The sequence below is a fragment of the Apteryx rowi genome, unplaced genomic scaffold (genome assembly GCF_003343035.1).
Source record: "Apteryx rowi isolate R43461 unplaced genomic scaffold, aptRow1 scaffold_147, whole genome shotgun sequence".
In the NCBI taxonomy this organism is placed as follows: domain Eukaryota; kingdom Metazoa; phylum Chordata; class Aves; order Apterygiformes; family Apterygidae; genus Apteryx; species Apteryx rowi.
The window spans coordinates 1,325,983-1,398,071 of NW_020447719.1; positions in this window are offsets into that span (position 1 = coordinate 1,325,983).

Here is a 72,089-nt window from a genome sequence, read left to right on the forward strand (position 1 = left end):
TGGAATTCTACTACCCTATGTATGTTACTTTACTTTTCCAAATTCTTTAGAAAAAAATGCTTGTCAGTATTCCTAAGTGCTTTTAAATGTCCAGAATTTTTTAAAAGATATCTGTAGAGAACTAAACAGTGGGCTGGATTCCAATACTCACTATTAAAAAAAAAAAAAAAGTGGCATCCTAAATCTCCAGATAATTCCTGGATGAACCGTCTTTTACCAAGGTGCATCACATTCTTTCAAGAAGACACTGTATATTATTTTAAATGACTACAACATACAACACTACATACAGGAGGAAAATACCATATTTCATTTCAGTTTCACAGCTATATACAGACTATCACAACCCATATAAAAGAAAATTCAGTGATGATCTTCCAAGGAATGAAAGGGGGCAGTTTTGAAGCCTATTTCCCCCTCCTGTAGCATTTTCACATTAATGCAAAATATTCTTGAGCCAGCTGGTTGTTTTGTTCACATTGGCTTTCATTGCCTAATCTAGTGAATTCATTATAGCTCGCTGCTTGAGGGCTCAATTTTCAGCTGTGCTGAGCATGACCTATATCTGCTGTGGGAAAAGGGAGGTAAAGGTTCTCCGCACACTTCACACCTTTCTGCAACCTAGAGAAGTCGTGGGGGGACCAACTCTCAGAGCAAGCTGAAGTGGCCCTAGCCACTAACGATATATGGCTTTGCATGGGTCTTAGGAATTATACTACTGGTGGGAATTTGTTTGTCCTAACATGAATCTTGTGACATGGTGTTGTGGGCTAAGAGAAGCAGCTGTAAAACAATGCTGATTTTATATCAGCACAGGACTCTTCTAGACCAGGGAATCCTCAATGTTTTCTGACTGGGAAATGATAAGAGACTGCTCTTGCAATATAAAAAGACCTTTCTGGAACCAGAATTTGGAATCAGATATGTTGTTTCTGAGGTAATCAGACCCTAATATCATTGCAACAACTATTATAAATTTGCTTCTCAGTTACGTGCTAGATATGTTATTACAATTAGAGAAGCTCTGTAGCAAATGGATTCTATTTGTGCATGTGCTACAAAAGGACAAACAGTTCTGTGTTTTTAAAGCTTTTTGGAAGAGATTAGTGGTTGCGGAGTCTGAGCTGTGTCCCTTTTGTCCTCACTAGCAAGTGGGTGGTTGCCTCCCACACTCACGTCACTGCCACATTTGGCATCAATAACACTTTGGCAGCAATAGAATATCTAGGAAGTCCCAGCACTGTAAAGTAGTCTCACTTCTCCCTACAGACTTTCTCTCTGAGTTGGGTAGCTTTGCTCCTTGCTTTCAGTTCACTAAGCTATGGTCACTACTTACACACATGCACATACACACACATGCATCCACCCATCCCCTAGCACTGCAAGGAAACTACAACTTACAAATCAATGAAACAGAATGGTCCCAGACAAGGAAGAAGGAAAAGCAAGATGAAAACACCATAAAGACCCCATGCTGGCACAGCACACTGACTCATCCTTTCCAGTTATAAATGTCATCCATTAGGTTTAAAAAAAAAATAACAAAAATCAGTCTCCATTTTGGGTTTGTGGGTTTTGGGGGTTTTTTTATTGCTTGCTTTAATAGCTCTGCTCTTCATCAGCTCCAGTGTTCAGCAGCTGATCGCTCTTGCCTTGGCTAAAGACATGTGATAGTTTTGCTGAATAGCTGCAAACGTGCTCTCTGCTGGGTACTAATAGCTGGCACATTAGGCTGCTTGGCGAACTGTGGCAGCCAAACAGAAATGCTTTCAACAGACTCTGATTTCAGTAAAGAAGTGGAAGGTTGTTTCTTTTTTTTTTTTTTTTCCCTTTACCCACTCTGCTCAGTGCCAGAGTTCTTAAAATAGTTCTCTCAGAGTTTTCTTGTTACCCATTTTTGAGCCCAGATGTAGGAAGCAAGCCAGCACAGCTGGTGGAGCCTGACTGTGTCCCACATATAGGGAAGACTTACATGGACTTTTTTTCTTTTTTCTTATTAATGCTGTTGCTGATATTATTATTACTGGAACATCAAGGAAGAATGCTTAGTCTTGGATAGGTTAAAAGTCTACCATCTGAAGACCATTCCCTTCCTCCTGTCTTCACCAGGCCACTGTACTTTGTTATCTTCAGTCCTTCCCTCATTCTTTTCCCTCGTCAAGAATGTAGATTTATTCAGTTCTATTCTGAGCTCACACTGATACCTGTGTTGAGCTAGTGCAAGTGATGTGCAGTGATGCAGTGATGTGAACTCATTCCCACAGCAGGCTGGATACAAAGCAGCAGTCTCCTTACACCTAGGAATGAATGCTAGACTTTTAGTCTGAGGGAGAAATAATGCACAGAGCTGTATCACTCTTCCCGACAGCAAGCTAAAATGTACACAACATACTGAAAAGACATGGTATTTCAATTAGTAGAGTTTCTTTATAGTCATCTAGTAGGTACTGGGCAGGCTGTCTACTTTTGGAGAGACAGTAACTTTCTTCCCTTACCGGAGCAAGTTAGATGTCTGGAAGCCTGCACTTTTGCAGATATCATTTGCTTCTGTGAAAATTTTTCCTGTTAAAGATTTATTGTCACCTGAGCACCCTCCTGGGATGCTTCCCCATGCAACATGCTATCACTCCTACTAGCTCTGAGTTACTTATAATTGCACAATTCCCTAAAGGGTGGTTTCTGAAAACAGCCCAGTCTGGGGTATTACTGTTATAGACCACAGAACTGCATGTTCCTAGTACATCTGTGAAAGCATTTGGGGGAACAAGGATACGGGTGGAAGTAACACTGATTCATTCTATCTTCATATGAAAACAGAGGGAACAGTTGGCCTCTCCAAACTGGAGTGATACAGATAGAGATATGAATATGCAAAAAATAGCATGGCAATTTCTAGGAGAGGACTAAAGACGTCTCAGAGAAATGTATGCGAAGGAAACAGTGCATTGAGATCCACAGAGAAACCTTTCAAAGGTGCAAATTGCAATCAGGCAGGCAGGTTCTACTGAAAGTCAGCAGGAGTCAGGTATTTAACTCCCACTTATGCACTTAAACCTCTGTTACCTTCAACAGCTTGCTGTAGCAGGAAGTGTGTCCCTTACATAAGCAAACCTCTGTTGTGATTACAGCAGTTGCAGATGAATGACAAAGGCTTTTGGCGATGAACAATCAAATTCTGCACTGATTTAGGGCTTTCATAAAGCATCTCTGGAGGATGCTGGGCTATGAATTTAGAGAGCTCCACTGCCCACCCTGTCCTTCTGCCTCCTCATGACAGCATCAGAAGAATTCAGTTCATACCCACATCTCCCTGGTGGCCACATCAGGGTCCAACATCTTAGCTGAAACTATTAATAAAAGTGGTGTTGCATTAAGATGCAGGTCTGTGAGTGGGAGCTGCTGACGCATACGCGCTCTTTTCCACCAGCACTTCCACAGGAACAGTAAACTTCCAGTAAGCAAACAGCTGAGAAGGTATTTCCTCAAACAGCTTCAGCTGTTTGCACAGAGAACATGAATACAAGTCCCTATACTCTGTGCTAATGCTTACATGTGACCGTGTTCAAGCTTATGCCTAGCTTCATTCCCTCTCTTTGTGTCAGCAGTGCCCTACTTATGTTGGTCCTGAGGCTAATAGTAATTATATATAAGCAACAAAAGACTAGAGAGTTTTAGATCAGCTCAGAGTACATGCAGACTTTTATTACCATACATCTCCTCTCCAGGGAAGAGGGACAGAGCCTAATGCCTGAGACTGTAGTTTTACAGGTACCTACTAATGTTTGGACCTCAGGCAGCTGTTAGCAGGAGCTGTACGTTTCTCTCTCCTTGAGCTCCTTGGAGGCTTTACCCTAAGCAAGTTTGAAGATTTTTGTTTTATTCCTAAGGCAAGACATTTGTTATCCAATTTCAGACATTTAGAAGTTAAAAGTGTCTCACCTAAGCTAATATTTAGGTTTTCTCTATGTTAAATGCAGAGAGATAGGCACATTCATATGCCAGTTCTTCCCATCATAAGATAGGTGTGTAAGATAACAGATGAATTTCCCTGCAGCGGTTATAGGGAGAGCCCTGCCTACTGTCTTAAATTGCATGCTAAGGATAGTGTGACTAAAGTTAGCTAAGACAAACTCCAACTTTCCTGTAATTTTTCTGTCAGGACTGAGTCCACCACAGAGCCACCACCTTGAAGCCTCTGTACCTGCTTCCCTGAAGATTTTTGACAAAGATCCTCATTAGCGCAATCATCCTTAAAGCTATCCATAAGAAAAAAGATCTTGAAATAGATAACAGATGCACTTAAGGGTTACATCTTGTGATGAATGAACACAAAATCCCAGCTTCATTATAGCCAGCCCACACAGTCACATTTTCTATTGCTCATATGTAATGATCAACAGTCATCTGGAAAAAAAAAAAAAAAAAACTGTTGCCAGAATTTTAACCCAATCTCCAAAAATAAAATAAATTAAAATAAAATAAAATAATGGAAATTATTTACATTTGTGTTTGAAGCAGCTGGGAGAGCACCCTGTCTTGACCCTAACTACTTGCCAATATCTACCATTCTGATGTTCTCAATAAGACCTCTGATGCTTTGATCTTCCACTCTTTATTACTCCTCTTCCTATACCTGCTCCAAATGACACACATCATCCTCAATAATCCAAATTTTCCTTTCATGATATCTTGCGCTAGAACTGATCTGTAAAGAATTCAGCCAACAAATTTAGCTCCCAGTTTGTTCCTAATTTTGTGTACAAGCTGTATGATAGCCCATGGGTTCACATGAAATTATTTCTGTTCTGTCTGTTTGGATGTGCTAATTTCTTACAGCAGGAATTCCTCTTCCTGTTGGCAAGTTACCATAAATATTTGTAATTGTTCAATAAATCCTTGTAAGTTCTTTGTATGATTGATCCTATCTTTTCCCAAAATGGCACTTCTTGTGAAAATATTATTACACATTTATTTGAACCTTGAAATTCTTCTTCTATCTGCACTTCACTTGTCCAAGTGTTTGCATGTAAACAAATTAAGGACACATCTACACAGACAGGTATAGATGGTTACATGTCTATTCTGCCTAAACTCCAATCTGACTGAATGCCATGTAGCTCAACTATTCTGTTCTACTAGGATTAAAATGCTTATTGCATTTTAGACAGTGTGAGTGGAGTGAAGGTGCAACTATCTGGACCCATTCATCTGAACATGTTATTTGCATGGCTGGCCAAAATCAAAAATGAACTGAGTTTTGCAAATATTTATTTTGCAAGTATTTTGTATACGATATTTGTCTGTCCAAACAGAGTATTTCTGAAGATTTGTAGGATTTTTTTCTGATCCTCTGTGTCATTTTGCAAGTGCTGAAGTCTTTTGAAGTGAATTCTTCCTCTGTGGGGAAGACTCTATGAGACTTGGACAGAACATTTTGCCAGTCTAGCTGCAATGTTTGGGCACACTACACCATTTCATTTGCTTCCAGAGGTAACCTGCAATCCCTACAAATGACTTTCAGCCAGGTGATGGGGAAGAAAATTTTAAGCAATTTTGCTTCTCTCAAAGCTGATAAGACTAATCAAGACTGATAGTATTTCTTTTTCATGCTCATTAAATCAGATGAACTGACAGAACATCTACAGTAGTGCTATCTGTTGACTCCCCATAATATTAAAAGTTATCTAGGTGTAAAAATAATGCGTTATAATACACACTCTCCCTTCCCTGCCTCTTTTTTTTTTTTTCCTATGTTTCCAGTTCAGCTGAATTTCTTGTAGCTTTTATATCTTGGCATTAAAAGCAGTTGCTGAGACTAGTCAAGTCAAGCTTACCATATGTCAGATTTTGATGGTAATTACAAGAGGCTTAGATATTTTCACTTTAGTCCTTCCTGGACATAGCATTGCACAGCAGAGACAGGCTCTTAAGCTAACTAGCTAACAAAGGCCTATTTCAGCTTCACAGGTTAAAAGCAACACTATAAATGGCACATGGAAATGAAGAAGCAACAGCGCTGATCACGGAGCACCAAAGTAATGCTCTCTGCTGCTCGATAAAAGGGCAACTACATCCTGCAGTAGCACGTTTTCCAGAATGTCTTGGCAGACAGTTCCCATGCAGTGCATTATGTTAGATTAATTTAAAGGTAGCAAAGGCATGGATAACTATAACAAGATCTGCATCCAACAATGTAATAAGAGACACAGGATTCCAGAGAACAGCAAGAGAAAATGATCAGAAGATGAAGCACTTGGCTGCAATGGCTACTTACTTAATTAGCAATAGCCCCGATCTAATAAAATCACCAAACTATGAATTTCCTTGCCCCAGTTCATTCAACAGAGGTGTCAATTATGTGATCAGTGCACATTTGTCCATTTTTTTTCCTCTACGTACTAATATTACTTCAGGGTTTTTTTGGACTGGGCAAGCATGCTTCAGACAACAAGCTCTCAGTCAAATCCTTGTCTCATATGGATTAGAATACAGGATCTTCTTGGCTCCCAGTCAGTTTCATTGTATTCATCTAATAAAAAACATCAGTGGAAAAATTCACCACTACACAAAAAGCAAATAACTTGAAGCACTTTAACGATTGTGTATTAGCACTGGCATGCTTCAAAAATAACTACTGAACATTGCTGAGAGGACTGCAGGACTATATAATTATTTATGACAGGCTTTCAGCTTTTTTTCCTTCTCCTAAATGGTCGGTGTTAGTTGAAGGCCAAAGGAATACTGTGGAAAATGAAGGAAGGCAGGCAGTGGGATGCTTTTTTTAAAGCACTGTCCTCCATCTGCACAGACTATGGGTGACAATACTGAGCATCTCCTGGGAGAACCACTATTCAAAGGTGTTTGGACTTCAGATTTCATAATCCGAAATCCATGTCTGTAAATAGAAAGAATGAAGAGCCATGAATAGAAATGAGCAGAAAGTTTATTCCCATTTGAGGAACATGTTCAAGTTAAGAAACAGTTTTCCATTCCATATTGGGATGAGATTGAGACCTTTCAACTTTTTCAAGAAAAAACAGAGCAAGTGAAAGCTATAGTGTTTCCCCTTCCTCCTGTTACTCCCCTTCATATCCATCCCGATTGTCAGGCAATTGGGATGCCAGCCTGCAAGGAAAGAGGACTGGGTCTGTAGCCCAGCCCTGATGTATTCGCATGCCTATTCCCAGTACTTGACAGTTCCGTCATGCATCGCAGAATAGTGTCCCAAACTGCAGGCTCATTCTGAGATCAGATACAATTCGTTCTTCATACTTAAAATAGCCCACCCTAGAGCTCAGATGAATTTCCAGCCATCAGTTTTCTGATACTGATGTATTCCTACTAAAACTTTCAGTTACAGCACATTGACTCAGCTTCGGTACTCACCCCTGTTCTCTCTCTGCCGCTGGGTTGAGCAGAACTTGCTATCTGTTTGAGCACCCACCACCACTAACAGGACCCTGATTCACTCCCAACACGCACATCAGTCTGGAACGAAAAATGGAAGTGAGCGTGTAGAGAAAAGGGAGGCCTACATATCTCACAGAAACATGGATTGCACCTCTGTTGTGGGATTACTTCCAGAAAACTGAATGAAAGATATGGTGATAACTATGAGCAATACTCCTATAAATTAGCTTTCCGATGTAAGCCAAGGAAATGTGTTCTTACCTTAGTAATATCATCACTAACTTGTATCCCTGAGAATAGGTTTTTTGTTTGTTTGTTTGTTTCTCTAAGTATCAGCATCATTTTTGCTTGCATATTCCTATCCTTGCTGCACTTCGCTGGATTACCTGCATGTCTAAAATTCAACATCTGCATAAGTATTTACAACACTGGGGCCATTGTTTGAAATGTCTTATTCTTGCTGGAATATCAGGAGATATGCAGAAATAAAGATTTGTAATAATGCTAGCCCTCATATTTCATGATTGAAGGTAAATATTCCCATGTTGAATATAAATAGTAGAATGAGACTTTTTTACCACCAGTAAGGGATATGGTATTTTATCTACACTAAGCAGATCCATTGCTTCCCAGTGAAGGTCTGTTAGTGAATAATGGGATTGAAATCTGTTTGGTGCTATTTTACACAACAATGAATGGTACCAATAATAATAAAAACATACTTTGGAAACATTTGAAAGATTATCACCCTACATAATCATTAACAATCTGTCACTTGCTGGGTCTTTTTGGGCACAAAGTTAGTAACAACAACACTGACAACAACTGCCATCCTGAATGTCAGGGAAGAATTTTTTTTTCATACCCCAAAGTGAACCAAGGAATTTGAAAACCTCTGACCTTGGTATGCACATTTATCTGCATTATCATTTTGTCACTGGGCCCCAGTAAGAGTAAACATATTTATTAAACAGAATAATAAAAGATAGCAATGGCACAGTATCAGCTTCATCTGAACAAATTTGAGTGTTGCTGGGAGAGGTTAAGCTATAGCAATGATAAGTAAAATAAGCTGTGAACACAAGTAGGTGAATCATCATTTTGTCCTTGTTGTGTTTCAGATCAAGCTTCCAAAACCTTTTAGCTCAGACAGAAGAGATAACTGCAAGAATCTGAATTTATAAATTATTTTGTTCTGATGGGAAAAGTGTGCATATAGTTGAAGCAAACTAGAGCATTTACAGTGACTGAGATGCGGGACAAAAGAAACCCGTTCCCCTTATTCCACACTTTGCAGACAAAAGGAAAAATGGCAAACCCACTGAGTGAAGATCAGGCCTTGAAAAATGTTTTAGGTGCCCAAAGACGCAACCACCAAATGGGATTCATAGACATGCCTTGGTGCCTAATTCCTAATGAACTTTCACGGAGTGCCTTTAAAAATCTGTCCTGTGAGCCTATGTTTTCATATTTTACTCTAAGGCAGAGCCTGCTCTGAGGAAAGCATTTTATAGCACATGTTGCCTGATGCTAGATTTACTCTAAGACATGTTTTGGAGGAGGCTTGGAGTGGGAGAAATGTGTTGCAAATGTGAAGGCCCTGCTTTCAGCTGCAATGCTTTTTGCCTCTGGGAGTGTAAGGTCAGAAGTGGTGAGTGGTTAGTGCAGTTAGCAGTTTGTACCTCACTCAGCAGTTACCAGGCAATAGTTTGGAGCATAAAGACAGCAAGTTCACAGTTGCCCGTGCCATGTAGATGGTAGAAGTTGGATTTTTTTCCACTTCTAGGTTCCCATGTAGCTGTAATAGTCATGTAACACACGATGACCAAGGCTAGGTCTGTCACTAAGAGAAAATGCTTGAAACCCTTTCTTGGCATGTAAATTAAAATGCAAATATGTGTAGCCATAGCAGCAATCTGGAATGGAGGAGCTGCTGAAAGCCTTGTAAATCCCTTGAGACTTGCAGCAGATATCCTCAAGGGACAGGGGCAGTTGTTATCGATGTTACAAGCTTTGTCTGGCCATATCTCAGTCAGACAAGAAAGTGATGTGGGAATGTGCAACATAACATTATCTTACAGTGCCTTCAAATGAGATCTGAACTGCAGAGGATTGTGCCTGGCAAAGACATCTCTGATGAGAATTTCTAGGAATTTAGAGCTTCCTCTGAAGCCTTACTTCTGGGATTTTTCATGTTGAGACACTGGCTGGAAGAGCTGTCAGGTGACACAGCCTTTTTAGTAGTCTTCTGAGTCAATAATTCCAAGATGCTTCAGGTTTTACCTCAAGTGCCCAGAGCTTCAGCAGTCCAGGTTGTTATGTTCACAGCACAATGACACTTGTAAGTCAGTAAGTATAGACTGGGGGTGAAAACTGTCAGTCTGCAATCATTTTAGGGGTATCAGCGCTGTTAATTCTCTGGCTAGTTTTTTTCCAAAGAATGTGCACAGCCACTGCTCCGTATCGTCGGTGACTATTTACTTATTTCCATATTGCCCTTTACTTTCTGGAACAGGGATGAGGGATGATAACTCAGCTCAGGTCAAATCAGATGGACACAGATTTCTCCAGATTTCTCTGTGTGGTGACTCTGTGTGCACAAATACCTGTGCTCTCACCATTTAGGTCCCCTCACGGTAACGGAGCAATGCAAGATGGAGTTATGCTCTCCAAGCATTTTGCACAGCAGGAGGCAGAAAGAGAGCGGAGGCCTTGCCTGCTCCACTCTGCCCCACAAAACCTAGCTAGCCAGCTGGGTACGCAGAAAACACTCTTCATTTCCTAAAAAGGCATCTTAACCAGCGCTCTCTGTTTGCGTGCTGGGGAACATTGGGAGGAATCCCTCCCAGATGCTTCCCCAGGACAATAGGTCTCCACTCTGTTCCCCGTCTGGGTCTTTGCCTAACTTGCACAACAGTCCAGTGTGATTAATCAGTATTGCTCCCACAGCCAAAGAAAAAAAAAGGGGGCGAGGGGGCATGGAGGAAGCATTATACAGGGTTTCCAAACAATACCAAATATTGCATTGAGACTGTAGACTGTAGATTCCATTGTTGAGCAGTATCTTTGTTTTAAGAACAACAGCTCAATTTCTCTCTCTCCCTCTCTCTTTTTTTTTTTCCTTAACTCATATTGATTAAAGTAGAATCTGGAGTTTATTTGTTTTTTTCTCCAAGGTACAGCAGCTGCGTAAGAGAACATTTCACCATAAAGAACAGGCTGATTCACTGCATTTCTCCTGAGTACAGATTGTTGTCTTCTCCCACACAGTCTTCATAAATTAGGAAAGAAATCTGAAAAGCACCACAATATATGTTTTTGATTGTTCCTCGTTTACAGCACATAACTTAGACCTCAAATCTCCCATCTTTATCTAAAAAATAATGCTTTAAAAATAAAAATAAAAAGATGAATAGACAAAGACCTGCATGCCCAGGTGCCACAAAGTAACCGGGACCAATGGCATGATTTAAACAGGAACTGCAGTGGGTTCATCAGAAAATCACCTTCCCTTTGTAAGGCCTGAGGCTACTGAGTACATTCAGGTCTTGGGACATTTTCCTCACCTATTAGATAATGACACAGAATGGTGGGACTGTGTTATGGATCAGTGTTCAAGTGGGCTGAGCTCTGATCTGGTTTGGCTCACTACAGGAATGTGAAGTTTTTTTCAAAGAAGAGCTTCGCTCTCTAAGAAAATGAGAATAAAGTTACCCACAGATGCGTCCAGCCTTGTGTGTGCAGTTATCAGCCTTCAAGAGAAAAAAGGAGCAGCAGAAAGGTGGGCATCCATATCAGTAGCAGTACATGTTTTTCTCTTCCCAACCATTATTTTTGCTAAACAATGTATATTTAGTGCAGGAAATCAGCTAGTAAAATTTGCCTGAAATGAGATTTGGTCCCATGTTTCAGATTACAAGTGAAATGTCAGCAGTAATTCATTCAAGAGGTGGCAGAATCCCTCCAGGGTGGTTCAGCCCTCAGTTAGAATAATAAATAAATAATTCCAGAAGCCCTTTTATTTTTTTTATTTTTTATTTTTTTTTAACTATGAGCAACATGAGAAGGTTACCAGGAAGTTGCCACTGCAAACATGAAACACATCCTTGCCTGGTTTCTGTAGAAAATTGCAATATATCACACTTTGATTCTGTCAAGAATAATTTTGAATAATTCCTTGAGACTCTTAGACATTTAGGCCTATCTTCCCCCTACAGAAAAATAAAGATAGTCAAAGGAAAGCATAAGTTCAAAAAGAAACCCAGTTCAGTTAGTTACATATGGGGACGTAGTCTGCATTTGAGTGGTCTACAGGCTCTTAGCACTCAACTCTGGTGAACTTTTTTACTATGGAGCACTTGAAATTTCATTAACTTTTCCAATTGTAATGGGACACATGTTAGAATGGGGCCTGAAATGCTGTGGGCCAGCAAATGTTGAGCCAATTTCACAAATGTAATCTTTGAAATAGAGGCTGTTGAGATAAAATTCCTAAATTGTTTAACAAGGAATATACAAAAGCCCCATCCCATAGAAGTACAAAGAACCTGATGATCAAATCCCCAGCAAGAACAGGATCTTTAAATTCTTTTACCAGTCATGGCAACGTGAGCTGAGAGAGCACCTCATATCAAGGAAAGTTTGTTATTTCCTCTTCAGCTCTGCTTCTGCCATAGGCTGGGGAGATATAGGCAGTATAGTTTCTTTCTAGATAGTAAGAGAAACTGAGATTTGGGGTTCCTGGGTTCAGTTACAACTGATGAAGAGGAATGTAGACAAATGTGTGTTAACTTTCCTTTCCTTCCTTCCAAACTGCCAGTTCTTCCAGTCCAGTTATCTGTTCTCTTTTCTTTTTTTGATTCCCCCCAAGAGGAGCATTGGAAAGACAGTCTCTTTGCTTGCTATTTTAGAGCCAGGCAAGCAACTGCAGGGAAAGTTGTTTCAGGGAAGAACACGCGTGTTGCTCTGTGAGAGCAGTCCTGTTCAGGTGGGAGCTGGTGGAGAACAGTCAAGATAGGCAATGATTGGAGGGCACAGATGCCAAATCCTGGTAAGTCTTTACAGAAATCAGCTGTTGACAACATGATCTCCAGTGAAGCAGTTAAATATGCATTTTTCCCTTTACCTTTGTAGGACCTCTGCCTTAGTCAGCACTCAGAACTTATGATGTGCCAGAAATTATTCTCATTATTTGTCCTGTATGGAAAAACATAGTCAGGTCTAACGGCTGGCATGTTCTCACTTAACTGTAACATAAAAAGTTAAGTTTTCAATCTAGGTTAGGAGTCTTTCATTTAAATATTAATTTAATTTTAATTTTGACAAAAGTGAACATCAGAATCATAAAGTGGTAAAAAACAACTTTGACAGCAGGGCAAGTATTTTTAATTACATTTTGCACTACTGTTTGGGAAATCTTTTAGAAAATATGCTTCCTTGTTCAGTAGTATATTCTGAGTGTAGATATCTCTCTTGTTCTTTACTCTGGTTTTCACCCTGAAGTTGATGTTTTTGCTGTAGATGTAGATTCAACCCCCAGCCTTTCTAATCATAGAATAACTGAGTCTGGAAAGGACCTCTGGTGAGCATCAAGTTCCACCCCCTGCTTGAAGCAGGTCTAGTTAAATCAGGTGTGTCAGAGACTTGCTGAGTTTTGAATATCCCCAAGGATGGAGATTCTCTGGGCAACCTCTTCCAATATTTGACCACACTCACAGTGAAAAGTTTTTATTCGTATCTAATCCATGGTCAAATACATATACTGCAGCAGCTGAGTAGAAAATCCTGGTTTTCACTTATGTTCTAGTTTCTTTTCCTTTGCTACACATACAACTTGCCTGGCAAAACTGAGAAAGGAAAAGATTTCATAGCTCACTAATGTCTACTTCACTGGAGCACCCATTTTGACATAAGTGGTTGCTTTTCCCAATACAATATAATGAGATTCTGTAACTGCCTTCAGCAGTATTTCTGTCTTGTGAAATCAAAGCAGCTTCTTCTTGTTGTGATGGAAAGAACAGACCCTTTTAACATTCAAACTTCTACACATCCACACAGACGTCAGCATCACAGTCCAATATATTGGAATTAGGCTAGGATAGCCTGATCAAATCAGATGTCTGTAGCAGTAATGGAGTCAGCCCTGTGCATGCATACCTTTGCAGAGAAAAAGAAGGAATTTCTATTTTTTATTGCCATGGATCATGCTAAAGAACGGAATCATCTTGTAGTTAGTCCCTGTACAGCTGAGGTATTTAGGTTTCTCACTCTTTAGCCATATCACCTCACAGCTCAAGCTCTGTCTCAGTCTCCCCAGTCTTTCTCATTTCATTAGTCATGCAACTTAATCACAGATCACCATTATAACCCATCCTTCAAAAGGGTGGTGATCCATTTTCTCCTGATACCAGCAGGCCCTCGTTACATTCAGGACATAAACTTGTCATCCACGAAAACCATGTAGAGGTTGGGAAGAAGTTTTGCTTTGCTTCATTTTGTGCCATGCTCCGTCATACCATGTCACATACTGTCTTGACTCCACTTCTTCTCCCTTTCCCTTCAAGTAGTCCATTATCTTTCTTAACCCTTTCTTAAGCCTCTTCTAAACCCCATATCAGAACAAATGGGCCTCCCTGGAACACGGAGCCCAAACTGATTACATGCCTTTTATCTGTCTTGTAGATACACGTAGAATACTTTCCCCAACACTTACTTTTGATATCTACTGCTTTGACAAGAGGAAACCAAACTCTCACTTTTGTAAAGACTGTCTGGTATATCATTTTATTTCTTACTGGACAAAATAGATTTTTTTAAATAGGTAGAGCTATAAATCTTCTCAGGAAAATAACCTGTTATACTACTTTGCTTTTTAAATAGAATACTTTTCTGAATCAATTTTATCTAAGGCACATTTTTAAAAGTATGCTTAAATGTTGTCCTCTATTTGTGCACATAAATTAGTGTTGGTACCCAGGTTTGAAGGAGGTTGTAGAGTTATCTCATTATCTATTTATTTTCTTTATTTGTAGACTTTTCTTAGGGGCACATCACTACATAGAATCTGATCTTCTCTCAAGAATTATGAATATGCTTGAGGTGATGAAATAGTTACAGACTTTATCACCTGTTAACATTGTTTTATAACTGAGTCCAGACATAATCATGCATTTGTATCACTACCTTCTGTAACATGTTTCTGATAAGAGATGACAGTGCTTTACAGAGCCTGACCACAGAAAAATTACTACAAATTATGTCAGAAATGAACTCCAGTTTCCAGTAGTGCTAAATATCTACAGCTTCCATTAGCTTCAGCTGCTGATGAGGATAATTTGCACAAGAACATTGGGTTTTAAGGATGGAATTCATCTTGTCCCATGTGGATACCTGTAAGTTAGATATCTGTACATAGGCTGAACTATTAGACTCTTTATAATCCGTGAAGGCCCATCTCATATAAAGCATGGGAATCTCACCCTAATGTGATTCTAAGTTGATGCAACTGTAAAGGGAGTGCAGAGTGACTACCTCAGTTATTGACATCTCCACTGGAGTGGTCTAAAGTTAGATAAGATTAATTTCATTCTCTGTCTCAATTTAGCATTGAAAAATGAAAATCTACAGCTTCGGTGTGCAGTTCAAGTGCCATAGGTTGGAGGCAGATTGTGGAAGGGTTAGACTCCAGCTCTCCCAGCTTTTCATCCATCTTCAACCTCATTTATGATATGAAGCCTCCAATCTGAATTCATCTCTTGATTGTGAGTGCTGACTCATGTTATCCTTTCATAAGCACACCATGTCTACCATAACTGAAGGCAGAGATCTGTTTTGTCCTATGCAGCAAATAGAAGGTCTTTTCAAGGTCAAATTGAAAAGATCCACAGATGTTAGCTATATTATAGGAGACCAAAAATAAAGATGAGCTGAATATAGCAAATAGAATTTATTTAGGTATCAACTATCACCTCAAAATAGCAGAAGGCATGGTTGCTGAGAGAAAGAGATACAAATATAGTTTAGAAACCTTATATAGTTTTATAAATAACCAGGTAAGTTTAAATATAGATGGATATTTTTAATAGGTTTGTCACTATTAGGAACTCTGTCTGTCTCTCTCCCTGTAGGGTGGCACACATTTGAGAGACAACACTTCAGTATGGAGTAGACAGAAGATTTCATTGGTCTGTATCTGAAGCACCTTCATTGCTCGTTAGAGTCCTGGGCATTAGTGATTTAAGTGACTTTCCCAAATAGGAAATATCTCTCTAAATTTACACTAGCACAATGTAGTTAAGGAGCACTTCCTATACACTGTGCGTAGACTCTGGTGACAATGTACATTGTCTGATGTGTATGTCCATTCTGCAAGCAGGTGTAAAGAGTTTTGTGATTTCTAAAGATAATTAATTTTCTCTTTCTAGATTAATACTTCTTAAATGTGGCCATTTTTGAACTATTGAAGCCACACCAGGGACAACTATTTGGGTATAATGAGGCACTGGGAATTGTTCAAAGCTACCAATGGCTACAGTTGTGTTAGTGAGTGGTGCAGACCAAAAGGAGCAAATCTGTACAAGCAAACATTTGGTGCTGAGACATGCACACTATATACATTTCAGTATTTGGAGATTTCTTTATCTTGTTGTTAAATTTGAACTAGCTCTAATATGCTCCCATGGGCTGAATGCCCTTGCAGCTGGATTAAATTAAATACAATCTTGGAGTGCATCTTCCAGTTCAATTTCACTGAAAAGAAATCCCATTTGTGTGCTCTGAGATCACTCCACAAAGCAAACCAAAGCACAGTGAGTGGGGATGATCAGATCTGTTTCCAAAATGCACTGCAGATGCAACCTAAGACAATAATATAGACATACCTGATGCAATCAGTCTGAAATATGTTGATGGAAAATAATAGTAAATGATGCATAATACAGATGTTACATATCAAGTGCTTTGATAACGCCTACTCATATAATTCACTTGGTTGGAAAATGGGTGATAAAGATTGAATGATTATTTAGCAAAAATATTTAAACAAAATATTTTCATGGATATTATTAGGTATCTTACATTTTTCAGACTTTCAGTAAAGCTTACATAACTTTATACTATTTAAAAACACACCACATTAACCTTCTTCAAGGTTAGGCCTCAAACAAACTTGCCTTTAAATTGAAAAAAGCCCAATACTTAAAATGTATTTTATTTTGGTAGAAACCTATTTAAAAAGCCTAATAACATTGTTAATGCTTTTCTTTTTTCTTGCTATGAAGTTCTTTCATGGTAATCATAACTGCTCTGGTTAAATGCTTCAGACCATGTTTACAAACATGGAAACCAATTGTGCATGATAGTCCAGTTTGCTTGCATTCTTTCCATATTTCATTTATTATTTGAAAAAGTCTTGGTTTGAGATTTTTGTTTACTCACTATGTTTGAGTAATGGTTGTTATTTTTACCAAAATAAGTATACCCACACACCACAGTATTTGCAAGTGGATAAAAATATTTTGATCATCTGAGCTGAATTCAGAGAAGTGAGCAGCCCTACTAAAGTGAAACAAAAAGTACACACTCAATAAATTCCTTAGTCAGGACCCTTTAACCCTTTAGAAAGCAACAGAAATAATAGACTATGATCTAAAAGACCAATTACAAAATGCAAGTACAGAGTACAGACTATGCAAATTGACCAATTTTATATTTTGCAGGAAAAAATAGAGGCAGAATAAAACACTCACTGCACAGCAATAATTAACAAAATCAAAAAGGCAGCTCAGAAACAAAGAGGACGAAACCCATCAGATAATGTAATGTGAAAACTAACACCTTTCTTTTTATTGGATATTCACAATGTGCTTTCTCCTTAGAAGATTCTCATCCGGCAAACCATTATGCCGAAGAAAAGAACAAGAAAGGTTGTACTTCTCGTGAAAGTTTAGTGTCTCAGCAATACAACCACTTACAAACCAAATGATAAAAAATATAGCTGACTTGACTTGATGGAAACTGAAGGTCCGTTTTGAGGAATCTTCAGAAACTGCGATTGATGCTTCTGATTAAGGATGTCTTCCTTTTTCAGGCTGATTCAGAGCAGATCTAATCACCTTTTGAACACTAGTACAGCTAACATCTACCTACACTAATGCTCTTCATATTGCCCAAACTGGTGAAAATAAATAGTAGGAAATTTCCTGTGTGTTGCTTTAAGAAAAGCAGACTGTTTTGACAGGTGAGAGTTGTTCCCCATAGAGAAAAGATCTAGTATATATTTTTCTCTGTCCAGAGATGGGAAACTATGAGTGATCAAGCTCAAGACAAAGGTCTGAGCTAAACTTTATGCTGTATTACTGTTCATTTGTATGTTACTGAAACAAAATGAAGTAAAAAGTGTATATGATAATCTGTCAGGTGTCAGGACCTTTAAATGTATTATAAACAAGAATAGAAGGGGAAATGAAAGCAGTCGTAGACTGGTAATGACACTGTAAAGCAAAGCAGCAACAGAATAGGACTTTCAGAAAGACCTCACTCTAGCATGTCAACAGAGCTAAGAAAAGACATGGATGGAACATGCTCATGAAAATTTTTCCTTTTTTGGTCAAAATGTAGTGAATTCTTTTCAAACACAATAAATGTTTCAGATAATCCAGTCCAGATTATCAAAACAAAAGGCAGATTCATAGATAGGAGCAGAAATTTTAAAAGTTCACTAATCTGGAGACATCTTTTAGGCTGACCCTGAGCACTATCCCTTTTCTTTTCTAGAATAGGGTCAAATAGTAGCCCTAGAACTTTTGCATGGGGTGATATTTCTGCTCAAGGGGAATAATCCTGAGCTGTCTGACTGGTATCCTTATTACTCTGAAGGACTGAAAATGTCCTTTGTGCAAACATGGTGAAGATGCTGCTATTGATGGTGATGCAATCAAAGCTGCCTTCTGGGACTGACTGGGATCTTGGAGAAAAAGTGGCTTTTCACTGTCCCTGGTGAGACTGGAAGTGAAAAGAACAGACAGGAAGAAAGCTAAAATGCAATTTAATGATGCTATTCTGGGTTATTGTTTTCACCTTATGAGCTAGTATGTAATTCATTTTTGTGATTCATATCTGTATCTGAATATGTTGTTCATTCTCTCACTCCAGGAAATGTTTAAAATTTCTTCACGTCAGCTACAGAAATCATAGCTGGCTGTGGCCTCTAGGGCAAATGGAAAGAAGGAAACAGGGAAGTTTGGCTTTGAAGTCTTGCAGATTTCTTACTGCTGCCTACATTCATGTCCAGGTAATAAAGGCAAGTTAAAGTAGCACTGAAGGGAACCTTTTCCTGCACTAGTTGCTGAAAAACTTCCCATTTTCCTGAAACAGGGAAGCATAAAGACATTAGACTCTATGGGAACACAAAGACTGTCAGACTTAGTCCCAATAATCACTGGCAACCATAACAGATATCTGATGCTTGGAAATGCTACCCACCTTCCTACTCACCTCATACCATTAATCACTTCCCAATGCCCTGTAATAAAGTTAAGACCTATCACAGAGGACCAAACGCCACAACTTACCGTGTCGCTCTAGAAGAGTTCAAGAAAGTGAGACCTTCAGCTATAATCTGAGGCCCTGAAAACAATCCAGAATTTGTTACATAGACCTCCAGATGATCCTAGAAAGCAGATCTCAGATGAGGGAAAAACAAATATCCGCCTTCCTGGCCTGGGCTGGCTGGAGGAGGGGTGGGGGGAATATTCTGTAACCTTAAATTAGTTGGGTTATCTTTGCCCTTTTAAGCAAGGCATGCTAATTGGACGTGTGGGAATATCGCACCACTCAGGGTGGGTGATTTGCATTCCTTCTCCAGATGAAATTTCCCATTCATAAATGGATTGAGGTGGAGGAGGAGTATAAGTGATTTCCTGAACCCCACAGGCAACAGCAGAGGTCCTGGGGCATTGATTAATGCATTCATTGTAAATACGACACAGGTAAACCATGATCCAAGTTGCTTTCTAGTCCCCTTAGATAAATCATCAGGTACTCAAGGGTTCGTATTACAAATTTAATTTCCTATACCCAGGAATTATTTAATTATACAATACCTTCCATTAAACTCATCAAGGACAAAAGGGGGGAAAAAAAGGAAAAAAACTACAGACTCATTGTCCTGGCCCTAGGACAGTTGCAAGCTATGAATCTCTCCCTTTGCATTAACTTAGGAAATAGAAAAATCAGGAAAGAAGATCCTGACATTTTTAAATCTTAAATTATACTTTCATTTCAGTTCCAAGGAGTTATGAAGTATTTCTAAGTGCAGCATATGCTTTTTAAAAGTGAAGCCACAGTCTGAAAGTCAAAGGGATATTATTCTGTGGGAAGCCTTAGAGCTAATTTGTTTAGCATATATCCATATCCAAAATGTTACTCATGTCTCATTTTTACTTCTAGAAAAAGAACAGATTATAAATATAACATGTTAGAATTTGACACCATCCATATTATATCATAAAAGAAAGTTTGAGAGATAAGTTAAGTGGATGGTTATCTCCTTTGGTAATTAATGTCTTATTCTTTGTACAGTTTATTTGTAAAACATAGGATGATGTTAAATATTTTATAAATACATTTTGCATGCATAAATGCATGGCATACATTTTTAGAGAAGGACAATCTCATTTTGTTTAACATATTATCAAAAAAAAATTCGTAGTTCTACTGTGAACAGCCACTGCAAAAGCTTGAACCCATGGCTGACTAAAGAATGCTGCTTTTGTTATGACAACTTATTTATTTTTGGCCACCTATTTTATGAAAAGCCTGCAGAGATATACTGTCTGATGTCTGGGAAGTTATGTTTCTGTATAAGTTGCCTTAAAAAACTCCAAGTTCTCCAGCACAGTCTATTGCTTCTTTTTCTGTGCAATGATTATTCTTTCTCTCCTTCCCCCAAGAAGTGAAAGAAAGCTTATTAAATAGGCTTCTGAAAACTGACTTGAATCCATTAAGTCACTCTGTGGAGGATATGATCTCAATTACATAACATTTGCTTTTTGCCTCATATGACATGGATCTCAGATTTGGTAGCATAAATGGCATATGTAGATGAACCTGCTATTTCTCTCAAACAGTAGCGATACAGCAGGAATAAAAGGGAATTCCTTTTGTTAAATGGCCATGGCACTGTCCGACTTGTGAAGATATTCTATTCTATGTTTAACTGTTCCCCATCAAGATAAGACAAACTTTCTGTGTTTTTCTCTCCTTCATTTTATTGACTATAATGCTGTTGCATTGCATGCAACAGGAAACATCCTGAATTAGCTTTAAACTAGCTAATTCAGGTACAGAGAGCAGAGGCAATATTATGTTCAGTGTGAGAGCCAAAAAGCAAAGTAAATAACTGAGTGGTTAGTCCATGCTGAGCCCCATACTGCTTCCCTCTTACCAATTGCAGGCTGTATAGCTTAAAACTAATTTTGCTATACCCATGGTATATATGTCTGGTAGCATAAGACAGCATAGGTGACTGCTGTTTAGAAAGACATTCTGGTTCAAGGAAGAGTAAATTCTTTTAACAGGGAATATAATACCATCAGTATGTTCAAAGTGAAGATAATGCAGACCACTAGAATGATTTTATACCTTGTCAAGGCAAGAATGGGAGATTGCAATGGATTTTTGTTCACTGCTGATTTTATAACCTATCACATTAAATGGCATCACATTCACATGACCTGACTTTATGTAACAGGGTTATCATAGCACAACTGACTGAACACAGAACCTGCATTTTGCAGTAGCAGTCAATGTTTAGACCAACTCATTATTAACTGCTCTATGCAGGTTTTAAGTTTTCCTGTTTCAGTGAAATTGAATGTACCAGAGCAAACATGCTCTTCTTTCCTATGAAATCATATTAAAAGGACCTGACTGCTTCATGCGTACATGTTAAGCACCAATGTGACCCCATAATTAAGATCATGCTGAAATTGGCACCTAGAACATTGTTAAAATCCTTCTACTTTTAGCTGTTTTTCTTAGTAAATAAGGTCCTTGAATCCATGCTGTCTGTCTGTCAGTACCATCTAATAACTGTCTAATTAGCTGGCCAGTTACAAAAAGATAGGGCAAAAAGGAAAGATCTCAAAGATATCACATTCCTGTAAAGACGGGTGGCTAGGCAGCAGAGGGGAGCCCAGATCGGCATCTGTGAGGGTGAAGCAGGGCTGCCATGGGCGATTGATGTGCCCTGCTGAAGGGCCAGTCAGACCTCGATCATGAGATGGTCAATCAGTTCACTTGTAGGTCTGAACCTGCCTCAGCATGAGGTGCTCTTGCCAAAGGTGACAAGTAAAGGACAGGGGAAGAAATTGTTATGGGGTTAGAGAATTATTTCTCAGCCATCCAAGGATTACCTGGCCTATTCAAAGAATATCTTCAATTCCTTTTGTGCAGTATTGCCAAACTGCTTTTTTCCCCCTTCTTTTTATTGGTCACCAAACTAAAACTAGGGTTAACACTGAATTTTAAAAAAATACATCTCTTTGCCCAGTTTTGTGTGTCTGAGTATATACGCAATATAAGAATACTCAAGAATTCTTATATCCTTTTCAGGTTTTCTATTAGCAGCTACCCGGTTTCCTGTGGACTGCTGGTGTTTCAAGGATCACCAGCTTTCATTAGGATGAGGAAGAAGTGGAGATATTAAAAGGGAGGCTTGCAGATGTGGAGAAAGACCTAGAAAAACTGTGGCAGATGGATTACAGTAGGAATACCAAAGTGGGTGAGTGGTGTATGAAGGCCAGACAATGCAACTTCACAGGAAGTCAGACTTCATCTATCCTGCTGCTGACAGAACAGATATGTTCTTTAATAATTTAAGCTAGTCTGTGAGGCACTGGACCAACTACTCTTCTACCATTGTTTTTCAGATTCATTTTTGGATTAGGAGGGAAAGAGATTATTACTTTTGTCAAATAAATCTCTAAAAAAAATTTTCAGAAATTTCCCATGAGATTTTGACGTGCCCAGAGCTCAACGACTCTGCTCCTGCTGATGTCAGTAGCAGAATGTCTATCGATGCCCACGGGAGCTGCGCTAGGTCAGCCTTGTATCCTTCTTGCATGCTCACTGTTTTTTCAGGGTTACTGGGCCAAAAATATCTCATCAACCTGCACATCTTTTTCCTCATAGTATAGTAAGTAAATTCATGTGACTATTTAAAATTAAGGTAGATATAAAGAAATGATATTCCCTACCTTACTTGTTCAAGGCAGTGCCAAGGCTAAAATTTCATTCTGAATGCTTAAAGCATTATGTGCGTGATCCATAAAGTAGGCTGGACAGTAGATAGACATTAACTCTTTGTCATCAAAGCATAACATTATTAGTATATGCTGAACACAATCTTTGACAGAAAACACTGACCACAACCAAAGAGACTAAAAGTTCTTTCAGAGAGAAAACAGTTTAGCAGATGATCTTGTCGAACATGACAGAATACTGAAGTGAGGAAGAACCTATCCTATAGAATCAGCAGAAAAGGGACATTTTGGCGCAAAACAAAACTAGATCTACTATTTTCCTCGCATTGTAACTATATATCTAAGCACATATCAATTAGAAGTTTTGCTGAATGTTAACATCAGTTACCAACAGCCATTTGAATCAAGTAAAATGCTTTTGCTTCTCATAGATGTTCTTGGATTAACTTCCAGTGCCAATAATAACCATATCTAAAGTTTTGGATAAAGCTCCAGATCAAACAAAAGATTGCATTCATGTGCATCAGACGTACTTCACCCTGTTGCTTAAAAAACCCTACCAGACAACAAATTTTTTTTTAAAAAAGGGACATTGTATGGGCTGGTCAGGTCATTTGATAGTGAATGCTAGAATTTCTTTCTTTTCTGGCCATGCATGAATAATTTTGTAAATTTGGAGTTTAGGCAGCACAAGTTGTCTAACAAAAGTAGAGTTACTCATGAATAATTTGGATTTCAATGTGTATGTGAAGAAAACAGCTCAACACAAGGCTTTTTGTGCTAAAGCCATCTGTGACTCACAGTATCATCATGCATGATATGGGGATCATTGTGTGAGAGCAGTAGTGCATGAAGACCCATGGAAATGGCATATGAAAAGCCACCTTCAGGATGCCATGCACAGTTCTTGGAAATGATAATGATATGGGTTTTGAGGAACAGTGATGTGTTTACAAATTCTGCTGGTGCTGGAATCAGCTGTCTTTGCCATACTTAATATAGTTGTACATGAGGTTTTGGTGCATTGTAATGACGCTATTAGCACAAGTTTTTTACTTGGGTATGAGAAAGATGTGTGAGTCATGCAGTTTCTCCAAAAGAGAGCAGATGAAATGTTTATTATACACTACTGTGTATTCCGTATATGTGACAAGTATCCTATAAAAATGTTGCTTTGAGGTATGGTAGAGTGGCCTTAAATATTATGTTGTACAGTTTGCCGATATCAGCTTTTGTAGATGAAATCTGGAGCCCATTAAAATCACATATAAAACTCAGTAATTTCAGGGGCTCCAAATTTTACCCTGTAAGTTCCCAAGCATTGCAAAGGGAATATATAAACACATTTGAAAAACTGAAATAGATTTTCTGCACAAAAAGAATAATTTACATACAAATAAATATGGTCGTCTTCTCTCATAGCCCCTTACACATGAATTTGAAGAACCCTGAGAGTCTGCATAAATATATTCATGAAAGTTTGACTGCAGATTATATAAAGATTCCTCCATTTTGACATAAATCAAATTAATCTTCTTTGAATCTTCACTGAAATGATGATGCTAGGCTAAATAAATCCCTTTGAATTCTCATTAGCTGTTAGTACAGCTGATTCTTTGACTGGTTCATTAGCATGCTTGGTGGCATATGCTCAAAAAAAAAAAAAAAAAGAACCATACAATTTAATGCAAAATAGAACAAGGCTGTAGATTTCAGCTTTTGTCTTGTACACACTGTAAGGTACATGGAGCAATGATCTAACTTAAGCCGTGCATGAGGTTCTTCTGATTTGCCATTCAAATTGTTTCCTAACTTTGACAAAGTATAAATTAATTAGTCAGCTTCATGCAGATTTTCTCCTATCAAATTGAGTTAAAACTATGGAGAAAGAAGCTTTAAAAATATCCACTGTATAACATTAGCAAATAGATATGCGTAACTAAATTTGCTACTTTTTAACTGAAAAACATGCAAATTCAGATTTCATAGTTCTTAGAAAGAAAGAAAAAAACCCTCAAATGTCTTCATCCCATGAACATCTCAGTGAGATAATTTTACTTTATAGCTTTCAAGAGTGGGAAATTCTTGTCCGATTTACTGTCAGTCATACTGATAGGCTAAGGCAATTATCTATGAAAGAAAATACATAATCTGGATAAAATGCTACTATATTTAATAGTCAATTTTTTCACTGAGAAACCATATAACTTGGATGAAATGCTACTATATTTAACAGAGATGAACTCAGAAAAAAAGAAATGTACAAGATCTCAAAGGAAATAATAGAATAATCAATAGTCATTTTCTATACTATGCACCAGCAACAGTAGAACTGCATAAAGCTTTTTCCATTCATTCAGTTTCCATGATCTAATATTGCTCTGCAAAACCAGTTCAGTTCCTTGGCTTGTGACAAGGGTGGCTGGGATTTCCAAAAGGCTCCCATTTACATGAAGGCCCTGCATAACATAGCTTAGCATCCATGACTGAATGTGATAGGGGACACCAAGTCAGCCACAGCCGTAGGCACCAAACTGCTCAACTAGTCTTGCAGCTGAATAGGATACTGTATTATTTAATCTATCATTAATATGTTCCATGTTAAACATACTGCCTGCTGTCATGTTTCTTGGCTTTCACAAGCTAATCAAAGTAGCTGTTCCTTATTACATAAATGTCCTGCAATGCAATTTTAAAGGCTAGGCCAAGATATCTTATAGCTTGCTAATATTTACATAACATCCCAGAAAACCACTCTAAAGACATATCTAGAGATGGAGCAGATCTAGGGTTCGTATATCAGTTCCTCCCAGCCCAAATGGAGGAAAACCGCTCTTAGTACAGCTTGTATATTTTCATTGAAAAGATGAATCTCTAAAATCCACAAGGGAATTAAGCCTGTATTATTCTGATTAATAGTTTCTTGGAAAACTGTTGCTGTTTTATGTTATTTTGTTTTTGTGACAACAGGAAGAATTTTTGTCCTCCTGATTCACAAAGAAATGTCCTGAGTGATCTTCTTTGGGTAGGGATAGCGTCCAGCTCCCTTTTCTTCTGGGTTTCCAACTTTCTTGCCCAGCTCCCTCTGACCACTCGCATCAGTGTTTATACTTCAAGTACTTTTCACATTATTAACATTGCAAGTTCTGAAGAAAAGCCTAGAATTACTGGGTGAAAGCTCTATCTCACAGAATATTCTAATCCCAATTGATTTTTGAAAGTTATCTATGAAGGAGTTCATTTCCCCTTTTTTTCTCTCTTCTTTTTTCTCCTTACCTCAGGGAAAAGTGAGGAGCAGCAGCAACACCTAAGGGAAGTGATAGCAGTGTATCAAACCCTATGGAAACAAAGAGGAAGTGGTAGATCGTCTCGGCAAGAGCAGCATGCCTTGGCGTCTTTCCTTGACACCACCCCCGCTATCCCAGCGTCCTCTGCCCCTCCCACACTCACACATCTAAAAAGCAGATGGAAAATATTCTGCCAGAAGACATTGAAATACAGTGTTAGAAAGTTATTCTCTTAAGACTGGAGAAAGTGATAGAGAACTCTGGCAGGCGAGTTAAATTATTCATAGTCCATGGCATTTTGGAATGAAAAGCGGAAGGAAATAGGAGACTGAAAGAAGTTGTAGGGATGGTACAAGAACCATCTGGGACATTTGAAACAGATGCACTTGAGCTTGCGACACTTCAGAAAGAAACCTGTGTAGTTAATACTGGGTTAAGGAGGCATTACTGATCCAGTTTGTTTTCAGGGCTGAGCATACTTTAATGCTCTCTCGTAAAGCCATGACATTATGGCTATAATGGAACCAACACTGCAAAATCTGGCTTCCCCAAATAGATTTTACTCTCTCTAATGGCACTGAGTAATGATGCTCAAATTCTAAAGTCACTGTAATTTGCTCTATTACTGCATCATTTTGTACCCGTGCTAGTCTCATTTGGATTTTAAAGGTGTGACACGGAGAACAGACACGACTCTGTGGCATTCTCCATGCTTCAGTGATGAAACTTTTCTTAAAAATTTATTATGCCCAATTTCATGTTTCCTGTGTGTGATTGAATGACTATGAGATCAGGTCTCACAGGAACTAAGCTATTTTCAAAATGAAAGGCAACTTTTCTTTATCTGACTCTTGAGCAAAACTGCAATGCTTACTATAGAGTAAATAACATTTAGAAATAAATCAAGTTCCACCACCTAACTTTTGCAGTGGGAAGAGAAGGGAAGAAAGAAAAAAATAACCACATGTGAGAGAGAAAAGACATACCAATTAATGTTCTCATGAAGATGTTGAGATACCAAGATGATGAGCACAGGAGGAAAGGATATTTTCTTTTCTGTTATTTCTTTTGAATTTTAGACTTATGATGTAGGCAAGTATCAAATGCATTTTCCATTAATAGATCTATCCCACCATGCGTCTTTATACCTAAGATTCTAGAAACCATATGGAATTTGCCCACATGAATGTATAGCTGTACATAGTACATATGTGTATGTATACAAACACATACTAAAAAAGAGAAATTTGGTGAAAGCATCTCTTCCTTCCCTCCCATCACCAGCATTCTGAATTTAACTTCCACAACAGTGATGTTATTAAATTACATTAAGCTAGTATTGTATATAGATTAGAACATACATAAAATCAACTCTATACACAAACTCTTCAGAAGTGTTTGCAAGCATTTTTTTCCTCTCTGTTGCTAAAAACAATACAGGCTGCTATGAGCTCTTCACTTTCTTGTCCAGCCCATGGAAATGAAGTAGCTGACATATGCTGCAGTAATATTCCAAGCATTGTAATTTTCCCATCATCACAATCTCATATTGCAGGAAGCCAGCTTTTCGTTGGAATTTGTAGATAAAACAGCACCTGCCACAGCAATCTAATAACCTGAAGTAATTCTTACACAATTAATCCTTTTGTGTTTTATTGTAGAAATTAGTGAAGTGAATCAGTTTCCAGTGGCATGTTAGTCTGATGTTGTTTTCAGCATGCAGATTGTTTAGGCCAGGGATCACACTTTTGGTTATAACCTTTGCAAATTGGGGATACAAATGGAAAAATGATAATGGAATTAGCAATAATCAACATGACGCTCCAGAAGGGAATCAGCAGGGGAAGGACAAATGGATGGTAGTAGGAATGTTAGGCATGTGTGCATGTGTGTAGATAAACACGGAGCAGATTGCTTGTTTAAACTTTTTTTTTTAATTTTTGCCTGAGGCTCACAGAGTTTCTCTCAAGACTAATCATAATGAATGTATTTGGCATGAACATGTGTGCTACATGAGGTAGGTCTTCCACAGGAAAGCCATACAATTACCATTCCAAAATGGTGTTCCATTAAAACAAATATTGAATAGCATTTTTGTTGTCTACATTTAGTTTGCACAAATATTTGCCAAAAGAACTCTGAGCAGAATTTTTGAAAGAGAAAACCTAGTTGTCATGTAAGAGAATATACTTTTTTAATATAAATTTCCTTTTGTTAATCATAGAAAGGGTTTCTGGAAAAAAAAAACCCTCTCCTTTAGCATTCAAAAATTACTGAGGTACATGAAGATTTCAAATAAGAATAATTTTGTGATGTGAATGCAAATAAAAAGTAATAAGGAAGTAAGTTTTTTAATCCTTTTGGATGAGTACTTGGGAAATCAAAATTAGATTTTTCTTAGTTTATTGCCAAAATATGAAATGTTTGCCTGTCCATTCTACTAAAATAATTTTAGCACTTACACATATAGACAGGCATATGTGGCTTACAAACCTTGTTTACAGATTGAATTAAAGTCAATATTATTTGACTGGCAGAATATATTTATAAACCCTATTAATTCTTAATCTATGTGCATATCTAGTGTCCTTACCCAAAATCCAGCCTCAGGACCTGCAAAGCAGTCTGCCTATCACATCTTTATGCCAGGGCATGACTGCTATTCACTGTGCAGAGAACACTGAAGAGTCTATCTTTCAGCATGCTAATTTTATTCTCTTGTCCTCAAAATGTAATTTTCAGCTAAATAACATAAACTGGTTACTATGTTTGCAGTAGCATTATCCTTCATAGGAGTAAACAGAAGCTCCTGGGTAGACTGCCTCACTGGCTTTCTTCCATGAAAGTTAAAAATGTCATTAAAAAGGGCAGAGTTGGGCTTTTGCTTCCCATTTCCCAAATCTAACTCTTTGCCGAACCTTTTCCAGGTGAAATAAGAAGAGAAAGTTGCCTGAAATTCTGCGAGGGTGTGATAGGGTGATGGGCCTCCAAGGAAAGGTCTTTGGGAGTTGGTGGTCCAGACAAAGTGGGACTGTGGCAAGGGCTGTGGAAAAAAAGCTTTTTTGGGGAAAAAAGACATGGTAAGTGGATGGCCCATTTGTTTAGGACAGCCACAGCAGCTGCTTACAGTAGAGGCTGAGAGAATGTCTCCATGTGAGTATCTCTCATCTCTCTCCAAGTGGTCTCATATCCACATGGCATGGGAGCAACATCACAGGGCACAGTGACTTCATGTCCTGCACGTAGTGTAGCTGCATCAGAGTGGCACTACATGCAAGCCCTGCATCTCTGCTGGATTATACTGCAAAGATATGAATTGTGGAGCTACACTGGCAAACCTCACTTTGAAGATATCAGGCATGCTGGAGGAGGACTGCGGGAGTGCTAGAGTTGAGTTCAAAATAAGGGCAAACAGGTCAGGCTCTTCTGGATGCCAGACCCTGCCTTGCATGAATAGAGTAAAAGTGAGAAGACTTTTCCAAGTTTTAATCAGAGGGATTAGTTCCTCTCCAGTCAAAATATGCTCTATTCTGAAGAGGAGACAGAAGAAACAAAGAGAACAGCAGGGTTTGATATTGGATGCAAAATCATATTGCTACAGCTTCTTTCATTAAAGTTTCTAGGTATCCTGTACAGTGTTTTCTTTTAACATTTGGATGATATCGCTGTTGTCATTACAGCTTAGTGCCTGTGGCAGGGTTTGGGCTGTTCCATACTGGGCACATGGGGTGAAATGCTAGCCTTGGTGAAGCTGCTAGGGATTTTTGTCATTGCAGCCAGCAGGGCTCAGCTGCTTCCTGATGAGGGACTGTAAATTGTCTGTGGCTAGGGCCAGCACTTGCAAGCGGAAAATAATCATCTGGAGACAATGCTGCAAGAAGTAGTCAAGGCTCCTGAATCCCAGGCCATCATTCCAGTAGTGTATCTCAAAATACTATTGTAATGTGTGGTTCTGAGATTCAAAGTATCAGAGCACAAAACACAAAAGATAATTTCTCAGCTTTTCCAGGTAGATTTATACAGTTTGAGGTAGTTGATTTCTAAAAGATAGATAAATCATTAAGATTTCCTCCCATGAATAATGAAAAGAAAAATTATTATAAGTTCTTACTTTGGGTTTGGTTAGGCATTCCTGCCTAATCCTAGCAGTACTTAGCCCTCCCTCTGGATAAATTTCAGAATGACAAAGTAATTCAGGCTGGTGAAGACCTTCAAGAGGTGCATAGTCCACATTCCAGCTCAAAGCAGGGTCAGTTCTGAGATCAGACCAGTTTGCTCAGGGCTTCATCCAGTTGGGTCTTGAAAACCTCTAGAGGCAGTCTGGAAAAAAACAGCCTGAGCGGGCTAAGTCAGCACAGCCTCTCTGGGCCTCTCTTCTGCTGCTTGGTTGTCCTCATGGGGAACAAATTTCTCCTTATATCCAGCCTAAAACTCTCTTTTTCAATCTATGCTCACCATCTCTTGTCCTCCTACCATGCACCACTGTGACATGGCTCTGTCTTCTTGATGATCTCCTCATAGGCACTGGCTGCTGCTGTTAGGTCTCTTTTCCAGGCTAACCAAGCCCCACTCCCTTAGCCTGTCCTCAGTTTTTTGGGTTTTTTTTTTCAGAGACCTCCATTCCCTGGCAAATGGGATTGGACTTGACCAATGTGCTCAGAAGTTTTTAAAGAGAACTGATGAACAAGAGGACAGATGAACTGAGAGGTAGACAGGATGCCTAGCCTACAGGTGAAAAGAGGAAAAAAAGAGGATCCTCTCTGGCTAACAGAGAAAGGCTATTCAAAACGGATGAATCAGATCAGATCAGATCTGAAGCTTCTCAAAAGTCTGAGCAGTGCTTAAGCAGTGCTGTGCAGAGAGAAATAAAACAAAACAGCATGTCAAAACATAGCTCTATGAGCATAATCTGCTCGACCCTGGGACAGTAATTTTGATAAAATCCAACTGAAAGTGTTTTCATGGAAGCTAACTTTAGCCTAGTGAGGCTAATCACTTCTGTAGTCAGTGGAGAGAAACAGGATCCTCTAATGCTTCTCTATGCTCCACTGCCTCTGCTCTGACTATAGAGGCAGTCTGGAAAAAACAGCCTGAGTGGGTTAAGTTAGCCTTTGTGAATGCCCTACAAAAGCTTGTCTACGCAATCATGACGTTAGGTGAGCTGCATCCACTAAGGGCAGCTTTCCCTGTCAGCCCAGTGGGCTGAAAGTCATCAGCATCAGCAGTGGAAGATTAAGCTTTAGCAGAACTAGTTCCTTTTACAGGTTTTGAGTTACCATGCCTGAGCCTGCCCTATTTCTTTTGCCCATCTCAAACATATGTGAGGTGGATTGTGGGTAGGAGAAGCTGTATTGAGGTGTCTCCTCCCACATGCAGCTATTTGGGGAGAGAGCACAGGCACCATTTTGAGATGGGAAAGAAGGGGAGCTAAAAGCAGATTGTCCAGAACTGTATGATAGTGCAAGCCAGGCAACTGTATCTGCAAATGAGGTAATGTCCAGGTACCATCTGAGAAATCCTGGGCTCCTTGTCGGATATATTCTTTTATTCATGACAATGCTACTTCATATACAAGCTCTGACAGCGCAGGCAAAGCAACTTGATGTCAAATAAAAACTAAATGGACTTGCAGCAGCACCAGCAGCCGGTCTTTCATCAGTGTCAGTGTACAAACCCTACTTTAATGAGTTCAGACATGCCTTGGCTTTGTTACAGCAATATTGACTGAGCCTCTCTTTTAATTAAATAAATGCAATATACAGAGAGAATTAGCTCCATGTAAACCATTGAACAAACACACAAAAACTTCTCCTACCCTAACCCCCATAATCTCACTGATAAACAGGCTGTTTCTTTCTTAATAAAATAGACAGTGTCCAAACAGTGGGCTTCATTGCTTATTTAGTGGCAAAAGATTCCATGTGTCACGTTCACCTCAACACCAATAATAGGGTCAACCTTATTCACAGGCCTGATATTTAATTACATTTTCCTGGCTGTCTTGGGAAGAATTGTGTGTATTTACAGGTAGATAGGCAAGTACGCAGATAGGTAGATATATATCAATAGAAAAAAAGGTTAGGCAAAGGATTTCCAGTCGTTGCAGTGCAAAGGAATATTAACAACCACAAATGCAGATATATCATTTACACAGGTACATCTAAGTATGAATGGAGCACAGTAAATTTGATTTAGACACAGTTCTACCATTTAAATGTTTCCTTTCCAATGGGTCACTTACTACTGCTTGCATGCCTAAAGTACTCTTTTGCTGTTTGCTTGTTTTCTTAACACATGCATCTTGGGGCACACTCCAGTTTTGTCATGGCAGCATTAGGACAGCATCCATCAGCTGAAGCAGACCATGCCAGGGAGGTCTTTGCTGGTTCACTTACACATACTGCTCTTCCCGAGTTGCTTTAGACCTGTGACGTCAACTCCCTAGAGGCTAACAATGTCATTATCATTACCAGACAAAGACAGTTAGGTAATTTTGTCTGATGGGAGTGCAGATATTGACCTGATCTAATGTATCCTTATTTCCCAGAGAGATGCTGATTGTAGCAATGTGACATAGTAGGGTTTGCTAATATTAATCTGAAGGCTGTGTTCTTTTTCAGCAGAGAAAAGCTTTTACATTCACATTCGATTTAATCACTTGACGTGTCTCTAGTCTGCTTGCTAGACTTGAGATTCTTTGACTTTTTAAAGACAAATACAAGGTCTTAGTCTGTGTGTGCCTGTAAAATATTTCTGGCAGCCTCTAATTTGCGCATTGTCTGACCCTGAAGAGAAAATTACCCAGACCATTCAAAAGGCTTTCTTTCTTCCAGATAGCCCAAGAAGAAATTCCTTTAGGGAAAAGAGACCTGTAGCAGTGATCATATCTGCTGTGTCTTGTGACCACACATTATACGTACCTCACTGTGTTTTTTCATTGCTAACTGCTGGCAATGCACTTGGAATGAAGTCTTGCCTTAAAGAGATTACAAATTTCACATTTTATTGCAGTTTCCTTGAAAAGCAGATATATGCTGTGTTTATAATAAGCATTACATAAACAGATTGTGGAAACATACAAGTTTAATAGTCCTTCTGGAACATTCTGCAATTATTATAACAAATACATACATATGCCAGAAGTACATCCTTATGAATGTACAACGAAACTACTGCCAGTTGAAAACCAGTTAATAAATACTGCAGTGTAACTATTTAATGATGCAGTCTGGGATTCTGTGCAACACTCTAAAATCAAAACTTCGGTACATAAATACACATGACTGCATGCAGATTGCGACAAACCTGATTTATACTGAAGCTGGAGTCATATGACACTCCCTCCAGATGTTAAGAAAGCAACACTAGCCAGCCCTGAAAAGGCAATCAGGCTTCACTGAGTCATGTCGTTTAGACAGTGCTATCACCCTCTACTAGCTATGGCAAAAAAAATAACCACAGAGATTGCTCAGCTGAGAAATCCAGACAAGCAGCCATTGCCATCAGTGGCAAACACTAGTTTCCAAACACTGATAAACTTGTTATGATTCCATGACAGCGTTCCATAGCAAAGACTCTGGTTGCAATGTCATGTTCTCTATTTGCAGTCCAAAGCCTTAAAAAAGCCAAGGTTTTAAGAAAAATTGAAACGTTTTTATTCCAATTTCAGCTACTGCCAAGCTGTATAAATGTACAGAGGATGTAGTCTAATAGTAAGCATTACAGAGAGAAGATAATTAAAAAGAAAATATCATGTTGCCCCAAGTCAAGGAGCTGTATTTCTTTTGTTGAAATACTGTTAATGAAAGGGGCATGCAAAGTACATTTTCAAAGGAAGGGATACTGGATTTATTTTTCTGTGTCTAGAAAACTGTAGGAGAAGTAAAGCTGCAAATCAATGGATGACTTGATGCTTAACAAGGACCTTGGCATAGCCACCAGAGGCTAGAGCACAAATGTCTTTTCACTCCAAACATAACAATAAAAAATCATGCAGCCATGGCCACCTGTGGCTTCTTCTGAACATCCCTTTCTACCCAGCAGCCATGTGAGAAAGCATTTGTAAGCCCTATCATGAAGAAAGAGCAGCTGGACAACTACTACTTTTCTGAGTAAAGCCAGTACCTCACTTCCACACTAACTATATCTCCAGAGCCCTGATCTCATTTTGCACATAAGCTTTCTTAATAAAAAGGTTTCATTTCTTCTCCATTGTTCTTCTCAGGGGATCTGAGGATTTTTCTTATCAAGATATTGAAGTTGGATATTTTATATAGAGAAGGGGACTCCCTTGTTTTTTTAACAGATAAAAAAATCCCTGCTGCACACAAACAGGTTATAATAACTTCCCATCTTCAAATACATGTATCTTCAAAACCAGTGGACAGTTATATTCAAGAATCAAAACTAATATCAGAGTATTACTCCAGTTTTGGAATATTTTTTTTCCAGGATTTACAGTCATGACATTTTCATATTATCCACAAAATATACTGTTTGTTTCCTGAACAACCAAGTTTGTTACACTGCTGTAAAGTATAATACAGCGTTTCATGCAACAACATTATAAAATTTTTTATATTACTTTTTCCCAGCTGTAACAACACTGCACTTATTGTAACAAGTAATGATGACTGTATGGATAATCATGCCAACAGCAATGAATCTTCAGTCCATTTATTGGCCTTGTGCAGGCTTAACTTCACATTCAAAACTAGGTGAAGCTATTCTGAAATTTTTTCATTGCAATTAATAGAGAAACCATAATTAATGATTATGTAGCTGAGCTTCTGTAGCATCTTACAATTAATCCTGTATTACAATGGCAAAATAAGAGGATAATGCCTCCAGCATTTACAGAGCTGGCAGTAAAATACTTGGCACTTCATCCCACTTGGGTTTCATCTGACAGAATTTGTTAAAATGGCCTTGGTAAGGGCATAAACTGGTAGAGTAGCTTGGCAATTAAAACAAAGTCACACTTTTTTCCTTAGTTTTTAATATGATGAAATATAATTATATTACTCCTCTTCTGTTGTTCCTGTATTTCAGAAAATCCCACAAGCTAATATTTGTATATACCTAAAGAAAACTGCAGCAGTGTAATATATGCTGCAACTAAGCTTCCCATCCTAGTAACTGATAGGACAAAATTGTCATCAAGCAAAAGGAAATCTCATTCATTGCTATGATATTGGTAGAATATTTTATTTTATCCAATTTTTGTTGGAGCAGAATAAGAAAAGGATTTCCTTTTCAGTAGGTCATCATTTCTTTGTGGGTACTTCTTCAATAATATTCAACCTAAGATTTACAAAAATATGCATAAATGTATATGTATTCTCACACACAAAAAAAAGCCCTGCTATTCACTGACCAAAAATACTATTCATGCAGAATTGCAGTCTCCCAAAATATAACGTGTGACTCAGATTAAACCTCCATAAATAAGGCAATAAGAAGTGAAGCTAGCATTAACTTGTATTTTTGAAATCTACACATATTAATGCAGATTTCATTTTGCCTCCCTGAAGACGGAAATAGCCACTGAAATCCATAGTTTGGGAGTTGCAAAACCTCTCGCAACGCTTTGCTGGAGTGGCAGACCCTCGGAGGGTTGTTCAGGTTGCCTCCACCCGTTACCTCTCAGGCATCCTTTGGGCCTGAGGACCACTGCTGAAAACCACTGCTCTAGATGCACACATTTGGATAAAGGTAGCTTCGCTGGATGATAGAGGGATTCTCAGCAGCAATTTTGCAGGGTTGGAACTATGATACGAGAAGATGGGGGAGTAGGTGCAAGATCATTTTCAGGCTGGAGCTTTGTCCACTCTCTCTGTGCTGACTGGCTGGGAACAACCAGCTCATTTCTGAATGCCGCGTGTCCCTGGCAGCTGCAGGAGCTGCTGGAGCCTGCTCCTCAGGCCTCCTGCGGGATGTTTTAGTGCTGACACTGGACTATACTAACACAGCAACACGGACTTTCCCCTAGGGCAGGCTGAGGAAGCGAGCCACATGGTGAACAAGTTCGCCACAATGCGTGCTGAGCTCTGCAGGCTGCATTGCAAGCAAAGAGCAAGGTTCGCTGGCTGTGGAAGCTGCTCAGTAGGAAAGCAGCACATGAGCAGTCAGTGCAAATTAAAGCGTGAGAGCAGACATAATCTGTGAACTGGATGGGAAAAGTGGTCCTTGACTTGCTGTTCTGGTGAAGTAGCTCAGTGACTTGAGCGAAGGGAAGGTGGAGGCTTTGTTATTGGAGACAACTCACATAAATACAGTCTTTGCCTTAGCAAGATAAATTCTGTGACCCTAAATTGCCATGGACGTACGCTTTGCTTCCTGCAACAGCAAGTGTTAGTATGTATTTTATGGGCACAGCAGCTCACTGTGCAGAGAGTGAAGTTATGGCTATGTTAGCATGCTGACTGTAGCGCTCCTAAGTGCTTCAAGGCTTATATGTGCACAGTCTGGAAGGATACGAGCTACCCCTGTGCAGCCGTAAGTCAGTGCTAATGGAGCCTAGGGGCATTTAATTTCCTTTTATTTAAAAACAAAGAGTTTTTAACACAAACCACTAATCCATCTCTACTGCTTCTGGTTCCCTCCTGATGGTTGCCACAGTCGTACGAGACCCTGACTGTGTATTGGCTCAGCTCTCCTCGCTGATCACCCCTGCACATCTCCCACCTGCTTTTCCTGAACTTCCTTTCCCAGCTGTCCTCTCTGTGAAGAAACAGGTGTCAACATGACACTGGCAAATGAAAAAGCAGGGGGAGAGGAAGCAAGAGCAAACCAAGGACAAGGTTAAGTCAGTGGAAATCTTTCCTTGAGGGTGGAAGGAATAAGGGGAACAAACATGGGGCATCGTAAAAGAAAACTGTGTCTGTGATGCAGGATTAGGGAAACCCAGTGTTAGTTCTCTGCTCAGCTGCAGAGGGTTTCTGAGTGATCTTGAGCAAATTGTTTAGCCTCTTGGGACATCAGTTCTCCATCCATAGTTATTCTCTGTTTCATAAGAGTTTTGAAAAGATGAAGGTATTAAAGGCTATGAGATGCTCAGATAAATAGTACAATGATAGGACCCAACTAAGAGCTTACTTTGGGATAAAAAGGATGAAAATCAAATGACCATGCCTCCAGCTCTTCCCCTGGACAGGTCTGATGCCTTTCATTCTGCACTGTTTTCCTTTGCACTGTTAAAAGCACCATGTTGTCCAAACCCTGGCTTTCTTCAGCTGCTTAGATTTCCCCACCACTCCACCAAGACCAGTACATCTGTCCTGGTGCCCCAAGCAGTACATACACACCCCCATTGCTTGGATCCTTCTTTCCCAGTTACACAGACAGAAAAGATGTTGCTTTGTGCTATGTCAGTGCTGATGCTCTGTTCTAATGATTTTCCATGCTTGGAAAAGTACAGTGCCCAGAAATCAACCTGTGTAAAAGGAGCATTTAATTTCTTTCAGGAAACAGAGTTGTTTCTAAATCAGGAAGCTCCTTCTTCAAAAGTGAAAACTCCTATCCTCTTACCAGAGGTGGACAGGAGCAAAATGACTCTGGGTCCCTCAGATATCTGTCAAATGTTGAATTTTAGAGTGCCTGAGGCAATATAGCTTTGTCGCAAGAATGCATTCCCTGGATCCACCAAATTACCACAGAGAAGATGTCCATTACCATTCCCTCATGCAGCTGACTATGCAGACTTCAGGCTCTTTGCAAGAGAGTATTTCCTTAAATGACATTTTCAACATTGTGTCCCCCACAGGGAACTGAGAACTTGCCCTCTCCCCTGCCCCCAGCAGCAACTGAGATAAATCCCAAGAAAGAAACTGAGAAGAACTGGGAAACAAGCAGGGTCTAGTTACAGAGAGGGAGAGTGTTAGACAGATCTGTTGATTTTTTTGATGCTGTTTTCATTCTAAAGGTTTAAAAGAAGAAATAATTTTGCTTTTATTCACCAGTTTTCTAATTTTCCTTTTCTTACCAAGTATTTACTTTCTAACCTTTCCTATTAAAAAAATCTCTGAAAGAAAAGCAAAGAAGAAAGCAAAATGAGTTAAAGTAAGTTATGAAAAATTATAAATTAAAACCACCCCCCTCTCCAAAATCTGAAGATAATTTTCTTTTTCCAGCTTTTCCACTGTGCTGGAAAATGCCGTACAATTTTTTTTTTAACCAAAAACATTATTTCTAAGGGAAAAAAGATGTTTCAAATCTCTTTGACAATTTGTTTTAGATTCATCTGAGTCCTCAGAACCTAAGGGCAAGAAAAAGCAGAGCTGGGAGGAAGCCCTTGGCTTTCACAAGGGGACTTCCTCTGACTTTCAGAAGTGCATAGTGATGGTGCTTGTCCACCTCAGCGTAGCCGAAAGTGACTTGGTCTTTAGCAAGCCCTCCCTGAGGGCAAACTCCAGGGATTTCCACTGCTGTGGTTTTAGACATCATTGCCACTCAGCCACCTGCCTGTTGCCCACCCTCGGAATTTGCCCATGCCCTTCACACCACCCCTCTGCAGGCCAGCAAGTCTCTCCAGAGTTAGGAGCAAAAACAAGGAAGGAGAGCAGCTGAGGAAGATGAGAGCTTTAACTGCCATGCAAAGATTTGTCAATTGTAATCCAAAACTCTAAAAATCAGTGATCCTGAGGGTTTCTTAAGCTTGTCAACTAGAACTTTCATCCAAAAGTCTTGGTCTCCCCCTTGTTTTTTATTATTAATTTACTTTATTGAATTTGCTTGCTGCTCCCATCTTCCCTCTGAACACAGAGATTTCAATTTACATTCATACTTTTTTCCCTTGGATTATTTCCTTATCTCCCTAGATGTTCTACTTTGTTTATTTCTCTGCACAGTGTGACTGCACAGAGATTTTTTAATATTCATTTTTATTTGATTTTCTTTCCTATTTTTCAGAGGCCCCACTTCATGTCTTCACTGCATTTTTTCTCTCTTAGTCTTCTAATTTCCTTCCATTCCCATTTATTTTTGTTTTCTGAATCTCTCCATTTACTTTCACTGTTATTACTTTTTTTATTATTATTCCTCATTTTTTTATTTCCTTACATATGTTTTTGTTTTCCTTTTCTCTCTTTTCCTATATGCTTTTTTTTCCTAATGGCAACAGGAATAGTTTATTCATAATCTATAAAACTGCTGTAAAAAATTACCTGCAGTATTTTACTTGACCAAAGTGCCAAAACACTCAAAGAATGCACTCTGAATTATGTTAACTAGGTCCTTAAGTAAGATCCAACCCTTTCATATCCGAAGGTTGATTCTAAAAAACAGAAAACATTCCTCTCTTACCTTTATAGCATTAGCTATGTGGGGAAGAGGAACTTGGAACAGTTTGTTTGGTTCGATTATATATTTTAGGGACAGTAGGCCTTGTTTCACTTTTAATTCTTGGTTTATTACCAGAAGCTGATACAGAAAACAAGTGGAGTTTGCCCAGACTGTAAGAACCACCTGAATGCAAGAGATTTAGCACATTCATGGGAACCAGGAATACTGAATTTGAAATGTCAGTTTTGTCTTAAAATACTGCAATAAAATCCATATAGAATCCAAACACAAGAAGTCAGATAAGCTCACTGTGTGTCAAATAATCATTTCTGTTTGATGCTAAAACAACATATTATTTGTGTTTGATTTTAGCATGTATGTTGGGTTGCTTTTCCTCTAGGATATAAACTTATGTATTGGGAAAGTCAATATTCACTCTGAGTAAATCAACCACAATATTTTCAACTGTATAATGCTTTGACTAGCTCTAATTTAGGCACTTAAGGTTTTCAGCTACTGAGTCTGATTCTTGTGTTATTGTCTTGGCTTTGTACATTATGATGCTGTCAACTGAAGTTACAAAGGAACTAAAATTTCCACTTCATGGGAAATTCTCAGATTTTCAATTTCAGATCATACTCTACCAGAAAGATATTTAAAATTTTCTTCAAAACAATATTTATTCTTTTTCCTTTGCTTATGATTAATCAGAATATTTTGTCTCACATCTATTTTTTTCTACAGTTTTTGCACTATAATATGGTCTGAATATAATGTTGACCCTACTTTGAGAAGGAGACTGGACTAGGTTCCTTCCGACCTGAATTATTCCATGATTCTGTGATTCTATGCATTTTTTAAACTGAAAAGACATTTGATAATAAAAAATTAAAACGTTGCATTTCAAAAACATGAAAATATAATATTTTGAATGTATTATGAATATAAAAAATTCATCTAACCATTTTTGCTTTCATCAAAATGATATTTTCCAATAGGAAGATATTCCTAAGTGCAAACACATATACTATTAATCATAGCACTGCTAGTTTATCCAAGAGTAATCCAAGAAGCTGGAACCACTGCCTTTTCTTACTGTTCAGGAATGTGAATTTTTCCTAAACTTAATGTTGTCTTTTCACATTCAGAGCTCTCAGCAGTTTTGCCTGATCGTAGCACATCTGCCAGGTAAAGTTATGTGTGTGCAGCAACTAATATTCATGAATAAATACTCATTTCAGGACTTATCCTGCATCTACTGACTTCTCCAGAAGCAAAATCAGGTGCTTCTGTTGTTAGCATTTCATATAAAATGTCAGCTGCATATTATGTATGCATAGTTTGATCTAAATGCATCTCCCATGGGCTTTACCTCATTAGAACAGTGGTTAGGTAAGAAGTAGCAAGATGATAAATCATATTGTGGTAAAGAGTAGTAAAAACAATAAATCAGATTTGTAGAAAATTATTTTTAAGCACACTGTTAAAAAGCCAGAACCAATATAACTGGTGATGGGTAGACTTCCAAAATTAGAAGCCTATTCTAATCCTAAAATCAGATGAGTATGTCATATAAATGATTTTTATATCTCATTCTGATTCTTTGTTGAAATGCCACATTTTTGCAAAACAGAGATTTAGTATTTCTAAAGACTATTTTCTTAACATTAAGAGTAATTTGGTTCCTGTTTGAGTGAAAGTGCAGCTCAGTGTTTATCTAATTCAAAATGCCTCACTCATATTCTGATAAACAAATTGAAATGATTGTGCATAAAACAAATCTCTGCTGCAAGGAAAAAGTAATAAAAAAGAAAGATGCTGCTTAGTGTTTGCAGGATCTCTAGGCTTATAATTTATTTGAATGACATAGAGGGCGAGCTGTAGATTAGCAAATTCATGACAATTCAAAAGAAAGCTGAATGTATTTCTGAGTGTGGTTGATGTGTACATTGCTGATGAGGAGACCTCAGGTCAAAATGATCTATGACACATGCTTGTTCCCCTGACAAATCTTAAATGGAAAACCAGGAAAGAAATTATATAACCTCTGATGATATTCAACTAAAGTGTCCAATGAAATTAAAAAAAAAAAAAGGAAAAAAAGAATATTGAAGATTAAGTGATAAACCCACATTGCCTTTCAATTTCTAGTGCATATAAGCTTTGCAATCGGTTTAATGGAAGGATATTCTGGAGGGCATGGAGTTATGCCAGAATGGGGTCTGTGACATTATGTGAAATTTCCCTACAATATTTTTTCTTAATTTTATTTTTATAAGAACTAAACAAATTGAAATTGCCCTGAGTCTGAATCACCAGTGCTGTGCTGCAGTGTCATTTACAGAGATATAAGACTAGACTGTTAGGACAATAAATGAAGCCTTGGGACTCCACAAAGGCCGAAGTCAAACTGAACCACCCAGAAAGCTATTAGTCAAGGCAGAATTAAAGGAAAAGCTTCTACTTGTCCATTGAGGGTTCAGAGGATAAAAGAAGTCCGAAGTTAAATTTTCAAGGTGTTTAGGATTTGAAGAATCAGATAGGCACCTTGGGCTAGCTCCAGCGTGGCTTTAGGAACCACAAGAATTGAAACATCCAATCCCAGCTTAGAAGGCAGCATTCCTTGTTCCCCTCCTCTTGCCACCTAAACCTTGAAGCAGCTAAACTTCATTGGGCATGTCCTAATTAAGAGGCCAGTGGCTAGCGCACACCCCACAGCTGCTGAAGGGCCCACTCCGCGAAGGTACTCAGCTCACTTCTGAAGTAATGCAAGGATCCATCTCCCAGCAATTGCAGGCAGCAGCAGTAAGTGTTTTTTGGTGGCAGAATAGGTAGGGAGCTCACCCCGAAATACTGAGCAGAGTCCGGTCCACGTATCCAAAAGACTAGCATAACTATCATGGGACAAGCAGCCTGGAGAAATGCTGTCCTTCCTGTGCTGCCCAGCAAAAGAACTTGAGAGTGATTGTGTCCAAAAGAGAGACTGCAACAGGAATACAAGGTTTTGGTATTTGCTGGGAATCCTGTTCAGTGATTCTCAATTTCGTACATTGTAATCAGCCAACGGACTAAAAGCTCTAGAAAAATCTTCAGAGCAGGAGCTAACACCGTAAATGTGCTTTTCCAGTTGAATATCTTATTTCCAACACTCAAAATCATTTCCTCATATATTCTTTCCTTCTGGTTTGTGATATCATGCATTCCTTTCTGCAGAATGGCATAGCTCCACTCTTCGTGAAGTCTGATCTTGCTCAAGCATCATATAGGCTGATGCTTAGGGCATTGGCTAGGGAGGAAAAAGGTGAAGCTGAACAACTGAGATTTTAACCAGTAGCATACCAAAAACTGGGAGACTGCTACCAGGTATATATCTAAGACTGAGTTCTGCTTAGGTCTTTAAAAGAAAAGCTGGAGACATGTATTTTCAGGAGAAAAAATCTTGGCTGTGGGTCCAAAAGTGATCAAAACATCTTGAAGATCCAAATCTGAGGCCTGAACCATGAAGAGGATCAGAATTTCAAACATTTCCCTTAAAATGTTGATGAGTTAATTCTAGGCACCCACAGGCTATTTGCTGCAAAGCAAAGAGAAGCACCTTATTCTCCCACAAAGTCTGCGGAGAGCCTAGATTCCTCCCTCAGGGTTCAGGGTCCTTTGTGGGGAGGTAGGGCTCACCCCTGAAATTTAGGCAATGTCCTGACTCGCTTTTAAATACCTAAACCCTCTGTTGGATCTCTTTCCTAGAGGATTTCTGCCGAAGCAATTGAAATGTGGTGCCTACATGCTTTAGGTGCTTTGCAATCCCACCATGCACATCTTTCAGCACCAAAGACGTCTTTGCAACTTTGATCATGGATCTGTATCAGAGGATGCAAGCTTAATGTCTAGACCCACTGAAATAGCTCATACCCCAGTTAGTTTCCCTAAACAAGATTCACCTGTGTTTGCTGTTTCCATCCTGTTGGAAACATAAAGTATCTTTTCAGTCAGGAAAATGCAGAAGAATCATAGGAATAAGCATAGCATCTGCTAATACTGACTTTCTGCTGTGCTTTTATACTGCCCTGCAGCTAGTATTAGCCTGGAAAATGAAGTATGCATGGGACTTCCTTTTCAAAAATCCCTGCCTGGCTCTTGCAACTGCCCACTAGTAGTTACTTTAATTTAGAGAAGCCTTCAAGGTCTTAAGTGTGCCCTAATTTTCCCTCTGGACACAACAGCTTCCTGAGAGAAGACCTAATGCATTGCAAGAGGGGCGAGTCCATTCCAGCAGCTCACAGTGAGTGGGCAATAGGATGTTCTCTCAGGGTACCTCTAGTTTGAATTGATGGCTGCCTTATGCCATAAGATGGCATAATGAGGAAGGGAAATGTGTCCCCTGGGAGCAATGAACACATATGCATGTGATTTTGAAATATCCTGTCTGTGAACATTTGTGTCAATAAAGCAGACCTCTGAAGTATCTACAGAGAATGAACTTCAAGGGGATGTGAACATAACCAGATAAATATTTGAACGAAGGTAGCCAAGAACATCTTATGCCTTTGTTCTCATCCCTTTACCTCAAAACTTACTACAGCTGAAAGGGGAGATTTATCAGAACTCAGGGAAAATGACAGTGCTACGTGCCTCTGGCCTTATTTTATCTATGCTGGTTTTGAAATCCTGTGTATTTCATCTAACTAGGCTGTAACAGATTTTTTATTTTTTTTTGCTTTAATGATAGATTTTACCTCTTTGCTGTCCTCTGTGGTTTTTACTGTTTCAATAACTTCTCTCTTTTGTCAGGTTGCAGGGTCTTCACTGAAGAGCTGATGTCATAAAATTTAAGGGCACTAGTTCACTTAGTCAGCTGGAACACGGATTTTAGAGGAAGAGTAAAGCTAGTACAGATATATAAGAGCTGAATAATAAAATGTCCCTTCATCTGCGTATTTAATTAGCTGCATTCCTCATGATTACAAAGATCAGTACCTGGGAAGAGAGGAGCTCTTAGGTCTCAGCAGGTTAACTCCACACCAGAGGATTAGATAGGACCCAAACTGTGATGCTTAGTGTTCTCATTTCCAGGACAGTGCTGGCATCCAGTACTTTTTTCTTGAACTCTGCAGTGAGGTGAAACATTTGTGGGACTGAAAGCTATGAGTTAATCCAAAAAAGAGTCATTCCGGATAGACTTTGGCAGATTGCTGAGTTAAAAAAAGGCAAATCTGAATATGCAATAAATGGCAAATTCTTTCTTCCTCCTGTGTTATCAGTGGCGAGTATATTGCTTTGTCACACAACTGCCGCAAAGGCTAATCCTCCACACTTGCAAAATCTTATTCTAACTGCCACAGCCATGCTGAAGCCAGGGCTTATGTCCCTAAAAATAGGAACAGGATTACTTAGGTTGCAGTCCACTGAAGTAGCTAAAAGGTTTTCGGATGTGGAGTGGGGAGACAAAAAATTGTTATTCTAAAATATCAACACCAAAATTACCATTTTAATCAAGTTTAATTAAAGACTTCATACAGTCCTGGTGCAAATGCTGCCAGCGTGAATGAAAGTATACTGCCTTATGAAAATGAACCATGCAATAAAGCACTTACTTAAACACCTTACCTCACACATTTCATATCTGTCTCAGAACCTCTTGGCTTTAGCTTACTGATTTCAACCTTACAGCAACCGAGTAGGGGTTTTGAGGAGGATTTAGGCACCTGCAGCCATAATTGAAATCCTGACAATCCCTACTCAGCTATGGCCTAACCCAGGGCCTTTTGGGAAAAATCAGGCCAGGGTGAGCTAAAGTGTAGCCCAAACTAAAGGCCTGCCATCCTCCTGAGCAGGAAGTCAGGAATCTAGGTCTCAGCTGTATTCAGAGGACAAATAATAAACAGTGAACCAGGGGCAGAAGCGCAATCAAAGATTCAATAGAAGGTGTCTGGACAGGAAAACAGAATAAAGATGCCCAGACAGCATTTCCTAGCATGTGAGAAGCTAAAAGATGCTACTAGGCATAACTCTACCTGTAGAATTGAAGGAAAAAAGGAATAAAATCTGTGCAAGTCCAGCACCCCCCAGCCTTGGCAGGTCTTTGCAGCTCATGCCTGAGCCCTGTTTAGATACAGAAACTGGGTCTACTTACTGTGCTTGAGAGGCTTATTTTGGAGGCTTGCTTGGAGCAGTCCTAAAACACTCGAACAGGAACCAGCTCCTTACAAGAAATAGTGGTAGCCGCTCTTTCTTTCAAAAGATGCAGGAGAACGAATTGTTGTACGATAGCCTTACATTAGGAGCTTTTCACCCAGGAAGTAACACCGCTGATTCAATTCAGTCTTCAGATTCAGGCAGTCTGTACCTGAGAATAAAGCCTCAACTATGGGAAGGCTGCAGGGACTGCTGCAGGGAGAGAAAGACAGTCTTTGGCTCTGGTCCTTCTCTCCCTCTCTGGTCTCCCACTCCTCTCCATCCAGGCTGTGCCACTGGGTGGAAGATAACTGGAGGTTTGTTGAGTCAGAAGGAGTGGAAGAGAAAGCAATATAAGAAGGAAAATAATGCCCTGGTTTCATGTTAAGGCATTTGCTTAGGATAAACAAATCTGGGGGTTTGGTCTCTGATGCTGGAACAGTTTTTCAGAAATTGTGGTTGAGGATTTCACCTTTTCAAGCACAGATCTGAACCTGGGGTTCAAATCATGCTCTACATAATATTCTTCTTCCCTTCTTCCCATGGTAAGCCTTGAGTTCAGTATCACTCACCAGGATGTTTCAAGCATATTTCAACCCACAACTATGAAGTGTGTCTCTTCCCCTGTGTGCCTTGTTGCTTAGGAAACTTTTCCCCAAGATGGGAAATATGATTCTGAATCAAAGAAAAAGCAATGAAAACTTCTATTTCCTGGGTGACTGCCTTGTCCAGGAGGTTTTTACATGTCAGATGGGTTCTACCAAATCTGTTTGGCTCTGGTTGCCACTCGAGGACAAGGGTAGCAGCCAACCTCCCACCCCTCGGAGCAGAGCCCAGTCCTCCTCATGAGAAGCCCATGCTCCTGCCATGGTTTAGCACAATTAGGAGCTAAAACAGAAGTGAGATGTCCTTGTCCCCAGATGGCCCAGCATCTCTGAAGACTGCAAAGTAGCCCTGCAAGGATGCGCTGGCATGCCCCATTCCCTCCGCTCAGGTGGGCAGCCTGCATTCCTCCATTTTCTTTCTCTCTTTTTCTCCTTGCTTAGATATTTGTTGTTACATAATCACACATCAGTGTGAGTGACAAAAAAAAGCTGTTCCTTGTCCCCAGCCTGGTGTTAAAGGCACCCTCACTGAAGGCAAAAATTGTTGATTTGCAGTTCTCTTGGGTTGGGGGGGGGGGGCTAGACCAAGGACCGCCACTTTCTGGGCAGCACAGCAGCCACTGTGCTATTACAGAGCAATAGCAGCACCCTCTGCCATCATCCTTAGAGCAACGAGCACTCAAGTTTCTGGAAGATCAGTTACAGGGTCCTTCCCTCTGGAGGAGGTCAGAGACCCTGGACCTCCAGGGGACAGAGCGCTTCCTTGCTTCTCTGCCTTGCATGGGAATGGGTGAGGTCTCAGGCTCACTTCAAGATTCATTGTTTCTCTGTTGGATAGCCTGGGGTGTCTCAGGCTAGTTGAAAGGTTTTCATCTGTTGGTCCAAGGAGAACAACACCCTATGTACACGGTGTATGGAGCCAAGGTACTAGCCCCTGTGCCTCTTTCTCCTCCAGAAGGCAAGTGCCTAGAGGCTAGGCACTGTAATTAATAAATTGCAGGTGCCTGTGTTGTTTTTTTGTTTCTTTTTGCTTGATTCTATTATAGTCTCTCCCCTTTACCTTAAGCATAGGTAAGACTATCTGCAAAACATTGCGGTGTGCAATAATTTGGTGCTTTTTTATGCATGGCAGTCCATTTATGGTTCTTGAAGGAAGAGGGGTGGGGTTCAGGGACAGGAATAAGTAGTACTTTTCAGTCTTCTTTTCTGTTTGTTTTGGTTAAACACCAGCGTAGACTTTATCCAAGACAAGACTTTGGTGGTAACCAGTATAAGATGGGGATACCTCTAGTGAGCGAGGAGTTGTTCTGATTTATATTTGCAGGTGGGCTTGTTCAGGGGATTTTTTACACTGACCAAGAAGAGTGAAGGCACTGTGGTCTAAACATAACCAGGAGTTTTATTGTTCTTTGAAAATGTACCCCATCAATTAGAGTCACTGCTAAACCTGAGCTCCCTTTGAGGCTTCCCTCCAGCTGGACAGAGCCTGGCCCTTCCACAGCCAAAGTTTCCACCTTCTTCTCCAGGCTCTGTCTTTCTGCCATGTTTGCGTAATTTGATTCCCACCATAACTGACAGAGCAATTGGAGAGGTCTCAGTCACAGCGGAGATTGGCTGGAAAATGTAACCCATGGATTGGCAGCCAGGCAGGAATTCTCAACTGGGAGTCCAGTCAGCATCAGGATAAAAATAGTCCCATGCTCTAGTCCAGGTCAGGTCTGCTTTGGGAACCCTATACTTGAACAGTGAACAAGCACATAACTTTCTGTGCCTGGCAACTTTCAGGAGCACTGCCGATATAGCAAACTCATATGATAATTTGCCCGTGATGAACCTAACATGTTTGTGGAAGTGACATAAGGCACTGATGAAAATAAAAAATTTTAAACATAGTGGGAAATAAGATCTCTTCCATGATTTTAACCCATTCCAGAAACTTTTGTTCCTTCAGGCAGAGATGCCTAAAATTTTATTTATTGTGTTAATTTCCTTAGAAAAATGGTACTAAAGAACTAATGCCAATTTCTAAAATTTCTGGGAAATTAGTGTCATAACAAAGTAACAATCAACAAGATTTCTTAAGAATAAACCTTCATATTTGGATTATATGTATACTCATTTATCTACAAACATTTTAAGAAGGTAGTAAATGAACAGAAAAACTTATTTCTACTACATTTTAATTGAGGAAACATGCCTTCAACCTAACTAAAATCTTTGTAAGATTAATGAAAATAAATTTTTTAGTTTTCTTTTTATTTCTTTATGACTTTGTCCATAAAAGTTAGTGTATATGATGTATTTTATTGTTTGTTTGTTCCATTAATAAATGGAGTTGAAAATTTTTAAGCGTATTTATTTAATTCACACAACTTAAGAGACATGCTTCATCTTTTTCTTATTCCAGCAACCTCACAGTGCTTTCCTATTGTGTTCACTGAACAGATTATGTTGGCTTGACTACTTGCAAAATATCGGCCAATGGTAATTACAAAAAGTTGTGTGATTACAGGAGACATTTCAGGTCTTTTTGTTTTGCCCTGTTCTCCATGTGCTCTTTCTTTTATTTTTATCATTTAATATTGTTCTTGGTTGTGCTATCCAAGCTAAATCTTCTGGGATCTGTTGATGGCACAGTGATTTATGACCATGTAGAATGACAAATTGTGGCTTCACATGAGATGGCTGAGTGCCCACAGTTTAATCTTATGAAGTTTTCCACTTCAAAAATTACCTTCTAAAATGCAATAGCAGATCTTCATTTTCTTCCTGACAAACCTCCCAAGCTGGAAATGCATTTCCTTCAATATTCTGCACTGATCATCTAGAGACTCTATTCCAGACCTCCGATAAAGAAACCTCCCCCCACAAATCTACAAAGCCATCGACAGAACTTTTCTTTCTCTCTCTAGGAGTGTTCTACTTCAGTTACTCACTTTTTTCCTCATCAGTTTTGCTGACCATTTTTTTTGCCCATGGTATTACCGTAAAATTAAAAAAAAAAAACCAGCAACAGCAAACAACAAAAAACTGCATTGTGAGTATCATTCTGGCAAGTGCATTAGAGAACCTTACATTGTATAAATAGTAACTCCATTTCAAATGCATACTGCAGGATGTGTAAACACATATAGAAATGTACAACCACTCTTGATGTTTCCTAAATGGTTTATAAACTGGGGTCATAAGCCTGCCATTGGATCCTTTCAGGTGATCTCTTGTGGCTTGTAAATCTGACTGCAGAATTGCTGTCTACTTACAGTTAAAGTGATCATAAACACCAGTGAATGGAGGTGATGCCTCTATGGAAGGGCTTTGGCAGAGATGGACTCAGTTCTGAGATGCTCCCTGGATTGCCTGTGCAAATTTTTAGCATCTCTCTCTGAGTATCAGTTTCTACAAATTTAAGAAAAAAAGCAAAAAACAACAAAAAAATCCCTCACAAACTAAGAACTTCTTTTCTTACTTCTCTGACTGGATTGTGAACTCTGTGGGAAGCGGATGGCTTCTGACAGTTCTGACAGTATGAATCTACCATCAAATGGCCCAATCTCCTTTAGAGTCTCCAGGTGCTGCTATAATACAGACAATAATAATATCTAACACATATAAAATATCTTGAACTTGTACAATGCTACAGAATTCTCAGTGTTAATAGGCTGTCAGAAAAGGGGTGAAAGGTGAAAAATAAATTTTCTGACAAATTTTCCAGCTGTGTCTGATTATTATTCTTTCATTCTAAGAACTTAACACTGTGGTGAATACTATCTGGCTTTTTCCTACTTGAAACTATTGACAAGAATGACAAAAATTATGTTTATGCATGCTTAACACATCTGTTATCCCACCCCAAATGGACAGTTCAAATGTGTTCTTTCACCAGTTTTTAATCTCTGTGAGAGATCTCAGGCTACATGCTGAACCCGGGGACAAAGAATTCTTTCTTGGATTATCAGATGACAGAATGTCATAAGTTTTCCATCTACTTATCATATTCCCCATAAGTTTTTTATGCAACTTCCACCTATCAGTACCATTACACCTTTTTACATGCCCTGCCATCCTGCTGAGAAGTGACCACTTGGTCAATAGAATCAACTTATAGCCTGATTCACAATCTCCATGTGCCAGAAATCATGCTATATGATCCCTTTCAGGAAAGGTGATCTAATCATGAGTCTGGAAGGCATCCTAGGGGCTCTCTAATTCATTACCATATCCAAAAGCAGGATTAACTTGTTCTGTGATGCTCCAAATAGATGTTTGTCTAGCAAGTTCTAAGAGATCTCCAATGATGGAGATGCTACAAGCTCGCAAAGAAATCTATCCCGCTGTTTCAGATGATATTAATAAAAAAGGTAAAGCAAACTGTTCTTTCTAGAGTGACAGAGAAATTTATGCTTGATGACAGAAGAATGCTTACGTTGTCAGATGCTTGCTTACAAATTCCAGTCCTTTCTGAAAGCATAAAATTGTGCATGTATTTCATAAAAGGTGTGCTGGTCTATAGTAGAAAAAAAAATGAAGATACAGTGGTCATGGCTGTGCATTTGAGATAAATCTAGGAGAAATACAATATAAAGTTTTCTTGAGATAACTATATTTGCATCTATTTCATTAGTTAAAATATTAAAGCACATAAAAAATGGGTTTGATCTGATACAGATTGGTTCTCCATTGGACCAATGACTGTACAAAGGAAAAAAAAGAAAGGTAGAAATTCATCCTTTTGTACTTTTTCACAATGCTAAAAAAGCTATTCATACAAAATGCCACATGCAACAATATAACAACACTTTTACATAAAATAAATGTATGAAAACGCATGGCTAAATGTAGTACAGCTTTCATGCTGTACGTGGAAGCAGTTCAGGCTGTGAAAATGAAACTACAGTGAAAAACAATGTTTATCACTATACAAATTTGGAATAAACTCTGTAAAAACAACTGAGTATAATAAAAATAATAATCATCTTCCATGTATTGAACACTGCAACTGTGCTATCTTGCAAGGAATTCTGTCTTTGCCTGAAACAGGTTTAAACTTGAAAGAAGAAGTAATTAAACAAAGCAAGAAATCATATAGAGAAGTAATGGTCACACAGTTTTCTATTACTTTGGTAGTGATTTAATAATAATGAAGCACCTGTTAGTCAGTTCCAATGAACGCCTCTTTTTCCAGAACAGAAGGACAGATGTGGAAAATTCTCACAGTCAGATGCATTAGAAAAGACCAAGGAATATAAATATTCCTCTGATGTTCCATCCATTCTTCATCTACATCTCCTGCACTCAGTATACCCATATATTATGATGTGTGTTGATATGAATATAAACATGTTTTCACAGTTGCAAACTTAACATGCTTTGGAGAGCAATGCAACTTGACTTTTTTAATTTTGTGGTTTAGATACTCATTTCAAGACTAGCAAACATATGTCAGTAAGTCTGCAAGATGAAATCTACTGCCTTATGGAGCAAAAAGTGAGCTCAGCCAGAGATAGAGGGAAAATTCTTTGGTGACTGTAATTAAACTACTAAAATATATATTTTAAGTGACTTATGAATATAACATATTCACATATGACACATTCACATATAAACAATTCAAGAATAAATCTTTAAACATAAGAGCTTTTTCTAGTCATATAAAATTTAACATGTGTAGTAAGTTATTTCTTTATTTCTTATTCTTTTACTGTGTTCAGAAATTTTCAGTTGTTTTTCCTCTCTAAATATCTGCATTTGATTTGAAATATAATAATATATTTTCAAATCTAAAGTCATAAAACTGAAGATAGTACTTGCCCACTTAGACACTGTTTTTATGGTAAGAGCTATCTGCTTTCTCTCATCTTTAAGTGAGGCTGACTTTATGCAGTCCCCTAAAATATGTTCTGAAAATAACAATTCTGTGTTAAACTCATCTAGAAGACTGTTTTTGATTCTGAAAAACATTTTTAGGATACTTTTGTGGGTAGCAGGAGTTCAGCAGGAAGCAACACAAATGCCAAATTGCTTTCAGAAGTAGGCTTAGAAAGCTAAAGAGTAAGACCAATAGGGTGGAGTAGATCTGTTCTGAAAAAGAAAAGTATAGTTTTGTATGATAAAAATGCAAATTATTTAAGACTATGGGGAGCAGTAAGTGCTAATAATATGGCAGTTAGAGATATCAGCTGCTTATATGAATCACTATTTTGTGTGTGGTACCCCAAGTGTGAGGAACAATAAACTCACTGAAGAACAAGCTGGTCATTTATTTCTGGTGGATTTAAGAGTTTAGTCCTTTCCTTTTGAAGTTATGGTTCAGTGGCAATAATTCAGTTTCTATCAACTCTTTAAACTTTCCCTTAGTAAAAATCTTGTTGCTATTAGAAATTCTAGAACATAATTGTCAATCCTGAGCACTATCAAATTATTCTGGTAGTTTGATAAAAACTTGAATGTGTTGGACATTTCAGAAAGAAAAACAGTTAAAAATTGACACCTTTGGCAAATGTTTAGCAATTTGACTCATTTCTCTTCTCTCTATAAGATGCTAAAAGTCTCTGGACACTGCTCTTAACCCATATCGTTTCTCTTCTTGTGCTCATACAGGGTAAAGTTTGTCTACTTCATTCCACATACATTTTTAGAAAACATTCACCAGATCAAAACTTGTGTCTGCTCCTTTCATTTCTCCTGAAAACTTCTAGAATTCATTTTTTATTTTTATTGACTAAAACTGTGAAACTCAACAAACAATGTCTGAAGAAGGGCTGCTGAAAATCAGACCATTTTTTAAAGTGATGTAGAAGAGATCTTGTTCATGGCTTCCCTGTTACTGCAGACCACCTCCAGATCACTAGTTCAACTCTTTGTAACCTTATCTAATGCCTGACACTGTATTTCAGAGTGACTAAGCTATTTTGGATATCCTTATCTTTTTAAACTATTCTCTTCCTCATCCCCAGCCCCTAACCCTGAGCCAGGAATAGACTTCGGGATTCATCACTGTTCCAGCTGCTGATGAGTATGCAGTTGTATAACACACTGCAGAAGTGTGAGTCAAATCCTTCCCCAGGGGTTGAACTATGCAGGGATGTACTGCAGTTAGTTTGGTGCGGTTCAGTAGACCTTGCTGTTGAAAACAGCTCCAGTACATAACCATACCATCCATGCTCAGTTTGATTTGTGGGTGGTTCTTCCTCTTACTGTTTCTCTCATTCTTTGCTTTCAAGTTCACATTAAGAGGTCTTGCTCTGCCTCCATGCTCCTCAACCTTAATCTAACCCTAACCCTAACCCTAACCTCAAAGCTAATCTAAACATTCAAGGGCAGCAACCTGCTAGAGCTATGAACAGGCTGAGGATGGCACCTCCATTCAAAGGCTTCTACTCCTATATTTAAGGCTCTAAGCTTTGAGGATCTAAAAATCAAAAAATTAAAGAAGCTGGAACATGCATATTCAGTTTTCTGCAGGAATGTGTAATTCTGTCAAAGCTTTTGGCCGAAATGAGACAGCCAAGAAGATCTGCCCAATTCACCCACCTCTCTTCCTCCTTGTCTGCTTCCCTGAGTGCCCCAGCTGGATGCCAGGGACTTCCATGCTCTGGACTCCCTACCAACTATCTCCCCAGACTACCCAGCTGATCTCTTCCTGCAGCAGTCACACTTCCAAGGCTTTCAACTTCCCACTCCACATATGGCTCTGAAAGGCAGCTGACCCTTGGGGCTCTCTGTTCCTCCAGCTATCTGCTGTCAGCATCTCCCCAGGCTACTCAAGCAGTCAGTCCCCCAGGACTCCCTCAAGCCCTCAGCACAGGCTGGGGTAACACAGAGAATTGCCTGGCCAAATGAGATATCCATCCTGGGAAGCAAGCCCAAGACTACATTTAGGGACTCCTGAATTCAGCTTTTGGAGACTTCAGTTCCCTTGAAAATGTTAACTGAAACAGAATATCTTCCCCAATTCAAAATGAGCTGAGAAGTTTGCATTTAAGTTACATTCTGTTTCTGGCTGGTTGTAGATTAGTCTCTACTGCTAATGTAGTGGGAGGATTGGTTTGGTGATTCATACCAGGAGAATAACTCTTTAAAGTACATTTTGTACTGAAAGGAATTAGGATAACCTTTAATTTATAGTATGAATCACCAAAAGACATATTTCACAGTTAATGCATCATACTTTTACTGTGTGATCCACTGGACTGGAGGTGTGTCTTGTGCCTGCCCCTGTCAGGAACTCTACATCTACAACATGCTGTGATTGCAGCACTCATGCAGGATACGTAGATCTGGGATCAGCCTCCTCCTCCTGTCTCAGAGGATGCTGAGCCACAACAGCCACAGTGGAGGAGTCTGTCCTCACTGCTGATTGTAGGCCACCCGTGAGAAGGAGAAGCAGCACTGTGTGTCTCCAGTCTCAAGGCTGCTCTGCTTTGCATGGCACAGTTAAATGTTCATAAGTTCAAAGATCGAAGCAAGAGCATTCATCTGACCTCTTATGGCATTCACCAGAGAGAAGAAAATTGTTCTTCAATACCTTTACTGGCTGAGCATGGTCCCCAAAGTCCAAGACTCTTATAGGCTTTAAAAACCTCCAAAGATAGGTGACAGCTGAAAAAAAAGGATGTGAGGATCACAGATTCGCAAGCTGACCCCTAAAAGTAGGAGTTAGTGGAGAATTCACTGCCTTGTGGACCTAACCCTGAGAGATCGCTGAACAGCACACCTGTTGCAACAGCTGCTCTTGGCTATATCCAGTTTCCAGAATCCTTGAAAGCCTCTAGAGTGTTTTGAGAAGCAAGTGATGACATGGGTTCCTTCAGGCAAGTCCCTTCCAGCTGACAGATTGTGTCATTACCAGGCCTGACTTTGCACGGGTGTGACTCGTGTAGCCACACCAGCCCTGTACGTAAAGGACCCCTACAATGGGTATCTCATTTTACCCAAACAGCCTGGGAATGGAGGATCCTTTTTTCTATATTTTGTTAGCACACTTTTCAAACTCCAAACTTGTAGTAATATTTCTTTTCAATTATATCTTTCCCTGGGATCCTTCTCTGATAAGCAGAAGGTACCTGTGCTGTGCCTTGCTCTTCTGTCCATGTAGGGTTATAGTGCTCGTAGTGCACCATTTGCCTAGCATAGTTTTTGGTACTACTGTTGAACTTCTATACAAATGACATCACTGAACAACTCACTTTTGTTTATTTTAAATTCTTTTAAATGGAGATAAAATGTGACAGTCAAAGAACTTAATTAAAAATATTGTTGCTTCTTTAGGTAATCTGTGTAACGCTGTACATCATATCACCCCCAAAAGCAAAAGGCAAAGGCTGACTAGACATTGTGATTTATAAGGGCATGAAATACTGTAGGCTAGGTTTGGTGCACTCACTCTTGTACTCACGAGTCCTGTAGCTCTACTCTACTTGCCTAGCAGCTGTACCATGTTTTTCAAAGTGTTACGTGACACTTTGGGAAAAAACAAGCCTGAATCAAGAGTTTCCCACACTTTAAGGCTGTAGGAATTTCATTGCAGGACACAGAGAGAAGAGGGGAGAATTTTCCAATGTCACTGTCATCAAGCTGCACTCCACTGTCACCATCATCAAATCAGCTTCTATTATTAAGTGTTTCTACACCGTTTTGAGGCTATTTTAAATACATTTTTGTTTTATTTATTTATTTGCTATAAAAGCAACTAAGCAATCAAGCTTAAACATGTCCAAAGTTTTGCCTTCCCAGCAGAACACAGAGATAACCTGGTCACAGCATCTCCTACCATACAGTTCAAAGTAAGATAAACTCTACAATCATCAAAACTGCAGCAAACCAATTGACATATGTGTTCCTGTTCCCTCTTTGCAGTAGCCAGAATAGCATACTGCAGAGATAACTGTTCTCTACAAGCCTTTAGGAAGTCATTCTTCAGGTATAGTAAGTTACAAATGGCCAAAAATGTAAATGAAATTGGCTTTTTGTTGCCAGCACTCCAGCTTAAATGAAGTTTAATAGCACTGAGAGCTACCCACTGTTATCCGCAATTTCAGTCCAAAGACTAGCACTACCGGAACAGAGAAATAATTGACCTAAATCTTCTCTGAGTCCTGTATTCTCACCTGGCACAAGCCTTTTAGCTAGCCCTTTAGGGTTCCAGATAAAGCCTTGTGGTTTTTGCTCCTGTGGATATTGTATTACACTTCTAATAGAACAGTTGCATACTTGCTTCAAAATTGTTTCAATGGCATTTGTTTGCAACAGTCCAGCTACAGTAGTAGTGAGCATACACAAGGTGATGCAGGAGTCTGGAAGAGCTGGAAAGGAAAGAAAACACAATGAGTAACCCACTAGAATATGATCAACATCTAAGTTTGATGCAACTTTGGAATTGGTAAATTTAGCTGGTATTTAAAAGAGGTTAGAATCTACATACAAGGTTTCGGGAGGGCCAGATTCTGCCCTTGGCACCAATCTGTATAGCATCTTAGACTATGGTACAATCACAGTCTCTTCCCTCTCTCAAGAGGGAAGATATCAAAGGCTTATTTCTAAACAAGTCTAGAAAAGAAGAGAAAATAACCAGGCAGGGACCAAACTGATAATCCCACCATAAATTTGAATAACCTTAAGATGATATTCAGTTGTGTTGACTTGACAACAATTTGCTTGAAGCCATTACAGCAGCAAGAATTAACTGTAGCTCCCTGGTTTGCAGCCCTCCTTCAACCATTCTTGTGCCAGGATGGCTTAGAAATGCCAATGCCAATGCTTGTTGATTCCGGGTAACACTAATGGCTTTTAGCACCTGGAGAACCTGTATTACCGCCCCCAAAATGCATTAAAGGCTCAATTCAGGTGTGCCCTCAAAGGTGTCTAGTACCATGTGAAGCACTCCGGGGTATCCTGCCTGGCACCCCCAGATCTCCTGCAGGTCTTGTGTTATATCTGACAGCTCCCTGTGAATGCTTCAGGGCTTTGCAAAGAGTAATAGATGCCTATGTGTGGGACTACCTATGTGTGGGATGCCCATGTGTATTTTAGAACTGAACCCTAAAAGATGATCAAGATTGTATAGAAAAGGACACCAGAATTAAGAAAATACAGTATAAAGGCTGTCTGATCAACTGTAATGCAGTTTGTCAGGTACACACACTATGATGAAGTCTTAAATTGTATTCCCTGGTTCTGCTCCCATTCCTCTTCTCCATGCTCCCTATTCCTCTTTAACTGCTGAGTCCTGCAGTTTCCTCTCCCTCCCTCTCTTTCTTCCTCCTTTATGCCCAGCATCCCACTGAGCCACAGCAGTTAGCAACAATACCTGCATTTACATGGGGAACATGATTCTCTGGCAGTTCAGTGGATTTCTAGCATGTTGCTGCAGATGGCATGGGGGAGGAATGGGGCTTATTCGTTAAAGTCTCAGTAGTCTCTACTGAGCAAATAGATACTTTTCTGAAGCCTTCCAGCTTGCAAAAATCAGATGTACTTTCACAGACAGCTGAATGCATATTCTTAATGCAAAGGTCACCTGCTGCCCAATAGGTAGTCCTTTCCTCAAAGATAAGATGCCTAATGCTGGTCAGGAAGAATCTTTCCAACATAGGCTGAATAACCTGATTTCCCACATACATATCCCTTTTTCAAACATCTGAACAGAAAACAAAGCAAAACAGCCCATGGCATTGTTGAACATATAAAATGATAACACCAGTGATTACTCCCATCAGTATAAGTACTGAAAACTGGACCTTTATGGAAGTATAAGGCAAACTCTCATTATAGTTGCCCTACCAGACAAGTCTCTAAGAATGCAACAGAATATTAAACACACGACTAAACTATCTGATATACTGATATGTCCCATTTGAATAAATTCCTCACCACACAGCCTGAATAATAAAATTCAATTCCAAATAGCTCTGGCATAGGTAGACAGTATTTTACAGGGAACTAACCACCTGAATACTTTATTATCTGTAGTACAACAGTGAAGATGTATAGATCAGAAGGCTGTTCTTGAAGAAAAGGATAACATAGCTAACTGACATCTTGCATTTGATTCTCTGAGAGCAGGGGAGACACTGAAGCAAGGTAAAGCCTGATGGAAGTTAATTAGGAAGGTTTTAAATCTGGTTAAAGCAAACACTTATTTTGGATCTGGGTTAATAACAATGGGAGTACAGAAATGTGCATGCAAAAGTAAAGTTTGGTCCTTTGTGTATATCACATAATGACATTTTTTCTTGCAAGTTTGTGAAATATTTCAAGTAATTAAAAGGGTTGTAGTATACATTTTCCACTGAAGGCCAGTCAGTATTGCTAATCTCTTTCCAGTTCTCAAGCCCTCATGCTGTCTGCCTGCTCCAGCAGCAGATGCTAAAGCTTACTGTGCCTCAGATCTATAATCTGGGTGTAGTTTTCAGCTCAGACCTATCTTCATCTGAGCAAAAAGTTTGTACTTAAATCTTATCATTGGATCAGCTGTCAGATATGACCTTCTTTGCCCAGTCACACACCAACATCTCTCCTCCACATCTTCACCATTTCAGGTCTTAGTTGCTATTACCATCTTCTTTCTCTTTAGTCTTTTTCCATACGTATAATTTTCTGAGGCTGCTGCTTTAACCATGTCACCTCTTTTTCTGCATCCCTCCCTTTTGTTCAACTGTAGCAGACCACCTATTGGTCTTCTCTGCTAGTGTCCTATGCAGCCTATCCTATCTTACTTACAGCCTTTTGCTCATTACCAGGACATCTTTTGCCTTCACTCAGCCCAGTTTCCAGCTTCTTAGGAGATAACAACAGTGAGAGCCATCTGTTGTGTACAGTTCTTGCTCAGCAATAATTCCATATAACATCTTCAGAGTGTGCCAGGGAACAAGGCAAAAGAAAAATAAAGGACATCAGTAAGACAAAGAAAAGGAGAAGAAAAGCACTTACAGTTCCTTATGTTTTTACAATAGAATCCCTATGATGCTTTCTACTATAGATTTTTTATAATTGCTTTTTAACTACCTATTTTCTAACACTGAAAATGAGGAAGCTATCAGTTATAGCTTTGTTGGCTACATCTCTGCAAGATCCTCCTGATGACTTCCCAGCAATTATCCCATAGGCTGGAGTGATGCATAGGATCCCTTATTAGAATCTGCACAAAGGTGCACCTAAAAAATACAGTAATATTTGCTATCTTGCACTAATTAGTAAATTTAGCCAACAAGTGTAAAAGAGAATTCTAAAGAAATTGGTGCTTTCAAAATGTATAAAAATAGTATTTATGTAAAGACTTGTGTCAATCTTCAAAACATACTGTCTAGCTTTGCATAGCCCTGCCACTTGATTTTGAGGACCCTCTCCAAGCTCCTTACGAACTCGGCTAATCTTTCTCTTTGGAGAACTGTATGAATAAATAATCACACTCTTCACTTTTCTTTTGGCAGTCTTCATTCTCTGACATGTGCTTACTGAAATGCTGAGCTAGGCTCCCAACAGAAGTAAATCAACACTGCTCTACTAGCTTCCAAGGTGCCAGGCTAATTTATGCAAGATATGGGGCATGGTTTTTAATTTTATCCCATTACAGGAGAAAATATATATCAACATTTTTCTGCCTAGTACTTCATAGACCACAATAACAAGGACTTCTGCCTTTCATCCTCATTTGAGATATTATGACCATGAGATATTATTTGTACATAAATGTTAATTATCTGTACAAACAGGAGGATACCTGTTTACACTGAGTACATCCAGCTATCACTGAAATGCTTCCTAGGCCTGGATTTTTCCCTTTGAACCAGACGCAATTCCTTTTCAGTGATTTAATTGCTTCCTTTCCATTTAATTACTTTGAGGATTAACTGCAGGCAAGTGTATTCCAATAATAGGCTAATCTACTAAGAACAGGAAGCTTTCCCTGTGGTCTAGGGAATTCACCACTTCCGACTGTGGCTCAGCTATATAAATATCAGTTTTCCCTTTGCCCCTGGGCTTTATGTGTCACCTTGTCTGTTTGAGCATAAGGAAATGTCATGGGATGAACCGTTTGTGTTTGTATTTGTATGTAGAATTCCAGGCAGGAAATAACTTCTTCTAACCTGAGCATAAGATGCAAATATTTCAGGCTTAATTATTATTAATTATACATAATAAATATTCACTCTATTTATAATAGTTTCCATCAATAAGTTTCTGCAAAACAAGAAGCAATATGGGAAAACTGGGCAGTTTTCTCCTGTTTGTTTATAGCAGTATTTGGGCAAAGATCCTTTTTCAGTCATAATACGCATACTGAAAAGCGGTTGATCCAATCTGCATTTCACTGGAATTACTTTACTTGAAAGCTGGGGCTAGATTATTGCTTTCTATATGTAAAAATGACACATCATAAGAATATTTCTTCTCTTAGGTGAAAGCCCAGTAGTGTTTTGGGACAACTTCTGCTTCAGGGATCAAGGGGTTAAAAGAACCTTCTTTTGACTTGAGCTTACACAAAAGTCCATCGTAAAAGTGTTTATTGGTCCAAATTTCCACAAATCCATTAGCTCACCTACTTCCCCCCCAGCAAACAGAAACACATTTTACACTGGACTAGTGCACCGTGACCATGAGACTCATATTTTTGACTGATCCCTTTGGCCCGTTCCCTTGCAAGACCTGGCTATAATACACCTGAGTAGCACAACACCATGGCCTCTCACACACCCACTGATGAATGGAAGCTCGTGGGATCCAGGTGGGGGAAAAGAGCCAGAAAATACCAAAATACCAGAAAATAGGATGGCAGAAATTGTCAGCTAAAAGAAGAGGTACTCCAGCCCATTCCCTATTGTATAGCACAATGTTCCCTAGTTTATGTGCTAAGAAAGGTAAATGGAAAGAGCTATGTAAATAATACCGAAACAAATTATCCAGACTCGGTTTAGTTTATTTTTTAGCCGATGCTTGCAATATATTTTTAGTCAAGAGCACTTTTCTTCCAAAAGTAGTTGTACACAGAATATTTTTCTGTCCCTCAGATTCTAAGAACATTTCTGTTTATAAATGAAAGGCTTATGACTCATTAAATAACAGGGATCAGGTGAACAATATATAAAACACTTGTTTGTTTTCTTTTCTTTTTTCAGTTGAAACTTCACCAAAGAAATATGCTCTCCGGTTCGTTCTCATTGGTAGAAAAACCTCTGTCATAAATTCAGGAAAGGTGGTAATGAGCCATTAGATGTTTCCATTTAATCAAAATTAATCATTCTGGAGGTGATTTTTGCTGTCTTCTTTAATCACTGATCTTTTTTCTACATTTACATTTCCACTGCTTGTGGTATTTGGAAGGAGACTTCTCCTCATCCTTCCCAGCAGAGGTGCTGCCTATTTATTGAGATGCACTGAAAGTACCGACATGGCAAATACAGATGTGTATGGGGAATAGGGAGGATTATTACTAGGATCTGTGTCCGTGCTACAGCTAGCAGATAAAATGCAACCAATTTGTGTAAGAAACTGGGATGATGTCAGGGGAAAAAGACTTGGCCTGGTTTGCTAAAGAAACAGTTCTTCTGTGATTCATCTGAAGGATGAATCCTTCACTGACTGTCTGTCAGTCCCACCCAAAAACTTCTGAATGCAGACCAGCTTCTTCCAGCTTGGCCAAGGTAGGTTGTATCCACAAGTGTGGATATGCTCACAGCTGGGGTATGCAGCCTGTGGCCCAGCTCCCCAGGCTAATGCTGTGCCATGAATCCTTACCTGGCAGCAGCCAGGAGGAGACTGGGGCTGGCCGTTTCACAGGTGTGTAGGTCTGGCCTAGCCAGACCAGATATCACCTCTTGGCCAGTCTCCAGACTAAGCAAATGTAGGCAGGGAATACAGGAAGGAGCTAGGAGCATTAGGACAAAAAGAGAGAGAACTGACGTTAATATATACAGGAACAGAAGTGACATATTATGTGTATTTTGGTAGGACGGTAGAGAAGATTCTGGGGAAATTAGGGATATTGTAGTGCCGGGGACTTGAAGTCCTTAATGTATTCCTATATATTTGACTTGTACCCCCTATCCTATAAGTTTCAAGATGGGGGGGGGGGGGGAGCATCAAAGTTCAGATAATGCCCCACTGAGGGAAAGGCAGCAGCATGAGTTTGCCCTTTATTAGACACAGGAGAGCCCAAATGAAGGAATGCTCTCTGGCTGCCCTAACAACAGCAAAGCCTCAGTGGGAGAGCATGCCTTACCAGGCTCTCACAAACTCACCCTTTTCGGTCAAGACTCCCTCCCAAGTGAAGCAGGACTTGAGCTTGCACTGCAGCCTGAGTATTAATGTGGTTACGCTGGCAATCAGCCACAAGACACAAGCCCATGACTTCATTAGACCTCGTGGCAGAAGACTGCTATAGAGAGAGGTATGCCGCAGAAAGCTGAGTGAGATTATAATGCCTGTTGTGCAGGCATAGCTGTAAATCAGAGAAATGTCTCTAATGTCATCAGAGTGACTTATATGCATTCCAGTCTAAGTGAGGTAAGATTCTTACCCACAGTACATTGTACAAGATACCCACAGTATTTTGTAGCTGTTTGTTAGGTATCTTTGCAGTTACATAGAGGTATAAACATTGTTATCAAGAGTTAATTGTTATATATTTTTTAATATGCCTGTTCTTTGTCCAACATATTTGGATGCTGCACAATCAATTAGAATAAATATTAAAAAAACAGTAGGCCATATATAGCAGTGTGCACCAGTGTGAATGGCTGTACTTATGGAAGAACACTTCTGAAAAAAACTCAAGAACTAGAAGTGATGAGCAACTGCTGCTATTAAAGTAAATTATGAAGTCCAACTTCAGTACTATCTCATTAGGTAAGCAAAGGCAGAATTTCAGAAGGCAAATACAACAAAAGATAAATGCAAAGCCTTCCTGCAGTGATGCATTAATGACCAATACTGAGTTGATGGACAAGAAAAATGCAAAGTGAATAGATTTGGAGTAACATACATGAGAAAAAAGCAAACCTAATTTTACCCATTCCATTGTGGCCTCCCAGGAGACTCGGAAACACAAACCCATTCAGTCTATCTCTTTGCTTTGAGCAGGATTAGCAATACCTATGTCACTTCTGGCAGATGTATGACTGACCTTTCATTAAAAACACCAAAGATCTTCCCAATCTATGTGTCCCCATGCTCAATTAGCCTTGCATTTAGAAAGTATTCCTAGAGACTTTAATCTTTCTTGTGACAGTTTAACCCTCTTACTTCTTGTCCCATTCATGGTGGATACAGATAAAAGACTATTTTTTCCCTTTTGCAACAACAAGAATAACTGAAGACTGTTAAGCTTTCTTGCCATCAACTTCCTTCCCTGCCTTTCTGATTTGAGGCCTGATAGTATCGATTCTTCCAATCTTATCTCATAGCTCATGTTTTCTACAACTCCTGATCATGGTGTGCATCTTGTAGGCTATACTTCTGTTTGTATGTCACCAGCAGAATATTTGTCTTTTCAGAAGAAAGTAACATTGCTGTGTCATAGCCAGTTTGTGATCCATTATAATCTTAAGATCTTTTTGAAGAACTAATCTGTTTCTCATTCCAAATTTGTATCATTGATTTTTGCTGTAGTATCTTGCCTTTGTCTCTGCTGAGTTACATCCTGTTTTTCCAATGCATTTCTCCAGTTTTTTTTGCTGCTATCCTCCAACACGTTTGGGGTCCTTCCTAGCACTGTATCATATGCAAAAATAATGAACATTCTGACTATCCTACCATCTGTTTTGTTAATGAAAACCTTGAACAGAACCAGATCTAAGGCAGACCCCCCCACACAAAACCATGAGTGTAATTAGACATTATTGACTACTCTATGGTGTGTTTATCTAATCAGTTCTGTGCCCACAGAATAATGGTTTTAGCCATGTTTTCCTAGCTTGGATGTGAGAATATCAAGTGAGACTGTGTCAAGAACTTCACTTGAGTAAAAGATGCACAAGCTCTTCTGCTTCTCATCTTCAGGTCTCGTCAAGACCTGTTGCCTGGTCATTGAAGATCTGAGATTTGTTTGCCCTGATTTGTTCTTGACAAATCTATGCTGGCTGTTGCTTCTCTCCCTGTTGTTTTCCAGGTACTGCAGACTGTTCCAGATTTATCCTGTGAGTTAAAGTTAAACTGATTGATCTATGATTCTTTCTTTCTTCTTTTTTTTTAACCCCTCTTATGAATATGCACCAGCTTTGCCCTTTTCAGTAGAAGCTGCAATAGACACATTTTATTTACTGGTAAAGAAATATGCACTTAGCAGTAATATTATGTCTATTACACCAGTACTTAAACTGTGATAATCTTAAAGCACTTGATTTCCTTTGGATAAGGAGGATTTATAACTTTATCACTTCATCTTAATTACACCTTAAAAATGCTAATAGAAAAAAATAAAACTCTTAAAGATATTTGGAAAGCTTTGGAGGCCACAGTTTATGGCCCTTCTGGAGCAGTAATTTTGATTGTGTTCTTAGATTATGATACGCGTCTCAAAGATGCCTTAATCAAGGAAGATCTTACAAAAGCATTTGAGGGGTGTCAAGGACCCAAGATTTTGGTGATGTTCAATAAAAACTTTAAATTCTAGATTTCCAATTTATATCTTCACAATAGCAACTGAGGATGAGAATCCTGCAGACTAAGTTTTGCAGTGTAAGAGTTAGTTGTCTGAGCTACTGGGGCTGTGCAGACTTTCTTTCTGGGCAATGGAGACAGACTGACACCTTCTTCCTAACAGGGCTATGAAACAGATGAGATGAACCATCCTCCAGATGTCCCTTTCACTCTCCTTCAACTGAAGAGAGAGCGTATGCGAACCATGCAGACGGTGCGTGCTGACTGCAGTACGGAGATATCTAGGAAAGCAGGTGACGACTCCCACTCTGGAAGCTGGTGGCTCTTTACTTGAGTTGCTGCTGTCATGTTACCTCAAGGGAGCGTGGGAATTTTTAAACCACACTGACATCCCTACTAGATAAGCCAAAATTTGATGAAAAGGCCAGTAAAATGAACTATTTTTTTGCTCCCTTATGGTAGCCTGACATGTCTGAGTTCAGGCACATTGATAAATGTACTTTTGTTGCTTATGATGTGTCTGTTCTGTATCTAAATAAAGGATTTGGGTTGTCAAGACAGTTTATTAGGAAGGTTGAAATATTTCTGCCCTTTTAGTTCATCAGTGAAGGAGAAGGTATATTCCAGAAAAGGGGAATTTAAAAAAGTATTTACAAGTATTGATCATACGCACAGAATAATAGTGCTATCCAGGTTGCAAGGGACTCGGAAGGTCTCTAGTGCAATCTTCTGCTCAAAGCAGAGTCAGCTATGAGGTCTACAGGTAGCTAAAAAAGTGAAGGTTTAAAACAGAAAGACACAAAGCAAGAGAAAATTTTTAATGTTTCTGGAGATGAACCAATGCCTGAGAAATGTTGCCTAAGAAGAAACTCTCTCCACAGTCAGATAATTCTACAATTGTCTTTTTGAGAATGTGCATAAAGATGGGTAGAAACAAACAAAAATGTTCATATAATTTGCACACAGAAAATGACTCTGGAATGATCTGAAGATTTGGTACACAACTGGATGCATGTTTATTAGAGGGGAACATTATTTAATTGGTCTGATTTTTTAAAGAAGTTAATTATTTCAGAAATTCCAAAGGCTTTAGTTCAGGTATTTTCAAAAGAATACTTTCATCATTTTGTTTTGAAATTTTATTTAAAAAATGCCTTCTCTTTCTCTATTTTTCATGTGAAAATACTAAATAACCTGAAAACCAAACATAACATTTCATTTTGGGTGAATGCAAAATAAATGCAAATGCAAAATAAAAATTAATTATGCTCGATTGTTCTTCTTTGTTGCTTGCTTTTTCCAGTGAAAATATTGCTTTGACTAGAGCTAGCCTGAATTTTTCACCTCTTTTTTTTTGGTGGGGGGGTGCTCAAGCATGAACCAAAGCTCCGTTGATCGGTCAACTCTAGCTAGTGGCACTAACCACAGTTGGAGAAAGCAGTCCCATCTAGTCTGGGACAAGATCAACAAAGAGATTAGTGCAGTAAATAAATTAGGGACGCAATTTGAATGATGTCAACTCATCGTCAAATTTCACGCTTCCATTAACACTTGTTGGTTGCTGGCATCCCATTCCTGGATCTAGCATTTTTCAGAGAAAAGTCACTTAATCAAAATTAATGATAGAGAAACTTTCTCCAACAGAAGAACTCCCTTTCTCTTTACAGTAGGAATTTCCTGCTCACAATGGGTAGTGACACTAAGTTAAAAGAGAGCCAATGTTTTTTCTGCTCAGCTGGATGCATCCCAAACCTTTACAATCACATTCTGACACTGAGAGTCACCCATGCATTAAAAAAGTTCATTAAAGCAAGTCCAGCTATGTCTGTATCATCAGTTCAGTTTTCAGTTCTCTGTTGTGCAAGACTACAGTAAGCTGTTGCTAAATAATTCTGTTTATGTTACATATATATATACATACACACACACACACACACACACACACACACATATACATACACACATTTGACATTTAAGCTGCATTGCTTTGAACTAAAACAGCTGACAACTTCTTAATGTTAACGGCTTTAGGATGGGACTGCTTAACTGATTCATGCCCAGTAAAAGTGACACCTGACAGTAGTGCAAAGCAACTTCTGCCTTATAAGGTCAAATAGCTAATAAAAGGAAAAAAAAAAAATCTGTGTTACATAGGAAGCATGTTGGACAAATTTTGTTTTCATTGATGTGAGTGCAAGCTTAGCACCACTGAGTTAGACTCATTCTAGATTTGCATTGGCTTAAGTAAGAATGGAATTTGCTTTGTTACTATTAATACTACAGCAGATCTCATTGTCATAGCACTCTGTCTAGTCTAGAAAAACAGAACTACTAATGCAGCAGTCATCCTGAGTAATAGAAAACAACAAAATCTTTCTCTCTTTCATCTTGTCTGTTGAAAATTAGGCGGGAAAGCGTCATAACTTTGTCTTGCTAACAGAAATGAAATCGGGATGTAATTCGTGATTACTCTGAGGAAAGAGAAGTCAAATGCTAGATTAATCCTATCAGTTTCTGAGGATATTTTTTCTTTGGTTGCATAATCTGGATGATATGCTAGACAGATTTGGTCAACAAAACAAAAAATAGAATTGCTTTTCTTCTAATCCTTTGGGCCTGCAAAATTTTGATATTAATCTTTTAAGTTTCTAATAGCAATTTTGTCATGTTCAGTCAAGGGAGGAAGGGAAAGAGATAAAATTTTGCTAGGGAAACAAAGTATTTCCTTTTTAAGATGCTTTTCTTGTCTTTTTCTATTTGGTTCAGCGTGAATGAGAAGAGACTTCCCTGTCCTCAGAGTAAGAGATATGCAACTTCCAAATTCAAAAGGGAAACACCATGTCCTATATATTTTAAGTGCTAATAGGATGGTTCCAACATTGTTTCATCCACTGGACTTCATCCAGGATGCTGCTGCAGGTGACTAATTTTATAAATAGCAACAAACTGAGTGACTCTATAATTTACATCAATTGGGCCTCTTTGGCTTGAAATGAAACAGATTGTACTGTGCTCCATGCAGATTAATGGGGGCCTATTATGTCATCCAAATAATTGATTTTCAGAGCAGCAGAAAAAATACCCCATAGAAATCAAATCAGTAGGAAATTGTCTCAGCTGAGATATATTCTGAAATCTGAATAAGAGGGCAGAAGTCTTTTAAGGTAAGCGCAAGTAATTTAAAAATCTGCAAGGTCTGAAGCATTTTCTCATTAATTATTCAGCCATTAATGAAATTCATAGGTCTCCACCAGCATCTAATTTGAAGCACTAGCTATATTGAACAGTCATAAGCTTGATAGTAAAGCAGCTCTATCAAAGACTGGAAGCAGAATTCCACTTTGAGGTAACAGGGAAATCCATTAATTTCAAATTCTAATTACTTCCCATTGCTGTGAACCTTCACTGTGTCTTATGTTGTTGACAGAGCAGAGAAAATTACTTGAAAGTGAACATTTCCCACAGCTCCAGGGATGACCCAGTGTCACTTCAGATGAGTATATGTTTCTGGCACGAAAAAGAAGGGGTCAGTCACACCAGGCAGGTGTCAGGGCAGCACTTCAGGGTCCCACTGCAGCAGGGAGGGACTGTGCTTCACCGCGATGCCAGCCCTTCCCATTCTGCACACTCCAGGTGAAAGAATGGCCTAAGAAAGTTTTACGGTGACTTTTCTGAGGCAAGATCAATGGTGGATTAAGGATCTGGGAGAGGCAAAAAGTTTAGAAGAAACTTTATGGGAAAGAAATCTAAACACATAAAAGCAAAATGACAAAACAGGCAAGAAGCTGAGAATACAAGTTATTTTTTCTTTTCTTTATTTCTTAGCTCTTATTCCTCTCCTTGTTATCATAAATATGCACAGGGATTAGGTTTAGTGTGATAGGACAAACAGGCAGAACAGTGTCGATATAAAGGATGAAATAGTGTAAAAAGAGTTGATATCTTGAAGCTGTCTGCCAGATTTCAATCATATGTCTTCCTGTTGTAAATCCTCTAACTGCTTCATTTTATTAAGGTATTTTTAACATTGTTATGCATATATAAAGTTGAATTTATCCTTAAAAGCTTATTTAACAGAGGTCTTTTTAAAGGATTTTTCTGTTTAATGCTGTGTCTTATATGCTTTGGGGGATCTGAGAGGTTAATGATTTAATCATGCCAACTTCAGCTGAACCCTGGAAGAGGATAAGAACTAAAAATAAGAAAAGAACTAAAAATAAGAAAAATCCTATAGAAATGGTTTAAAGAAATTACACATATTCTGGGATAATGTATCTTGCTTCCCCTTATCTGAGTTCACCTGCATGGTCTTGAGAAAAGAAGACCATAGTTCATGTCTTTAGACCTCCATTGGAGTAATATTCAAAGCTTGTGTCTCACATTGAGTGAATGGGGAAGTAGAAGAGGTGGCTCTTTTAAAATTCCCAGGCAATTTCCCTTGCACAAACTTAAAAGACAAGGAAGAAAAATGTACTTAATAACCAGATATATGCTTTATAGGTAACAGCATGTCTGCTTTGCCAGCATAACATTTGGATGGATCACCATGTCCTAACAAAACACAGGCTGCACTTTCGGTAAATTAAAAAAAGCATTTAGTGGGGGGGAAGAAAAAAGAAAAAAAAATAGCTTTATGCACTGGAGAGGGAAAAGTTCATAAACTTGCATTAGCTCTGCAAATCCTGTGAGCCTAGAAATTAGTTCTTAAGGTTTGCAACACTTTGAATTTTAGGAGCTCCATCTGTCCCTAATAGCAATTCAACAAGTAAATATCTTTTTAACAAGTAGGATGCTAATCCTGTATGGTCTTCACATACCCTCATGAACATGCCAGATGCTGCTGCAGATATTTGTTCTGACAGATACGTATTTCTCCACTCTCTCAGCTTGTTCCTGCTAGAGGTGGGATGGTTTAAAGCACTGTCGATATACCAGACAGAGAGCATTTTATCTCCAGAACATAAGTGTGAATCCACACTAAGTCATCAGTAATTATAACTTGTTCTGTGGTTTTAGTATTGACCAATATCTCTTATAAAATAGCTAAACTTTGCATGACCAACCTCTCAGATTATACTAACTAGCAAAAAGTTTATTGAAGAACTATTATAAAATGCCAAGGGTGGTGAGGTTTTGGTATTTGAACTACTTTATCCTCCAGATTTAGACTGAGGTTATGCAAGTCAGCTCAGAAAATGTACCTTTCCCTATGATTCATTTGCTTTGTGAACTAATTTTCACCTTCAAAAACAAAGGTATCACACTTTGGACAAGAACTACTGTGGTAGGGGATGCATACACTATTTAAATTTAGCATCATGATTACATAGTGGGTTATAATATTTATTTTCCATTTTTCTATTATAAGAATTTACTGGATCACCAAACACCATGGAAATTGAAGTTTTCAGAATAAAAAGTCAAACATCATTCTAAATTTCAAGTAATAAACATATATTTAAGCATTACAGAATGTTTTTTCTTCTTAACCTTCCATACATAATAGCTTCTTTAGGCTATACATTCTTTGCAATGGAAATACAGATTTAAAAATATATGCTGCTTCAATTTAGTATTTGTGGCTATTCTTCTTAGGAAGTATTCTTTCATTAAAATTTGGGGGGGGTTGTTTTTTTTTTAATGGACACTAAAAAACCTAAGGTATACAATGACATGGCTATGCCAACAGGTACAGTTAGTCACAGCGTGTTTGTCAGTTCTAAATATATCTAGGTTATTTTATTTCACTGTTGATTTTTCCTAAAAGTTACAGATTATCAAGTCAATACATGCAGATGTGCTAGAGCACTGATTGACACTTAAATTTCTGACATATTGATAAATACAGATGAAGCAAAGAAGGATTAAAGTGAAATCCAAGCGTATATATTAGTAATGAACATTGATTGCTGAAGAATGGCATGCTAGATGGGGTTTTATTGAGTCAGCAAAGATAGATTCTGGTATATATAATACACACAGAGCAGGAGAAACAGCCCATAAACTAGATGGTCTTTTCATTTGTTGTTTAGTCTCTGAAAATATGCCAGTGGGCAAACAAACTGAAACTGCGTCACAGCATCTTCCTGCCTAATGCAGATTCATTAAAGCTCACTATCACTATATCTAAGCATCAAGGGCCAGAAAGGAGTTTAACTTATGCAACAGCTTGCAGGTCTGACATAACAGTAAATAATATGTCATTCTAGTGATGGCTCTAGCTGATGATTTCCAAAAATGTCAGAAAGGGATTGTTTTTCTGAAACATTTCAACATGATAAAGGAGAGGAGTATTTCATTCTTAAGTGAGTTTTCATGTATAGCTTTAATTCTGTTTATTATGTTGTGTTTAACAAAAAGCAAACCCCCCAAATGTACTGTATCCTAGTGCTGGCGAGTGCGTGAGCCTGAAGAAAGTCTGGGGGCAGGATATAGCAGTATATTGTAAACCAGGGGTATACACTCAAACAGGTGGAGAGGGAGACATAGGTTTCTGGTCATTTTTCTTGTGTTACAGTCTCCAGATGGTTCACTCCAATGTTCTTGGAGCACAGTGTAGCAATGTTATCGTAGAAAGATGTAGCACTGAGACTGGTAAAATGGAAAAGGAGGAGAATGTTCATGATCACTTAAATGGTCCTCACCACTTGCCTTGCTGAATAAAACGACTCCAGCATCCTGCATGGCACAGCGAGACTGAGCCAGACCTGGTTCACGCAGTGCTCCAGGGGCACCAGTACTCACCAGAGTCAGTACAAGAGCTTGGCACCCACCGTGAAAGTCCAGAGTATTCAAAATGTCTAACAAATTAGCTTTAATCACCAAGACAAACCATGGATACCTATAGATGATGATCAAAATAAGACTTCAGATGTACAAAATTGCAGATCAACATGTCCAGATATAGTGAAAAGAAAATCCTGGTCTTTTGCAGTTTTGCTCCACAGAGGAACATTTACGCAGTGACACGTATATGCTACATGCAAGTACAATTCATATACATACAAACAAGCTTATTCTATCTAGGTACTGACTCATGCTGTTTTTTTTCAAAGGTAACCAGAGAGCTAAATCATGCCTTGTAGGCATGGACCTTCAATGAGGCAACAGGCACCTTGTGAACCCTGGAGGAGCTCACAATTTATGTTTCATGGAGGGGAGCACAGGACCAGTACAGAAATGGTGCGGCACATTTCCTCTCCTACAGCCAGCCAACAAGAGCTGGGGCTGAGCCATGGTGCTGCTGCTCCCCATCCTCCCCTGCCCCTTTCAAGGTAATCGAGAGAGAACAATTCCTGCTCCACATTTAGCACAGAGCCTGAAATTCTGCCTGTCCTTCACACAGACTTGGCAAAATGATAAAAGAATATAGGATCCCATGTTCTCCTCTAATTGCTAGAAAGACTCTATCCACAAAGCAATTTCATTTTGCCTATCTAAAGTACTTACATAAGCTCTTATAATGCAGTGTCAGAATA